Source organism: Rhinoderma darwinii, unplaced genomic scaffold, assembly GCF_050947455.1.
Source record: "Rhinoderma darwinii isolate aRhiDar2 unplaced genomic scaffold, aRhiDar2.hap1 Scaffold_4144, whole genome shotgun sequence".
In the NCBI taxonomy this organism is placed as follows: Eukaryota; Metazoa; Chordata; class Amphibia; order Anura; family Rhinodermatidae; genus Rhinoderma; species Rhinoderma darwinii.
The window spans coordinates 1-71,122 of NW_027463710.1; the positions used below are offsets into that span (position 1 = coordinate 1).

General features: G+C 43.0%; 3 protein-coding genes across 3 annotated transcripts; 2 read left to right on the plus strand and 1 right to left on the minus strand.

Annotated features, from left to right (window-relative positions):
- The first annotated feature begins 8,760 nt into the window (after positions 1-8,760).
- LOC142709519 (histone H1-like) lies at positions 8,761-9,455 on the plus strand. The gene has a single exon (XM_075848490.1). It carries the CDS (start codon positions 8,761-8,763, stop codon positions 9,433-9,435), a length of 675 nt encoding a protein of 224 aa, XP_075704605.1. The 3' UTR covers positions 9,436-9,455.
- Positions 9,456-10,323: 868 nt separating this feature from the next.
- Positions 10,324-10,749, plus strand: LOC142709517 (histone H3). The gene has a single exon (XM_075848488.1). The coding sequence runs from the start codon at positions 10,339-10,341 to the stop codon at positions 10,747-10,749; it is 411 nt and encodes a 136-aa protein (XP_075704603.1). The 5' UTR covers positions 10,324-10,338.
- A 2,819-nt stretch (positions 10,750-13,568) lies between these two features.
- On the minus strand, positions 13,569-17,179 carry LOC142709518 (histone H2A type 1-like). Its single transcript, XM_075848489.1, has 3 exons — positions 17,162-17,179; positions 15,165-15,247; positions 13,569-13,866 (listed from the first exon to the last, which is right to left on the minus strand). The coding sequence occupies exons 1-3, from the start codon at positions 17,177-17,179 to the stop codon at positions 13,569-13,571; spliced, it is 399 nt and encodes a 132-aa protein (XP_075704604.1).
- Positions 17,180-71,122: the final 53,943 nt, after the last annotated feature.

Genomic DNA, 71,122 nt, shown 5'->3' on the forward strand with positions numbered 1-71,122 from the left:
CCCTGTTCCTTCATATTACAGGCATTATGTCCCTGTTCCATCATATTACCGGCATTATGTCCCTGTTCCTTCATATTACAGGCATTATGTCCCTGTTCCTTCATATTACCGGCATTATGTCCCTGTTCCTTCATATTACAGGCATTATGTCCCTGTTCCTTCATATTACCGGCATTATGTCGCTGTTCCTTCATATTACAGGCATTTTGTCCCTGTTCCTTCATATTAAAGACATGATGTCCCTGTTCCTACATATTACAGACATTATTTCCCTGTTCCATCATATTACCGGCATTATGGTGCTGTTCCTTCATATTACAGGCATTTTGTCCCTGTTCCTTCATATTACAGACATGATGTCCCTGTTCCATCATATTACCGGCATTATGTCCCTGTTCCTTCATATTACCGGCATAAAGCGCCTGTTCCTTCATATTACAGGCATTATGTCCCTGATCCTTCATATTACCGGCATTATGTCCCTGTTCCTTCATATTACCGGCAATACGTCCCTGTTCCTTCATATTACCGGCAATACGTCCCTGTTCCTTCATATTACCGGCATTACGACCCTGTTTCTTAATATTACCGGCATTACGTCCCGGCTCCTTCATATTATCGGCATTACGTCCCTGTTCCATCATCTTACCGACATTTATGTCCTTGTACTTTCATATTACCAGCATTATGTCCTTGTTCCTTCATATTACCGGCATTATGTCCCTGTTCCTTCATATTGCAGGCCTTATGTCCCTGTTCCTTCATATTACCGGCATTATGTCCCTGTTTCTTCATATTACAGGCATTATTTCCCTGTTCTTTCACATTACCGGCATTATGTCCTTGTTCCTCCATATTACAGGCATTATGTCCCCAGTGGCGGATTAAGTAGACCATGGGCCCTGGGCTGTTACCCAAACTTGGGCCCCCCTTCCTCACCGTAACTATTTTTAACACTACCTTTTTGGGCAAGCATTAACAGTGTTACGATTCCCCTTGTCACAGGGCTGTGTCCCTACATACTGACAGTATCACACTGTGCAGGGACACAACCTCCTGACAAGGGGAATTGTCTAGCAGTCCTGGACTGCAGAAAGACTTTTTGTGAAATACAAGGATTTCCTATAATAAACATGTCAGGAGAGGTGACAGATTCTCTATAAATCTAGTGACTCACAGGTGACGACGTCTCAGATTCTAGTAGTTTTTTTCCTCTTTTCTTCTCCATCCGGTCCAGCGCTCACGACTTCTCCCGGCCATGACTCATTTCTGCAGAATTTGCCACTTAGACGTCTCCTCACTTTTCCAACATTTCCACACCTATAAACAAAAATAAAGTTATCATGGTGCCACATAGTGTACCCCTAAATATAATAGCACCAAACACTGCGCGCCTGAATATAATACCACACACTGTAAAACACCATACACACAGCCCCCTGTACATAGTGCCACACACAGCCCCTGTAGATATTACACACCCCCATAGATATCGCCATACACAGCCCCCTCTATATATCACACATCCCCCTCGTAGAGAGCGTTACACACAGCCCCCTATAGATAGTGCCATACAGCCCCCCTGTAGAGAGCGCCACACAGCCCTCCCCCTCTTGTAAATAGCACCAAAAAGCCCCCCCTATAAAGAGCGGCACACACATACCACGGTGGATAGCACTACACAGCCCCCCCTTGCCTCACAGCGCTCCCCCTTGTATATAGTGCCTCACAGCGCTCCCCCTTGTATATAGTGCCTCACAGCGCCCCCCCTTGTATATAGTGCCTCACAGCGCTCCCCCTTGTATATAGTGCCTCACAGCGCTCCCCCTTGTATATAGTGCCTCACAGCGCTCCCCCTTGTATATAGTGCCTCACAGCGCTCCCCCTTGTATATAGTGCCTCACAGCGCTCCCCCTTGTATATAGTGCCTCACAGCGCTCCCCCTTGTATATAGTGCCTCACAGCGCTCCCCCTTGTATATAGTGTCACACAGCGCTCCCCCTTGTATATAGTGCCACACAGAGCTCCCCCTTGTATATAGTGCCACACAGCGCTCCCCCTTGTATATAGTGCCACAAGGTTATGTACACATTTAAAAACTTTATATTATAATTATATATATATATATATATAGTATGTCTGTGTATCAGTGTGATTGATTGATTTTATTAAAAAATATTTTTACTTTTTGAGATACAGCTGCTTTGTATCCTGTATCCGTCAGGTCAGCAGGACTGACAGGATCAGTGACACGCAGGATCCACCTCAAATCTATCACATCTAAGATTATAATTTAGCGCAGGGCCCGTTTCACTGATCCCGTCAGTCCTGCTGACCTGACGGATACAGGATACAAAGCAGCTGTATCTCAAAAAGTGAAAATATTTTTTAATAAAACGTAATTACAAAGTTGCACCAAACACACATTTTTATTAAAAAAAAATAAAACCGACGTTATTTTTGCGACATTTTTTCCGTAGACAATGCAGGTTTCGTTTTTTATCGTTTTTATGCACACATTTTTTGCCATTTTAGAATTTTTATTCATAAAGTTTGAAAATAATAGTAAAAAAAATAAGCTTTTTTACGTTTCAGCTATTTTTTTTTGGTAATAACATTGTTTTACCCTAAAATAGACCTTTTATCTGTGATCGTCATTGTCTACCGTAAATTTTAATATATTACATGTCTATATTAGGGTAATTGGGTCAGCGCTAGCATTACAACAATGATTGGCGGGGGGGGGGAAACGTTTTTTTTGGGGTGGGTATTTTATGTGTATTTATTATTATTTTTTTTTTTTGCACTTTACTATTTTTTTATTACTATGTTCTGATCCTCAAAGGTCAAAAAAGACCTTTGGGGAACTTTATATCTACTTTCTCTTTGTTTTACACCATGTTTTTCCACTGTAACTGGAGCTGCACAGCAGCCCCAGTTACAGGGGAAATCAGCCCTCTCACAGTGACGATTGTCACTAATAGGGCTGTGCTGGGTCTAGTAAGACCCAGCAACAGTCTGCCACTAACGGCACCCGGCGATCATGTGACCTGTCACATGATCACCGGGAGGAATAGAGACAGCGGAGAAGACAGAAGACATCGGAGTAAGAAGACATCGGAGAAGACAGAAGCAGCGAAAGCTGCTTCTGTCTTCTCCTCAGGGTCCCCGGCAGTCACTGACAGCCGGAGACCCGACATTCAGCTGCCCGATCGCGCGGGCAGCAAGTTAAAACCCGAGCCGTAGAAAGTCTATGGCTCGGGTTTTAAGCACCCGTCCCTGATCGCTGGCCGTAAAAATACAGCCAGCGGTCGGGAACCAGTTGGGCAGGAGGATAATCCTGTACTGACCTCAGCGCCGGTGACCGCCCGCCGGCTCTTCTCTTGCTGCTTTGGAGTAACAGAACAGCCGTCCGTCGCTGTTCTGTTACTCAATGGCGGCGGCCCGCACTGTCAGGGAGGCGTGTCCTACCCCTGGATCCCGGCGAATTCCCTGCTCCTCCCCATCTTCGGCCGTTAGCAGCGCTAGCGCGCTGAATAGATTTAGGGGATAATGTGCGTTTCGGGCTGCCATGGGCCCCCTGGGAGCCTCGGGCCCCGGGCGGCCGCCCGAAACGCCCATATGATAATCCGCCACTGTGTATGTGCTGGGACTTGGTTTCCTGTAATGCAGGTGGAGCAGATTCTAGCGTACTGTATGTGCTGGGACTTGGGTTCTTGTAACACAGGTGGAGCGTACACTAATGTCTTGTCTCTTACAGTACACTAGAATATGTTCCATCTGTATTACATCAATACGTATGTGCTGGGTTTTATGAATACAGGTGAAGTAGACTCTGGTGTCTATTCTGTGCGGGGTTATTGTATTACAGGTGAAGCAAACTTTAGTTGCTCGTCTGATCCGAGTTATTGTAGTACAGGTGGAGCAGACTATAGTTGCTAGTCTGTTTCCGGGTTATTGTATTACAGGTGGAGCAGACTATAGTTGCTAGACTGTTCCGGGTTATTGCAATACAGGTGGAGCAGACTATAGTTGCTTGTCTGTGCCGGGTTATTGTATTACAGGTGAAGCAGACTATAGTTGCTAGTCTGTTTCCGGGTTATTTTATGACAGGTGGAGCAGACTATAGTTGCTAGTCTGTTCTGGTTTATTGTAATACAGGTGGAGCAAACTTTGTTGTTTCTTTTTTTTGGTGCAAGGTTATTGTAGCCGCAAACTCTAGTGTGTTTAGTCGTTATTGTAATTGCCTGGTTATTGGAGGAGCAGTCTCTGGTTTCTTCTACACGCTGTAATAGAATAGGGACATAATGCGGTAATAGGAGGGAACAGGGACATAATGCCGGTAATAATAAGGAACCGGGACATAATGCCGGTAATATGAAGGAATAGGGACATAATGCCGGTAATATGAAGGAACAGGGAAATAATGCCTGTAATATGAAGGAACAGCGACATAATGCCGGTAATATGAAGGAATAGGGACATAATGCCGCTAATATGAAGGAACAGGGACATAATGCCGGTAAAAGGAAGGAACAGGGACATAATGCCGGTAAGGTGAGTGAATAGGGACAAAATGGCGGTAAGATGAGGGAACAAGGACATAATGCCGGTAATTAGAAGGAACAGGGACATAATGCCGGTAATATAAAGGAACAGGGACATAATGCCGGTAATTAGAAGGAACAGGGATATAATGCCGGTAAAATGAAGGAACAGGGGCAAAATGCCGGTAAGATGAGGGAACAAGGACATAATGCCGGTAATAAGAAGGAACAGGGACATAAAGCCTGTAATATGAAGGAATAGGGAAATAACACATGTAATATAAAGGAACAGGGATATAATGCCGGTAATATGAGGGAACAGGTCCATATTGCCAGTAATATGAAGGAACAGGGAAATAATGCCGGTAAAATGAGGGAACAGGGACATAATGCCTGTAATATGAAGAAACAGGGACGTAATGCCTGTCATATGAAGGAACAGGGACGTAATGCCGATAAAATGAAGGAGCCGGGACGTAATGCCAGTAATATGAAGAAACAGGGACGTAATGCCGGTTCAGATGAAGGAACAGGGACGTAATGCCGGTAATATGAAGGAACAGGGACATAATGCTGTTGATATGAAGGAACAGGGACGTAATGCCGGTAATATGAAGGAATAGGGATGTAATGCCGGTAAGATGAAGGAACAGGCACATAATGCCGGTTCAAATGAGGGAACAGGGACATACTGCCGGTAAGATGAGGGAACAGGGACATAATGCCAGTAAGATGAGGGAACAGGGACATCATGCCGGTAAGATGAGGGAACAGGGACGTAATGCCGGTAATATGAAGGAACAGGGACATAATTCCTGTAATATGAAAAAACAAGGACAGAATGCCGGTAATAGGAAGGAACAGGGACATAATGCTGGTAATATGAAGGAACAGGGACATAATGCCGATAATATGAAGGAATAGGGACACAATTCTGGTAATATGAAGGAACTGGGACGTAATGCTGGTAATATGAAGAAACAGGGACGTAATGCCGATAATTTGAAGGAGCAGGGACGTAATGCCGGTAATATGAGGGAACAGGGACATAATGTCTGTAATATGAGGGAACAGGGACATAAAGCCGGTAATATGAAGGAACAGGGACATAATGCCTGTAAGATGAGGGAACAGGGACATATTACCGGCATTATGTCCCTGTACCCTCCTACAGTGGACATAATGCCTGTAATATGAAGTAACAGGGAAATAATGCCTGTAATATGAAGGAACAGGGACATAATGCCGGTAATATGAAGGAACAGGGACATAATGCCGATAATATGAAGGAATAGGGACACAATTCTGGTAATATGAAGGAACTGGGACGTAATGCTGGTAATATGAAGAAACAGGGACGTAATGCCGATAATTTGAAGGAGCAGGGACGTAATGCCGGTAATATGAGGGAACAGGGACATAATGTCTGTAATATGAGGGAACAGGGACATAAAGCCGGTAATATGAAGGAACAGGGACATAATGCCTGTAAGATGAGGGAACAGGGACATATTACCGGCATTATGTCCCTGTACCCTCCTACAGTGGACATAATGCCTGTAATATGAAGTAACAGGGAAATAATGCCTGTAATATGAAGGAACAGGGACATAATGCCGGTAATATGAAGGAACAGGGACGTAATGCCGATAATATTAAGAAACAGGGACCTAATGCCGGTAATATGAAGGAACAGGGACGTAATGCCAGTAATATGAAGGAACAGGGACGTAATGCCGGTAATATGAAGGAATAGGGACGTAATTCCGGTAATATGGAGGAAAAGGGACGTAATGCTGGTAAGATGAAGGAACAGGGACATAATACCGGTAAGATGAGAGAGCAGGGACATAATGCCGTTAATATGAAGGAACAGGGACATAAAGCCGGTAATATGAAGGAACAGGGACATAATGCCTGTAAGATGAGGGAACAGGGACATATTACCGGCATTATGTCCCTGTACCCTCCTACAGTGGACATAATGCCTGTAATATGAAGTAACAGGGAAATAATGCCGGTAAGATGAGGGAACAGGGACAAGATGCCGGTAAGATGAGGGAACAGGGACCTAATGCCGGTAATATGAAGGAACAGGGACATAATGCGGATACTTTGAAGGAACAGGGACATAATGCCGGTAAGAGGAGGGAACAGGGACATAATGCCGGTAAGATGAGGGGAAAGGGACATAATGCTGTGTAATGTGAGGGAACAAGGACATAATACCGGTAATATGAAAGAACAGGGACATAATGCCGGTAATATGAAGGAACAGGGAAATAATGCCGGTAATACGAAGGAACAGGGACATAAATCCTGTAATATGAAGGAACAGGGACATAAAGCCTGTAATATGAAGGAACAGGGACATAATGCCGGTAATATGAAGGAACAGGCACATAATGCATGTAATATGAGGGAACAGGGACATAATGCCTGTAATATGAAGGAACAGGGACATAATGCCGGTAATATGAAGGAACAGGGACATAATGCCTCGAAGATGAGGGAACAGGGACATATTACCGGCATTGTGTCCCTGTACCCTCCTACAGGGGACATGATGGCAGTAATATGTGGGGACACGGACAATACTACGGCGTCTTGTCTTTTGCCGGCTTAATGTAGTACAAGAGGAACAAACAGTGTCTGTTCCCTCCTCTGTGCCAGGTTCTAGTTATACAGGTGGAGAAGCCTCTAGTGTCCTGTCTGTGTCCGGGTAATGTACTGCTGGAGGAGCAGGTTCTGGGGTCTGGCCTGTGTCAGGTTATAGTTATACAGGTGGAGAAGTCTCTAGTGTCCTGGCTGTGTCCGGGTAATGTACTGCTGGAGGAGCAGGTTCTGGGGTCTGGCCTGTGTCAGGTTATAGTTATACAGGTGGAGAAGTCTCTAGTGTCCTGTCTGTGTCCGGGTAATGTACTGCTGGAGGAGCAGGTTCTGGGGTCTGGCCTGTGTCAGGTTATAGTTATACAGGTGGAGTAGTCTCTAGTGTCCTGTCTGTGTCCGGGTAATGTACTGCTGGAGGAGCAGGTTCTGGGGTCTGGCCTGTGTCAGGTTATAGTTATACAGGTGGAGTAGTCTCTAGTGTCCTGTCTGTGTCCGGGTAATGTACTGCTGGAGGAGCAGGTTCTGGGGTCTGGCCTGTGTCAGGTTATAGTTATACAGGTGGAGTAGTCTCTAGTGTCCTGTCTGTGTCCGGGTAATGTACTGCTGGAGGAGCAGGTTCTGGGGTCTGGCCTGTGTCAGGTTATAGTTATACAGGTGGAGTAGTCTCTAGTGTCCTGTCTGTTTCCGGGTAATGTACTGCTGGAGGAGCAGGTTCTGGGGTCTGGCCTGTGTCAGGTTATAGTTATACAGGTGGAGAAGTCTCTAGTGTCCTGTCTGTGTCCGGGTAATGTACTGCTGGAGGAGCAGGTTCTGGGGTCTGACCTGTGTCAGGTTATTTTAGTAAAGGAGGAGCAGACTTGTGTCTTTTCTGTGCTGGGAAGTTGTAATACAGGTGGAGCAGACCCCGGTGTCCTGCCTGTGCCGAGTTATTGTAACATAAGTAGAGCAAACTCTGGTGTTTCCTCTGTGCTGGGTTATTGTAACACAGGTGGAGCAGTTTCTGGTGTCTCCTCTGTGCCAAGTTACAGTAAGACAGGCGGAAGACACTCCGACATCTCGTCTGTGCCGGGTTACCCTTCTGGGCTCTCTGCAGCTCCAGGTCGCCCCCGCATCGGACAATCAGCTTCCCGCACGTTAGACATTGTGGTAAAGAACCCTGTGATAGTGACAAGTGCCGGGAATACAGGGAACGAGCTCCCGCAAACACATTTATCTTGTCCGATCACAGCGATGTGCAGATCGGCAGAACTATGGCAGAGATCCCGGGGCCTCCTCCCGGCTCCTTCCCAGCATCTCTGCCAGTGAAGGCTAGAAATGAGTAGGGGGAATGTCAGGGAGGGGGAAGTCACGTAGAGTGCCCGCTCGCCCGGCCGCTTCTAGTCGGTAAAGGGCTCTTATCCCGGGCAGGGAAGCACAAGGGGAGAGCGGAGCTTCACTCCTGTCAGATGAGGAAAGGGAGGACATGTGATCAGTGTCAGCCAATAGACGCTCAGGACAATCGCAGCCAATCACCGAGCAGCCGCTGTACATATAAGAGGCCCCAGCTCCCTCCTCAGTGTTTCCCTCGCAGGATTATTGTTTTAGTGTATTCTCGTGTTATACGATGGCAGAGACCGCACCAGCCGCCGCTGTCCCTCCCGCCGAGCCGGCCGCCAAATCCAAGAAGCAGCCGAAAATACCTGCAGCAGGGGGCGCCAAGAAAAACAAAAAACCCTCCGGTCCCAGCGTGTCAGAGCTCATCGTGAAAGCCGTGTCCGCCTCCAAAGAGCGCAGTGGGGTGTCTCTGGCCGCCCTGAAGAAGGCTCTGGCTGCTGGAGGATACGATGTAGACAAGAACAACAGCCGCCTGAAGATGGCGCTCAAGACTCTGGTGACCAAGGAAACCCTGCTCCAGGTGAAAGGCAGCGGCGCCTCCGGCTCCTTCAAGCTGAACAAGAAGCAGCAGGAGACTAAGGACAAGGCGGCCAAGAAGAAGCCGGCGGCTGCTGCCAAATCCCCGAAGAAGACTCCGGCCAAGAGCCTGACAAAGGCCAAGAGGCCTGCCGCTGCCAAGAAGGTGGCGAAGAGCCCCAAGAAGCCAAAACCTGCCCCCAAGAAAATAACAAAGAGCCCAGCAAAGAAGGCGGCCAAGCCCAAAGCTGCCAAGAGTCCGGCTAAGAAAGCTGCCAAGAGTCCAGCTAAGAAAGCTGCCAAGAGTCCGGCAAAGAAAGCGCCCAAAGCTGCCAAGAGTCCGGCTAAGAAAGCGTCTAAATCCAGGAAGACCGTGGCGAAGAAATAACCGAGAGCCGCCCGTTTCTTGTCCCACAAAGGCTCTTTTCAGAGCCACCACCTTCTCCCCGTCAGAGCTGTATGATCACTTGCCGCTATTTCCTCCGGTACAGACAGCAGCGCGATCCTGAGATAAAGGAGGCGCTATCATCGCGTGTGCACGGAGGAGCTTCATGTCCCTGTTACTCTATGACACGGGTCATTTCTGGTCATCGCGCTGGACGCCATAGCTGCTGTATCCGGACCTCCACAGTGTCCGTCCCGTCACTATGGTGTAACATCCAGGCAGAGTTTATCAGGTCACAGTCCACCAGGTGTAATGTGTGAATAAGGACCGGGGCAGCAATAGACTTGTAGCTTACAGCACAGGATCCACGTGAAGGAGGCCGATGGTTTACACTCTCTCCGGTGTAAATAGAGCACAATGTCCCCTCCTCCTCATTACACGTGGTGGATGGTGACCCTTATATGCTGCCTCTGGATGCGGGGCACAGTGTCCTGTGTAAGGATGGGGTGGGGGATTGTCCCTTTGTGTGATCTATAAAACTCTGCAGCGGCGGATGATGGGGAAGTAGTCTCTTATATAACGCTGTGTACGTGATCTGCGGACATGGAAATACAGTGAGCTGTTACTGATGACAACTATTTCGCAGAGCTGGAGAAATGATCTCATTAACGCCCCCTGTTGTACAAGCTGCGTCTGGACATCATGTAAACCGGTGTCCGCCTCTTCGGAGCGGTGATTGGTCGCGAATATCACATTTGCTTTGTCGGGCGCATATTTTTATGAAGAAGCCAATAGAATGTAGGGGTGTGCCTTTCATGGACCAATGAGGACACGCTCAAGTGTATAAATACTCTGCTCTGTCCTCTCCTCGTATCAGTCTACAAGTGTGCACGTTGTTATAGAGCTATGGCCAGAACAAAGCAGACCGCGCGTAAATCCACCGGCGGGAAAGCGCCCCGCAAGCAGCTGGCTACTAAAGCTGCACGGAAGAGCGCTCCCGCTACCGGCGGAGTGAAGAAGCCTCATCGTTACCGCCCGGGCACAGTCGCTCTCCGTGAAATCCGCCGCTACCAGAAGTCCACGGAGCTTCTTATCCGTAAGCTGCCCTTCCAGCGCCTGGTGCGAGAGATCGCTCAGGACTTCAAGACCGATCTGCGCTTCCAGAGCTCAGCAGTCATGGCTCTGCAGGAGGCCAGCGAGGCTTATCTGGTCGGACTGTTTGAGGATACCAACCTGTGCGCCATCCACGCCAAGAGGGTCACTATCATGCCCAAAGACATTCAACTGGCCCGCAGGATCCGTGGTGAGAGGGCTTAGGTCTGAACCCGGCACCGACTACAACACAAAGGCTCTTTTCAGAGCCACCAAATCCTCCCTCAAACGAGCTTAATCCTTTTCCTCCGTTATTCTACCGCGACTCCCGCTGGCTTCTCGGTGCTCTGCTATTAATATGTGGAGATGCTATGTTAACCCTTTCAGTGCTTGGCGCCATTTACACTATAACCAGTCCCCGTCTCTAGCGCTCACGTTATCCGGCCCTTTCATCAGTCCTGTCATGTGTTATGCCGGGTGTCTGCGCTGTATTCATCACCTCCCTCTCCGGCTGTATCGTAGCGATAACCCGCCCCACTCCTCACTGATGACCGTACATCGCTCTTCCTATAATAACCTCCGCTGCTGCTGCTAGGAATGACGCCGTTATGTGCAGCTAATGATCCACCGCTGACCAGTGTGTGCGGAGTCCTTGTTCCCTACTCCTTGTAAAGGCAAACCAGGCGCAGCGTGTAGGGTGGGGAGCAGGTATCCTCCGCCCGGTGTGAACACAAGCGCAGTGGAATTATACTCTTATTCTGTGAGGTCATGATCATCGGGTGTAGTCCTGGTCACCGTTGTAAATCAGAGATCTAAACTCATTAACACTGCCCGAGTCCTCTCCTCCCTATTCATTCTATAAAACCGTTGTGGTGCTGGTGGCCTAAGGGGTGATCTGCGTGCACACAAATCCTGAACCTGACGGCAGATGACGAGCAGCCGCCATACTAATCCAAGACGTCACGCTTGTTCCTTGTTTTCTTAACATTACTCTTTAGATTTGGGGCAGATAGAGATTACACAGCAGTCGCGCTATAAGCGGGAAAAGAGCGGCCGGTATTGTAAAATGAGAGTGAAATTCAAAATCTGAGTTAAGCCAATCAACGGGAGGGGGAGGGATTGGTAATGTGAATTTACTGAGAGAAACGCCCCGGAAGTGACATGTATTACAGTTCTCTCTCTGGTCCACCCAAGGTCTATATAAAGACGCACCCCGCGGTTGTCGGTACAATAGTTCTCTTTAGCTCCAGCTTACAGGATGTCTGGTCGTGGTAAAGGAGGAAAAGGACTCGGAAAGGGCGGTGCCAAGCGGCACAGGAAGGTGCTCCGTGATAACATCCAGGGCATCACCAAGCCTGCAATCCGCCGTCTAGCTCGCAGGGGAGGCGTCAAACGCATCTCCGGTCTCATCTATGAAGAGACTCGCGGCGTCCTGAAGGTTTTCCTGGAGAACGTCATCCGTGACGCCGTCACCTACACCGAGCACGCCAAGAGGAAGACCGTCACCGCTATGGACGTGGTGTACGCGCTCAAACGCCAGGGCCGCACTCTCTACGGCTTCGGAGGTTAATTCCCCTCCTGCTCAGCTCCATCTTACACAACACAAAGGCTCTTCTCAGAGCCGCCACATCCTCTATAGATCAGCTATGATGTCTGCTGGTGACCGCTCGTGTATCATCTGAGCAGTGACCTTCTACTTCTATATACACGGGGGTAGGGGCTTCAGTATCACGTCGGTCTTCCAGTGAGGAGCCGGATATGTGGACTGCACTATGTCCCCTAATAACGTCCTAGAAGCAGCTGCCTGAATTGGGTCTTAGACCAGGGAATGTTAATCTGAAGGGAAAGAGTGCCTTAGTGCTATACTTGCTGCCGAGTGATCCTCCGGCAGGAAAACACCTCCTCGTAGCGGCGCTGCCGGGCGCCGTTTGTGCCGATGCCTGTACGTACACGAGTGGCAGAAACTCACCGCTGAATATCCGCTCAGTTGCTCATAGCGCTGTATAAGCGCACGAGCAGTGGATCAAACAGCGGACTTGCGGTGTTGCTTCTTCGGCGTCCAGCTTGCTGCTGGGCAACGTGCTTTCCGCAATCCTTGGAGAGAGGGCCAGTGTTTTCTTAGCTGCTGTCACTGCTACTAATGTTACCAGATTCTTACAACAAACAATAAATCTGTTACTGGGACCAACTTTGACACAAGTATCGGCTCGTATTGCTTCGTATCTCATTCTGCCGGACGGCTGGGATTAATAAGGCTGCTGGCAATAAATCTAGTAACCTCTAGTACTAATAATGAATCTGTCTGCTGTCCCTATATAGGACTCACTTTATTACAGTAACGCGTGCAGTTTCTTGCAGAGCAACATTTAGTGAGACGCATTCAATGAATGAAAAAGGAGAAACTGATGCAGCTGATACGGCATTTTACAAGAGCAAAACCCAATGTTGGAGGGGCCGTGTTTTCCAAGCTGCTCTCATTGCTACAAATGTTACAAGATTTTCAAAACAAACTAGCAATTTGTAGCACCAAGTTCCACATAAGTATGGACTTGCATTGTCTTGTATGTCACTTTGCCAGACTGCTGGTATAATCGCGCTGCTGGCAATACAATGACAGGAAACAGAATGCACCTATTTCTACTTCGTACTAACACTGTGCGTTGTCTATACTTAGGACTCCCCTCATCCCACTAACGCATGAAGTTGCTGCAGAGTAACATTTACTGAGACGCATTCGAAGAATCCAGTGAGACTGGAAGATATAATTTAAGACACTATGTAGTCGGGGGCGAGTTGTAGATCATGAACATGAATCACTGGAGTAGTTGTACTATTAATGTGTTCTGTACAGTATAGTTAGTGCATCAATGAGGACAGCGCCACCATCCGCACGAGGCAGTAGTGAATGTATAGGTCATAAGTAATGCAGCAGTTGTATACCCCGACCCTTACTCATCAGAGATCAGCGGTGACAGCTCTGTTCTAAGGACCATGTGGGCGGCTCTTAAAAGAGCCTTTGTGGTTAAATGTGGGATAAGCGGCGCTCACTTGCTCTTGGCGCTTTTGCTGCTTTCGGTCTTCTTGGGCAGCAGAACGGCCTGGATGTTGGGCAGGACGCCTCCCTGAGCGATGGTCACACCACCCAGCAGTTTGTTGAGCTCCTCCTCGTCATTGAGCACGGCCAGCTGCAGTTGACGGGGGATGATTCGGGTCTTTTTGTTGTCCCGGGCGGCATTTCCGGCCAGTTCAAGGATCTCAGTGGTCAGATATTCCAACACAGCGGCCAGGTAGATCGGAGCGCCGTCGCCGACCCTCTCAGCGTATTTGCCCTTGCGGAGAAGTCTGTGCACACGACCGACAGGGAACTGAAGTCCTGCCCGGGATAAAAATAATATTACATCTTTGTAATTTAATGGTCTCATTTATTTTTCTACTTGATTTATATTGACTCCTGCACCCTATAACGAAGCAGTTAGGTGCTGAGTTCAGTAACACTACAGTGCCAGCCCATGCACCTGGGTTTGAAGCTTGCTGCGTGCCGCTGGTGTGGTAGATGGCATTCTCCTTACTTATGCAAGTTTCCTGGGGATAGAACCTGCATGTTCCTGACTCTTCTGCTGGCAGAGAACTTTACCAGTGCGCTACCTCTACTGTTGAGAGCCAGCTGCAAAATATTCCAAAGATGACATGTTCTTATTCCTGCTGGAAGTGATCTTTACATTTGGTCTTGTGGGGACAATAAGAAAGTCCAAATATCAGCCAGTGCTGGTGGCAGGGTGCATGATCAGTGTGTAGCCAGTGAGTGTCTTCTGTGTGGTCTCTGGTTCAAATCCTAATGTGTGGCCTTAACCAAAAGATACCTTGATGGGTGGTGTTTATAGTGGTGTGGATGCAGCACAATGAGATTGTCACTGCTTAAGAAAGTTACTTATGTGAAGAATGTTACATATACAGCTGTCACTTTTTTGAGAAAGCTGTACTTAGCTACTTTTTCTAACAGTATTCTCACTCTCACAGGTATCATAACCCAATACTCCTTAGGAAAGGGGGAAGTACCCCAAGGTCACCAGGAGGACAACATGGGGATTAGAACCCACATTGTACAGCAGTGACCCCTGCACTCAACTCAGATCACACAAGCTGTGAGCCAGCTGGACAGCAGATACACAATAACACATTTATCAACTCTTTAAAAATCAGGGGTAATCAGACTTTCAACAAGAGAAACGCTACATCTCATTAGCGCTTTTAAGACTGGAGACACAAGGTGGAGATCCTGGGGATAGAACCTGTATGTCCCTGACTCATCAGCTTCCTGCTAATTCACGAGCAGATAACTTTAACAGTGCGCTACCTCTGCTGTCGAGAGACAGTCACAAATTCTTCCAAAGGTGACGTTCTTATTCCTGCTGGAAGTGATATTACATTTGGTCTAATGGGAACAATAAGAAGCTCTAGCGAATAGCCTCAGCTGGTGGTGTGGTACTTAACCAGTGACTAAACAGTGAGAGTCTTCTGTGCAGATCCTGGTACAATTCCTGATGTGTAGCCTTGTCTGAAAGGATACCTTACTGTGTGCAGGCAGAATAATGAGGAGGTTGCTGCATGAGAAAGGTACTTATGCTGCTGAACCATCTTACTTTTCTACTACATTATTGCAGATTTCAGCAATATCCTCATCACTGAAACAAGTGTCACATTTCATCACGCCATAGATGGTGCTCTATGGGAAAGGGGGAAAGTTGAATTATGAGCACATAAGCTGTGAGCTCGCTGCTCAGTGGCTCCACCAGAACATATTATTCATCTCATAGAAAAGCGCAGTAACCTGACATTCAACAGAACTCACTTTAGACCGAATCAGGGAACAAGTGGGCTGCGGGCTGCGGACTGCGTGCTGGGGGGCTTAGGGTTTAAGTGCTTAGGCCAGGAACGCTGCAATGTTAGTGCATGTCCCTGTCTTAGATCAGCTAGAATCTCTAGTAGTATTCTGACATTTCACGTTCTTAAAATATAGTAGAGATAATTATTTATTTCAACCTTTATTTCTTTCATCGCATTCCCAGTGGCTCAGACGTTTAAATACACCAAGTTTTTTTGTTTTTTTTTTCAATTCTATTTTTATTAAAACGTTTTTTTTATTACAGATAAATAGACAAACAATGGAGCACAAAGTCATTTGCTGACCCCGCAGGGCGGCTTAAAAAACACATGATATCTCAAAAGCCTGTGTAGCTAAGAAATCTTATGTACCAATAACAATAGTTGAACAAAAGCAAAAGTAAAAATACAAAAAACACAATTGTATAGACATATATTTTATATAGTACGGAGTACAAAATGCGGTCGAGACCAGACCGCTTAATAAAACATAATGAAAAGAAATGGAAGCAAAATAAAAAGACGGAGGGCGACCTCCAATCAAGGTGTCGTCTGTTATGGAAGATTATTAGAAGTAGCAGGAAGGTAAATATGTAGCATCAATAACCATAGAATTAGAATACCCAAGGTTATAGGCCAAAGAGATATCATCATATGTCGCTATATGAGTAGGTGGGAAGGACAGCACACAGGTTATAAAACAATCAGTCTAGATAGTGAGAGAAGGAGTATGAGAAGCCCCATCCTGTACATTTTATACTTAATCTACCTGTCCCATGTGCGGAAGATCTTTAGTCTATTACCAGATTCCCCCCAAAAAAGTTCTTAGAACCTCCTTCGATCCAACATTGGCGGGAAAAGGTCCATTAGTTATACAGATGTCTCCACTCCTCCAGAGCCAACTTGATGGCCAGTAACTCCCGATCCCCAATAGAGTAATTGCGCTCTGCGGAGGAGAAAAGTCTCGAGTAATAGCCACATACTACTGCCTTTCCCTTGAGGCTTCTCTGGAACAGAAGTGCACCTGCACCAACAGAAGAAGCGTCCACCTCCAACGAGAACTGCCGAGTCACGTCAGGATGATGGAGGATCGAGGCTGAAATGAAGGCATTTTTGAGGCTATTGAATTCGGATTCTGCATCTGGAGTCCACACCTTGGCGTTTATACCTTTCTTGGTAAGGGTAGAGATGGGGGCCGTCAGTGAAGAGAAGTTTGGGATGTATTGCCAGTAGAAGTTTTGTACGGTGTATGGACCGCAGGCCCTGAGGACGTGGCCACCCCAGAATGGACTTTACTTTCTCAGGATACATCTTGAGACCCTGATCCGAGATGATGTAGCCCAAGAAGGGCAGAAAATTATTTTCAAAAGTGCATTACTCCAACTTGGCATACAGGCAATTCCCCCTTAAATCACAACAGGGCTTGACGGACATGCCTCCGATGTGTCATCTGATTTGGGGAGAAAATCAAAATGTCATCGAGATAGACCACAACAAAAACATAGAGGAGATCTCAGAAGATACAATTCACAAATTCTTGGAAGACCGCTGGAGCATTACACAGGCCGAAGGGCATCACCAGGTATTTATAGTGCCCGTCCCGGGTGTTAAATGCCATCTTCCACTCATCACCTTGATGGATTCGGATAAAGTTGTAGGCCCCGGGGGGCGTGGCTTAGGCATGGCAGTGTGAAGACGTGTGTCTCTGCAGCTCCGGACTCACCCAGCCGAAAATCGCCTGACAGGGCTCACTCACCAGTCCCCGACTCAGCATGACCAGGGGGAAATATCGCAGGAACCTTCCAGACACCTCGGGCACCTCGTCAATCGGCCGGTTCCTCCGGTCCACGCTGGACGGCGTTCCTCAGCGGTCCTCTTCTTCTCCTCCTGCAGGCCGCACCCAGACCCCGCCGCCTCGTGGGCACACTCCGCCTTCTTCCTCTGCTGATCAGATGCCAACCGGCAGCTGCTCCCGCGCCCCTGGAGGGGAGATGGCACCTGTGGAGAGAGGTCAGCGTGGGTCAGAATTTCGAGGGCCGTCCCCAGGGGAGGCTGTTCCCCTTCTCCAGCCCCAGAAAACACCCGGACACGGGGTGACGACCATGGCGCCACCAAGCAGGGTGCATGAGGCAACATTTTTACTGCCCGCCCAGCGGCAGGCGACAACGCAGGATAGCCAGCAGAGTCAGGGAATGCCAGACATTTTCAGGGGGACCCCCACCCTCACCCCACCGGTACACCTGGGGGAATATCACACCGGCCCGTCCCTGGCCTCCCACTCTCCATGGAACGGACCCTGGCGGAACTTTGGGAGATGGTCAAAGTACTCCCCACCAAAACCGACTTGGATCTCCGCCTCAACCGGTTGGAGGAGAAACATGACAGGGCCATTGGCGCGGTCACACAAGACGTGCGTGATCTGGCCACGAGGGTGGAAACCTTGGAGTGCCAGCATTCTATATCCTCCCTGGACATCTCGGTCCTCTCTCAATCTTTGGCTACTCAGGGTACGCAACTACGTGACCTCTCCCTGCATTTGAATGATGTCGAGAATAGGCGGAGGCGTAACAATTTGAAACTACGGGGTTTTCCGGAGTCTGTACCCCCAGATGGACTTTATGATGTTGTGACACACATTTTCAACAAACTCCTAGATCGCCCGCGGGATATGCCCATAGGAATGGACATAGTTCACAGGCTGGCGGGCCCCCGGAACAAAGAATGTAACCGACCCAGAGATGTTATCTGTAGAGTGCATTTCTACAAACAGAAAGAGGAGATTGCCCGGAGAGCTTGGGAAAAGGGGGCTGTTCCTTTCAACGGTACCGAGATAACAGTCCTGCCAGACATCTCAAGGCTGACACTCTCCATGCGCAGAACTATCCGCCCATTATTGGAAGCAACAAAGGCGGCAGGAGCAACCTACAGGTGGGGATACCCCTTCCACATCATCCTTCGCAGACAGGGAATGTCATTTGCGGTCCGTTCTAAAGATTACCTAGAGGAGGCCTTCCGGTTCCTGGAGATCCCACCAGTGCGGTTACCAGACTGGACTGAACCCCCAGCACCGTTTGCTCTGAGAGGAGGACCATACCCATACTCGGTGTCTCATCTTCCGTCTCGCCCAGGAGCTGAGCCGACTGAACCCCGATCTCCAGAACGTCGATCCCCGCACCGAGACCGTGAAAGCGGGCTCGTTGACCCTCGTCCTCCAGGACGGCGTTCTCCGCGGAGGGACTGACTGATCTTTGGCGTTCTTATGTGGACATTTATTTGTCACTCACTCCACCTTTTTCTTCCATAGGGCTCTTGGAGGGCAGTGAAGACAGAGTCGTTGTTGGTGTTGCTCTTAGGCCATTTGTATTGCTGTGGGCCTGTGGGGAGGGGTGGTCTTTTCCGGTTGGGGATGTTTTAATTGTTTCACCTGTTTCACCAAGGAGGGGATGGTGGGCTCCGGTAATAGTTGATTTGGTGAGTCCGGGGCTGGGATGCAATTTATTTGAGATATCTAGTTGACTACTGGTTTACTGAAACGCTGTCTTTGCATTGCTGTCTTTCCTCGTTCTCTGTTAGGGTTCCGTGTAGCTGTGTCGTACTCAGAGGTCTTCTGTGGGTGACATAGCACACGTTGAGTAGTGGAGAGATTTCGAACTCCGACTTTAGAGAACTTGTGTTTTCTGGCACCTTCTGTACTGCTGCTCATGTACAGGAGCTTTTCTTCTTCTTTTTCTTCTTCTTATTCTTTTTCTCTCTCCCCCTTCCCCTCTGTCCATTCCTAAGTCCGCTATCATGTCTGACATTACGGTTGTCTCCCTGAATACGCAGGGTCTGAATATTCCTGAAAAGAGGTCCTCCATTCTCCGACTTCTGTGGAAAAGAAAAGCACACGTGGCCTTTCTGCAGGAAACCCACTTTCGGGCGGACTGCATACCGAAGCTCACGGACTCCAACTATCCTGATGGGTATCATAGTGTATCCCCTGACTCCAAGTCCAAGGGGGTCTCCATCCTGATCTCGCGTTCTCCCCATTGGGAACATGTGGAGACTTGCACGGATGGAGTGGGCCGGTACCTTTTCGTGAAGGGTAAGTTGGATAACACATTGTACACACTGGCCTCATACTAACTCCCTAACACTGGTCAAGTGGCCTTCTTGGATAGAGTTTTAGGGGTACTGGAAGGCTTTCTGGAAGGCACCTTAATACTGGGGGGGGATTTAAATGTCACATTGGATCCCGTATTTGACACCTCGCGAGGGCACTCCTCTCTACCCAGGGCAGCTCACCGTCGTATATGACGATTGCTGCATGAGCACCAACTCGTAGACGCGTGGCGGGTCCTGCATCCCTCAACCAAACACTACATGTTTTATTGAATTATTTGAATTTATTAAATGATAGTTTTCCTAAATAAAAAACACTGCTGTAATCTACATCGCAGCGCCGATCACATCATGTACAAGATAGGGCACTTATAATGTGGTGACAGCCTCTTTATTACTAGGACCACTGTTATCTACATTACAGCGCCAATCACATCATGTACAAGATAGGCCACTTATAATGTGGTGACAGACTCTTTATTACTAGGACCACTGTTATCTACATTACAGCGCCAATCACATCATGTACAAGATAGGCCACTTATAATGTGATGACAGCCTCTTTATTACTAGGACCACTGTTATCTACATTACAGCGCCGATCACATCATGTACAAGATAGGCCACTTATAATGTGGTGACAGACTCTTTATTACTAGGACCACTGTTCTCTAGATTACAGCGCCGATCACATCATGTACAAGATAGGCCACTTATAATGTGGTGACAGCCTCTTTATTACTAGGACCACTGTTCTCTAAATTACAGCGCCGATCACATCATGTACAAGATAGGCCACTTATAATGTGGTGACAGAGCCGCTTTATTACTAGAACCACTGTTATCTACATTACATCACCGATCACATCATATACAAGATAGGCCACTTATAATGTGGTGACAGCCTCTTTATTACTAGAACCACTGTTATCTACATTACATCACCGATCACATCATATACAAGATAGGCCACTTATAATGTGGTGACAGCCTCTTTATTACTAGGACCACTGTTATCTACATTACAGCGCCCATCACATCATGTACAAGATAGGCCACTTATAATGTGGTGACAGCCTCTTTATTACTAGGACCACTGTTATCTACATTACAGCGCCGATCACATCATGTACAAGATAGGCCACTTATAATGTGGTGACAGACTCTTTATTACTAGGACCACTGTTATCTACATTACAGCGCCCATCACATCATGTACAAGATAGGCCACTTATAATGTGGTGACAGCCTCTTTATTACTAGGACCACTGTTATCTACATTACAGCGCCAATCACATCATGTACAAGATAGGCCACTTATAATGTGGTGACAGACTCTTTATTACTAGGACCACTGTTATCTACATTACAGCGCCAATCACATCATGTACAAGATAGGCCACTTATAATGTGATGACAGCCTCTTTATTACTAGGACCACTGTTATCTACATTACAGCGCCGATCACATCATGTACAAGATAGGCCACTTATAATGTGGTGACAGACTCTTTATTACTAGGACCACTGTTCTCTAGATTACAGCGCCGATCACATCATGTACAAGATAGGCCACTTGTAATGTGGTGACAGCCTCTTTATTACTAGGACCACTGTTCTCTAAATTACAGCGCCGATCACATCATGTACAAGATAGGCCACTTATAATGTGGTGACAGAGCCGCTTTATTACTAGAACCACTGTTATCTACATTACATCACCGATCACATCATATACAAGATAGGCCACTTATAATGTGGTGACAGCCTCTTTATTACTAGAACCACTGTTATCTACATTACATCACCGATCACATCATATACAAGATAGGCCACTTATAATGTGGTGACAGCCTCTTTATTACTAGGACCACTGTTATCTACATTACAGCGCCCATCACATCATGTACAAGATAGGCCACTTATAATGTGGTGACAGCCTCTTTATTACTAGGACCACTGTTATCTACATTACAGCGCCGATCACATCATGTACAAGATAGGCCACTTATAATGTGGTGACAGACTCTTTATTACTAGGACCACTGTTATCTACATTACAGCGCCCATCACATCATGTACAAGATAGGCCACTTATAATGTGGTGACAGACTCTTTATTACTAGGACCACTGTTATCTACATTACAGCGCCGATCACATCATGTACAAGATAGGCCACTTATAATGTGGTGACAGACTCTTTATTACTAGGACCACTGTTATCTACATTACAGCGCCAATCACATTATGTACAAGATAGGCCACTTATAATGTGGTGACAGCCTCTTTATTACTAGGACCACTGTTATCTACATTACAGCGCCGATCACATCATGTACAAGATAGGCCACTTATAATGTGGTGACAGACTCTTTATTACTAGGACCACTGTTATCTACATTACAGCGCCCATCACATCATGTACAAGATAGGCCACTTATAATGTGGTGACAGACTCTTTATTACTAGGACCACTGTTATCTACATTACAGCGCCGATCACATCATGTACAAGATAGGGCACTTATAATGAGGTGACAGACTCTTTATTACTAGGACCACTGTTATCTACATTACAGCGCCAATCACATTATGTAGGAGACAGGGCACTTATAATGAGGTGACAGAGCCTCTTTAACCCCTTAAGGACGCAGACACTTTTAGACCATATGACACAGCCTCATTTTTTAAATCTGACATGTGTCGTCACTTCATGTCGTAATAACTCTGGAATGCTTTTACCTATCCAAGCGATTCTGAGATTGTTTTCTCGTGACATATTGTACTTTATGTTAGTGAAAAAATTTCGTCAATAAAGTCAATATTTTTTGTGAAAAATACCAAAAATTAGAGAAAATTTGCAAAAATTAGCATTTTTCTAAATTTAAATGTATCTGCTTGTAAGACAGATAGTAATACCACACAAAATAGTGACTAGTTAATATTTCCCTTATGTCTACTTTATGTCTTTTCCATTTTTTGAACATCTTTTTATTTTTCTAGGACGTTACAAGGCTTATAAGTTTAGCAACAATTTCTCATATTTTCAAGAAAATTTCAAAAGGCTATTTTTTTTAGGGAACAGTTCAGATCTGAAGTGGCTTTGAGGGCCTTATATATTAGGAACCCCACAAATCACCCCATTTTAAAAACTGCACCCCTTAAAGTATTCAAAACAGCATTTAGAAAGCTTCTTAACCCTTTATGCGTGTCACAAGAATTAAAGAACAGTGGAAGGGAAATTTGCAAATTTCATTTTTTTTTTTGCAGTAATTCCATTTGAATCAATTTTTCCTGTAATACTGAAGGTAAATACAAGAGAAACACAACTGAATATTTATTGCCCTGATTCTGCAGTTTTTAGAAATATCCCACATGTGGCCCTAATGTGCTACGGGCCTGAAACAAAGGCCCCAGTAGCAAAGGAGCACCTAGAGGATTTTTCGACCTTCCTTTTCTGAAATTATATTTCAGGCACCATGTCCGGTTAGAAGAGGTCTTGTGGTGCAAAAACAAAGGAAACCCCCCAAAAGCGACTCCATTTGGGAAACTACACCGCTTGAGGAATTCATCTAGGGGTGTAGTGAGCATTTTGACCACACAGGTATTTCATAGATTTCTTTAGAATTGGGCAGTGAAAATGAAAAATTACATTATTTTCCAATAGGATGTAGCTTTACCTCAAAATGTTGAATTTGTTTAACAAAAAAATAAGGAAAAGCACCCCAACATTTGTAAAGCAACTTCTCCCGAGTACGGAAATACGCCAACATGTGGTCATAAACTGCTGTTTGGGCAAGCAGCAGGACTCAGAAGGGAAGGAGCGCCATTTAGCTTTTGGAGTACAGATTTTGCTGGTTTGATTTCTCGGCACCATGTCGCATTTGTAAAGCTCCTAAGGTACCAGTACAGTGGAAACCCCCCAAAAGTGACTCTATTTGGGAAACTACACCCCTAGAGGAATTCATCTAGGGGTGTAGTGAGCATTTTGACCCCCCCCCCCCCAGGTGTTTCATAGATTTCATTAGAATTGGGCAGTAAACATAATACGTCCCTGTTCCTTCATATTACAGGCTTTATGTCCCTGTTCCTTCTTATCATCGGAATTAAGTCCCTGTTCCTTCATGTTACATGCATTATGTCCCTGTTCCTTCATGTTACAGCCATTTTGTCCCTGTTCCTTCATATTACAGGCATTATGTCCCTGTTCCCTCATCTGAACCGGCATTATGTGCTTGTTCCTTCATCTTACCGGCATTATGTCCCTGTTCCTTCATCTGTACCGGCATTATGTGCCTGTCCCTTCATCTTACCGGCATTATGTCCCTGTTCCTTCATACTATCGGCATTACATCCCTGTTCCTTCATATTACCGGCATTACGTCCCTGTTCCCTCATATTACAGGCATTATGTCCCTGATCCTTCATATTACAGGCTTCATGTCCCTGTTCCTTCATATTACCGGCATTATGTCCCTGTTCCCTCATCTTACTGGCATTATGTCCCTGTTCCTTCGTATTACCGGCATTATTTCCCTGTTCCTTCATATTACCAACATTATGTCCTTGTTCCTTCATATTACCGGCATTATGTCCCTGTTCCTTCATATTACAGGCATTATGTCCCTGTTCCTTCATATTACCGGCATTATGTTCCTGTTCCTTCATCTTACCGGCATTATGTCCCTGTTCCTTCATATTACCGGCATTACGTCCCTGTTCCTTCATATTACCGGCATTACGTCCCTGTTCCTTCATATTACCGACATTATGTCCGTTCCTTCAAATTACAGGCATTATGTCCCTGTTCCATCATATTACCGGCATTATGTCCCTGTTCCTACATATTACAGGCATTATGTCCCTGTTCCTTCATATTACAGGCATTATGTCCCTGTTCCTTCATATTACCGGCATAATGCGCCTGTTCCCTCATATTACAGGCATTATGTCCCTGATCCTTCATATTACAGGCTTCATGTCCCTGTTCCTTCATATTACAGGCATTATGTCCCTGTTCCCTCATCTTCGAGGCATTATGTCCCTGTTCCATCATATTACCGGCTTTATGTCCTTGTTCCCTCATATTACAGGCATTATGTCCCTGATCCTTCATATTACAGGCTTCATGTCCCTGTTCCTTCATATTACAGGCATTATGTCCCTGTTCCCTCATCTTCGAGGCATTATGTCCCTGTTCCATCATATTACCGGCTTTATGTCCTTGTTCCCTCATATTACAGGCATTATGTCCCTGATCCTTCATATTACAGGCTTCATGTCCCTGTTCCTTCATATTACAGGCATTATGTCCCTGTTCCCTCATCTTCGAGGCATTATGAACCTGTTCCTTCATATTACAGGCTTTATGTCCCTGTTCCTTCATATTACAGGCTTTATGTCCTTGTTCCCTCATATTACCGGCATTACGTCCCTGTTCCTTCATATTACAGGCATTATGTCCCTGTTTCTTCATATTACCGGCATTATGTCCCCGTTCCTTCTTATTACCGGCATTATGTCCTTGTTCCTTCATATTACCGCCATTATGTCCCCTTTCCTTCATATTACAGGCATTACGTCCCTGTTCCTTCATATTATCGGCATTACGTCCCTGTTTCTTCATATTACAGGCAATATGTCCCTTTTCCTTCATATTACCGGCATTATGTCCCTGTTCCTTCATACTATCGGCATTACGTCCCTGTTCCTTCATATTACCGGCATTACGTCCCTGTTCCCTCATATTACAGGCATTATGTCCCTGATCCTTCATATTACAGGCTTCATGTCCCTGTTCCTTCATATTACCGGCATTATGTCCCTGTTCCCTCATCTTACTGGCATTATGTCCCTGTTCCTTCGTATTACCGGCATTATTTCCCTGTTCCTTCATATTACCAACATTATGTCCTTGTTCCTTCATATTACCGGCATTATGTCCCTGTTCCTTCATATTACAGGCATTATGTCCCTGTTCCTTCATATTACCGGCATTATGTTCCTGTTCCTTCATCTTACCGGCATTATGTCCCTGTTCCTTCATATTACCGGCATTACGTCCCTGTTCCTTCATATTACCGGCATTACGTCCCTGTTCCTTCATATTACCGACATTATGTCCGTTCCTTCAAATTACAGGCATTATGTCCCTGTTCCATCATATTACCGGCATTATGTCCCTGTTCCTACATATTACAGGCATTATGTCCCTGTTCCTTCATATTACAGGCATTATGTCCCTGTTCCTTCATATTACCGGCATAATGCGCCTGTTCCCTCATATTACAGGCATTATGTCCCTGATCCTTCATATTACAGGCTTCATGTCCCTGTTCCTTCATATTACAGGCATTATGTCCCTGTTCCCTCATCTTCGAGGCATTATGTCCCTGTTCCATCATATTACCGGCTTTATGTCCTTGTTCCCTCATATTACAGGCATTATGTCCCTGATCCTTCATATTACAGGCTTCATGTCCCTGTTCCTTCATATTACAGGCATTATGTCCCTGTTCCCTCATCTTCGAGGCATTATGTCCCTGTTCCATCATATTACCGGCTTTATGTCCTTGTTCCCTCATATTACAGGCATTATGTCCCTGATCCTTCATATTACAGGCTTCATGTCCCTGTTCCTTCATATTACAGGCATTATGTCCCTGTTCCCTCATCTTCGAGGCATTATGAACCTGTTCCTTCATATTACAGGCTTTATGTCCCTGTTCCTTCATATTACAGGCTTTATGTCCTTGTTCCCTCATATTACCGGCATTACGTCCCTGTTCCTTCATATTACAGGCATTATGTCCCTGTTTCTTCATATTACCGGCATTATGTCCCCGTTCCTTCTTATTACCGGCATTATGTCCTTGTTCCTTCATATTACCGCCATTATGTCCCCTTTCCTTCATATTACAGGCATTACGTCCCTGTTCCTTCATATTATCGGCATTACGTCCCTGTTTCTTCATATTACAGGCAATATGTCCCTTTTCCTTCATATTACCGGCATTATGTCCCTTTTCCTTCATATTACCGGCATTATGTGCCTCTTCCTTCATATTACAGGCAATATGTCCCTTTTCCTTCATATTACCGGCATTATGTCCCTGTTCCTTCATATTACAGGAATTATGTCCCTGTTCCTTCATATTACCAGCATTATGTCCCTGTTCCTTCATATTACAGGAATTATGTCCCTGTTCCTTCATATTACCGGCATTATGTCCCTGTTCCTTCATATTACCGGCATTATGTCCCTGTTCCTTCATATTACAGGCATTATATCCCTGTTCCTTCATATTACCGGCATTATTTCCCTGTTCCTTCATATTACTGCCATTATGTCCCTGTTCCTTCATATTACAGGCACTGTATTCCAGTTCCTTCATATTACCGGCATTATGTCCCTGTTCCTTCATATTACCGGTATTATATCCCTGTTCCTTCATATTACCGGCATTATGTCCCTGTTCCTTCGTATTACAGGCATTATTTCCCTGTTCCTTCATATTACTGCCATTATGTCCCTGTTCCTTCATATTACAGGCACTATATTCCCGTTCCTTCATATTACCGGTTCCTTCATATTACCGGCATTATGTCCCTGTTCCTTCATATTACCGGCATTATGTCCCTGTTCCTTCATTTTACAGGCGTTATGTCCCTGTTCCTTCATATTACAGGCGTTATGTCCCTGTTCCTTCATATTACAGGCATTATGTCCCTGTTCCTTCATATTACCGGCATTATGTCCCTGTTCCGTCATATTACAGGCATTATGTCCCTGTTCCTTCATATTACAGGCATTATTTCCCTGTTCCTTCATTTTACCGGCATTATGTCCCTGTTCCTTCATATTACAGGCATTATGTCCCTGTTCCTCCATATTACAGGCATTATGTCCCTGTTCCATCATATTACCGGCATTATGTCCCTGTTCTTTCATATTACAGGCATTATGTCCCTGTTCCATCATATTACCGGCATTATGTCCCTGTTCCTTCATATTACCGGCATTATGTCCCTGTTCCTTCATATTACAGGCATTATGTCCCTGTTCCTTCATATTACAGACATGATGTCCCTGTTCCTACATATTACAGACATTATTTCCCTGTTCCTTCATATTACAGGCATTATGTCCCTGTTCCCTCATATTACCGGAATTATGTCCCTGTTCCTTCATATTACCGGCATAATGCGCCTGTTCCTTCATATTACAGGCATTATGTCCCTGATCCTTCATATTACCGGCATTATGTCCCTGTTCCTTCATCTTACCGGCATTATATCCCTGTTCCTTCATATTACCGGCATTATGTCCCTGTTCCATCATATTACCGGCATTATGTCCCTGTTCCTTCATATTACAGGCATTATGTCCCTGTTCCATCATATTACCAGCATTATGTCCCTGTTCCTTCATATTAAAGGCATTATTTCCCTTATCCTTCATATTACCGGCATTATGTCCCTGTTCCTTCATATTACCGGCATTATGTCCCTGTTCCTTCATATTACAGGCATTATATCCCTGTTCCTTCATATTACCGGCATTATTTCCCTGTTCCTTCATATTACTGGCATTATGTCCCTGTTCCTTCATATTACAGGCACTATATTCCCGTTCCTTCATATTACCGGCATTATGTCCCTGTTCCTTCATATTACCGGCATTATATCCCTGTTCCTTCATATTACCGGCATTATGTCCCTGTTCCTTCATATTACAGGCATTATTTCCCTGTTCCTTCATATTACTGCCATTATGTCCCTGTTCCTTCATATTACAGGCACTATATTCCCGTTCCTTCATATTACCGGCATTATGTCCCTGTTCCTTCATATTACCGGCATTATGTCCCTGTTCTTTCATATTACAGGCATTATGTCCCTGTTCCTTCATATTACCGGCATTATTTCCCTGTTCCTTCATATTATCGGCATTATGTCCCTGCTCCTTCATATTACCGGCATTATGTCCCTGCTCCTTCATATTACCGGCATTATGTCCCTGCTCCTTCATATTACCGGCATTATATCCCTGTTACTTCATATTGCAGGCCTTATGTCTCTTTTCCTTCATATTACCGGCACTATATCCCCGTTCCTTCATATTACCGGCATTATGTCCCTGTTCCTTCATATTACCAGCATTATGTACCTGTTCCTTCATATTACAGGAATGATGTCCCTGTTCCTTCATATTACAGGCATTATGTCCCTGTTCCTTCATATTATCGGCATTATGTCCCTGTTCCTTCATATTACAGGCATTATGTCCCTGTTCCTTCATATTACAGGCATTATGTCCCTTTTCCTTCATATTACCAGCATTATGTCCCTGTTCCTTCATATTACCTGCATTATGTCCCTGTTCCGTCATATTACCGGCATTATGTCCCTGTTCCTTCATATTACAGGCATTATGTCCCTGTTCCTTCATATTACTGGTATTATGTCCCTGTTCCATCATATTACCGGCATTATGTCCCTGTTCCTTCATATTACAGGCATTATGTCCCTGTTCCATCATATTACCGGCATTATGTCCCTGTTCCTTCATATTACAGGCATTATGTCCCTGTTCCTTCATATTACCGGCATTATGTCGCTGTTCCTTCATATTACAGGCATTATGTCCATGTTCCTTCATATTACAGACATGATGTCCCTGTTCCTACATATTACAGACACTATTTCCCTGTTCCATCATATTACCGGCATTATGTCCCTGTTCCTTCATATTACCGGCATAAAGCGCCTGTTCCATCATATTACCGGCATTATGTCCCTGTTCCTTCATATTACCTGCATTATGTCCCTGTTCCGTCATATTACAGGCATTATGTCCCTGTTCCTTCATATTACAGGCATTATTTCCCTGTTCCTTCATATTACAGGCATTATGTCCCTTTTCCTTCATATTACCGGCATTATGTCCCTGTTCCTTCATATTACCTGCATTATGTCCCTGTTCCGTCATATTACCGGCATTATGTCCCTGTTCCTTCATATTACAGGCATTATGTCCCTGTTCCTTCATATTACTGGTATTATGTCCCTGTTCCATCATATTACCGGCATTATGTCCCTGTTCCTTCATATTACAGGCATTATGTCCCTGTTCCATCATATTACCGGCATTATGTCCCTGTTCCTTCATATTACAGGCATTATGTCCCTGTTCCTTCATATTACCGGCATTATGTCGCTGTTCCTTCATATTACAGGCATTATGTCCATGTTCCTTCATATTACAGACATGATGTCCCTGTTCCTACATATTACAGACACTATTTCCCTGTTCCATCATATTACCGGCATTATGTCCCTGTTCCTTCATATTACCGGCATAAAGCGCCTGTTCCATCATATTACCGGCATTATGTCCCTGTTCCCTCATCTTCGAGGCATTATGAACCTGTTCCTTTATATTACCGGCATTATGTCCCTGTTCCTTCATATTACAGGCTTCATGTCCCTGTTCCTTCATATTACAGGCATTATGTCCCTGTTCCCTCATCTTCGAGGCATTATGAACCTGTTCCTTTATATTACCGGCTTTATGTCCTTGTTTCCTCATATTACAGGCTTTATGTCCCTGTTCCTTCATATTACAGGCTTTATGTCCTTGTTCCCTCATATTACCGGCATTACGTCCCTGTTCCTTCATATTACCGGCATTATGTCCCTGTTCCTTCGTATTACAGGCATTATGTCCCTGTCCCTTCATATTACAGGCATTATGTCCTTGCTCCTTCATATTACATGCATTATGTCCCTGTTTCTTCATATTACCGGCATTATGTCCCCGTTCCTTCTTATTACCGGCATTATGTCCTTGTTCCTTCATATTACCGCCATTATGTCCCCTTTCCTTCATATTACAGGCATTACGTCCCTGTTCCTTCATATTATCGGCATTACGTCCCTGTTTCTTCATATTACAGGCAATATGTCCATTTTCCTTCATATTACCGGCATTATGTCCCTTTTCCTTCATATTACCGGCATTATGTGCCTCTTCCTTCATATTACAGGCAATATGTCCCTTTTCCTTCATATTACCGGCATTATGTCCCTGTTCCTTCATATTACAGGAATTATGTCCCTGTTCCTTCATATTACCAGCATTATGTCCCTGTTCCTTCATATTACCTGGAATTATGTCCCTGTTCCTTCATATTACCGGCATTATGTCCCTGTTCCTTCATATTACCGGCATTATGTCCCTGTTCCTTCATATTACAGGCATTATATCCCTGTTCCTTCATATTACCGGCATTATTTCCCTGTTCCTTCATATTACTGCCATTATGTCCCTGTTCCTTCATATTACAGGCATTATGTCCCTGTTCCTTCGTATTACAGGCATTATTTCCCTGTTCCTTCATATTACTGCCATTATGTCCCTGTTCCTTCATATTACAGGCACTATATTCCCGTTCCTTCATATTACCGGTTCCTTCATATTACCGGCATTATGTCCCTGTTCCTTCATATTACCGGCATTATGTCCCTGTTCCTTCATTTTACAGGCGTTATGTCCCTGTTCCTTCATATTACAGGCGTTATGTCCCTGTTCCTTCATATTACAGGCATTATGTCCCTGTTCCATCATATTACCGGCATTATGTCCCTGTTCCTTCATATTACAGGCCTTATGTCCCTTTTCCTTCATATTACATGCACTATATTCTCGTTCCTTCATATTACCGGCATTATGTCCCTGTTCCTTCATATTACCGGCATTATGTCCCTGTTCCGTCATATTACAGGCATTATGTCCCTGTTCCTTCATATTACAGGCATTATTTCCCTGTTCCTTCATTTTACCGGCATTATGTCCCTGTTCCTTCATATTACAGGCATTATGTCCCTGTTCCTCCATATTACAGGCATTATGTCCCTGTTCCATCATATTACCGGCATTATGTCCCTGTTCTTTCATATTACAGGCATTATGTCCCTGTTCCATCATATTACCGGCATTATGTCCCTGTTCCTTCATATTACCGGCATTATGTCCCTGTTCCTTCATATTACAGGCATTATGTCCCTGTTCCTTCATATTACAGACATGATGTCCCTGTTCCTACATATTACAGACATTATTTCCCTGTTCCTTCATATTACAGGCATTATGTCCCTGTTCCCTCATATTACCGGAATTATGTCCCTGTTCCTTCATATTACCGGCATAATGCGCCTGTTCCTTCATATTACAGGCATTATGTCCCTGATCCTTCATATTACCGGCATTATGTCCCTGTTCCTTCATCTTACCGGCATTATATCCCTGTTCCTTCATATTACCGGCATTATGTCCCTGTTCCATCATATTACCGGCATTATGTCCCTGTTCCTTCATATTACAGGCATTATGTCCCTGTTCCATCATATTACCAGCATTATGTCCCTGTTCCTTCATATTAAAGGCATTATTTCCCTTATCCTTCATATTACCGGCATTATGTCCCTGTTCCTTCATATTACCGGCATTAAGTCCCTGTTCCTTCATATTACAGGCATTATATCCCTGTTCCTTCATATTACCGGCATTATTTCCCTGTTCCTTCATATTACTGGCATTATGTCCCTGTTCCTTCATATTACAGGCACTATATTCCCGTTCCTTCATATTACCGGCATTATGTCCCTGTTCCTTCATATTACCGGCATTATATCCCTGTTCCTTCATATTACCGGCATTATGTCCCTGTTCCTTCATATTACAGGCATTATTTCCCTGTTCCTTCATATTACTGCCATTATGTCCCTGTTCCTTCATATTACAGGCACTATATTCCCGTTCCTTCATATTACCGGCATTATGTCCCTGTTCCTTCATATTACCGGCATTATGTCCCTGTTCTTTCATATTACAGGCATTATGTCCCTGTTCCTTCATATTACCGGCATTATGTCCCTGCTCCTTCATATTACCGGCATTATGTCCCTGCTCCTTCATATTACCGGCATTATATCCCTGTTACTTCATATTGCAGGCCTTATGTCTCTTTTCCTTCATATTACCGGCACTATATCCCCGTTCCTTCATATTACCGGCATTATGTCCCTGTTCCTTCATATTACCAGCATTATGTACCTGTTCCTTCATATTACAGGAATGATGTCCCTGTTCCTTCATATTACAGGCATTATGTCCCTGTTCCTTCATATTATCGGCATTATGTCCCTGTTCCTTCATATTACAGGCATTATGTCCCTGTTCCTTCATATTACAGGCATTATGTCCCTTTTCCTTCATATTACCGGCATTATGTCCCTGTTCCTTCATATTACAGGCCTTATGTCCCTTTTCCTTCATATTACCGGCATTATGTCCCTGTTCCTTCATATTACCTGCATTATGTCCCTGTTCCGTCATATTACAGGCATTATGTCCCTGTTCCTTCATATTACAGGCATTATTTCCCTGTTCCTTCATATTACCGGCATTATGTCCCTGTTCCTTCATATTACAGGCATTATGTGCCTGTTCCTTCATATTACTGGTATTATGTCCCTGTTCCATCATATTACCGGCATTATGTCCCTGTTCCTTCATATTACAGGCATTATGTCCCTGTTCCATCATATTACCGGCATTATGTCCCTGTTCCTTCATATTACAGGCATTATGTCCCTGTTCCTTCATATTACCGGCATTATGTCGCTGTTCCTTCATATTACAGGCATTATGTCCCTGTTCCTTCATATTACAGACATGATGTCCCTGTTCCTACATATTACAGACACTATTTCCCTGTTCCATCATATTACCGGCATTATGTCCCTGTTCCTTCATATTACCGGCATAAAGCGCCTGTTCCTTCATATTACAGGCATTATGTCCCTGTTCCATCATATTACCGGCATTATGTCCCTGTTCCTTCATATTACCTGCATTATGTCCCTGTTCCGTCATATTACAGGCATTATGTCCCTGTTCCTTCATATTACAGGCATTATTTCCCTGTTCCTTCATATTACCGGCATTATGTCCCTGTTCCTTCATATTACAGGCATTATGTCCCTGTTCCTTCATATTACAGGCATTATGTCCCTGTTCCTTCACATTACTGGCATTATGTCCCTGTTCCGTCATATTACAGGCATTATGTCCCTGTTCCTTCATATTACCGGCATTATGTCCCTGTTCCTTCATATTACCGGCATTATGTCCCTGTTCCTTCATATTACTGCCATTATGTCCCTGTTCCTTCATATTACAGGCACTATATTCCCGTTCCTTCATATTACCGGCATTATTTCCCTGTTCCTTCATATTACCGGCATTATGTCCCTGCTCCTTCATATTACCGGCATTATGTCCCTGCTCCTTCATATTACCGGCATTATATCCCTGTTACTTCATATTGCAGGCCTTATGTCCCTTTTCCTTCATATTACAGGCACTATATCCCCTTTCCTTCATATTACCGGCATTATGTCCCTGTTCCTTCATATTACCGGCATTATTTCCCTGTTCATTCATATTACCGCATTATGTCCCTGTTCCTTCATATTACCGGCATTATGTCCCTGTTCCTTCATATTACCGGTATTATTTCCCTGTTCATTCATATTACCGCATTATGTCCCTGTTCCTTCATATTACAGGAATTATGTCTCTGTTCCTTTATATTACCAGCATTATGTCCCTGTTCCTTCATATTACAGGCATTATGTCCCTGTTCCTTCATATTACCGGCATTATGTCCCAGTTCCTTCATATTACAGGCATTATGTCCATTTTCCTTCATATTACCGGCATTATGTCCCTGTTCCTTCATATTACCTGCATTATGTCCCTGTTCCGTCATATTACAGGCATTATGTCCCTGTTCCTTCATATTACAGGCATTATTTCCCTGTTCCTTCATATTACCGGCATTATGTCCCTGTTCCTTCATATTACAGGCATTATGTCCCTGTTCCGTCATATTACAGGCATTATGTCCCTGTTCCTTCATATTACAGACATGATGTCCCTGTTCCTACATATTACAGACACTATTTCCCTGTTCCATCATATTACCGGCATTATGTCCCTGTTCCTTCATATTACCGGCATTATGTCCCTGTTCCTTCATATTACCGGCATTATGTCCTTGTTCCTTCATATTACAGGCATTATGTCCCTGATCCTTCATATTACCGGCATTATGTCCCTGTTCCTTCATATAAAAGGCATTATGTCCCTGTTCCATCATATTACCGGCATTATGTCCCTGTTCCTTCATATTACCTGCATTATGTCCCTGTTCCGTCATATTACAGGCATTATGTCCCTGTTCCTTCATATTACAGGCATTATGTCCCTGTTCCTTCATATTACAGGCATTATGTCCCTGTTCCTTCATATTACAGGCATTATTTCCCTGTTCCTTCATATTACCGGCATTATGTCCCTGTTCCTTCATATTACAGGCATTATGTCCCTGTTCCTTCATATTACCGGCATTATGTCCCTGTTCCTTCATATTACCTGCATTATGTCCCTGTTCCGTCATATTACAGGCATTATGTCCCTGTTCCTTCATATTATAGGCATTATTTCCCTGTTCCTTCATATTACCGGCATTATGTCCCTGTTCCTTCATATTACAGGCATTATGTCCCTGTTCCTTCACATTACTGGCATTATGTCCCTGTTCCTTCATATTACAGGCATTATGTCCCTTTTCCTTCATATTACCGGCATTATGTCCCTGTTCCTTCATATTACCTGCATTATGTCCCTGTTCCGTCATATTACAGGCATTATGTCCCTGTTCCTTCATATTACAGGCATTATTTCCCTGTTCCTTCATATTACCGGCATTATGTCCCTGTTCCTTCATATTACAGGCATTATGTCCCTGTTCCTTCATATTACTGGCATTATGTCCCTGTTCCATCATATTACCGGCATTATGTCCCTGTTCCTTCATATTACCGGCATAAAGCGCCTGTTCCTTCATATTACAGGCATTATGTCCCTGATCCTTCATATTACCGGCATAAAGCGCCTGTTCCTTCATATTACAGGCATTATGTCCCTGTTCCTTCATATTACCGGCATTATGTCCCTGTTCCTTCATATTACCGGCATTATATCCCTGTTCCTTCATATTACCGGCATTATGTCCCTGTTCCTTCATATTACTGCCATTATGTCCCTGTTCCTTCATATTACAGGCACTATATTCCCGTTCCTTCATATTACCGGCATTATTTCCCTTTTCCTTCATATTACCGGCATTATGTCCCTGCTCCTTCATATTACCGGCATTATGTCCCTGCTCCTTCATATTACCGGCATTATATCCCTGTTACTTCATATTGCAGGCCTTATGTCCCTTTTCCTTCATATTACAGGCACTATATCCCCGTTCCTTCATATTACCGACATTATGTCCCTGTTCCTTCATATTACAGGCATTATTTCCCTGTTCATTCATATTACCGCATTATGTCCCTGTTCCTTCATATTACCGGCATTATGTCCCTGTTCCTTCATATTACCGGCATTATTTCCCTGTTCATTCATATTACCGCATTATGTCCCTGTTCCTTCATATTACAGGAATTATGTCTCTGTTCCTTCATATTACCAGCATTATGTCCCTGTTCCTTCATATTACAGGCATTATGTCCCTGTTCCTTCATATTACCGGCATTATGTCCCTGTTCCTTCATATTACAGCCATTATGTCCATTTTCCTTCATATTACCGGCATTATGTCCCTGTTCCTTCATATTACCTGCATTATGTCCCTGTTCCGTCATATTACAGGCATTATGTCCCTGCTCCTTCATATTACCGGCATTATGTCCCTGTTCCTTCATATTACAGGCATTATGTCCCTGTTCCTTCATATTACTGGTATTATGTCCCTGTTCCATCATATTACTGCCATTATGTCCCTGTTCCTTCATATTACAGGCATTATGTCCCTGTTCCATCATATTACCGGCATTATGTCCCTGTTCCTTCATATTACAGGCATTATGTCCCTGTTCCTTCATATTACCGGCATTATGTCGCTGTTCCTTCATATTACAGGCATTATGTCCCTGTTCCTTCATATTACAGACATGATGTCCCTGTTCCTACATATTACAGACACTATTTCCCTGTTCCATCATATTACCGGCATTATGTCCCTGTTCCTTCATATTACCGGCATAAAGCGCCTGTTCCTTCATATTACAGGCATTATGTCCCTGATCCTTCACATTACCGGCATTATGTCCCTGTTCCTTCATATTAAAGGCATTATGTCCCTGTTCCATCATATTACCGGCATTATGTCCCTGTTCCCTCATATTACCGGCATTATGTCCCTGTTCCTTCATATTACAGGCATTATATCCCTGTTCCTTCATATTACCGGCATTATTTCCCTGTTCCTTCATATCACTGGCATTATGTCCCTGTTCCTTCATATTACCGCCATTATGTCCCTGTTCCTTCATATTACTTGCATTATGTCCCTGTTCCGTCATATTACAGGTATTATGTCCCTGTTCCTTCATATTACCGGCATTATTTCCCTGTTCCATCATATTACCGTCATTATGTCCCTGTTCCTTCATATTACCGGCATTATATCCCTGTTACTTCATATTGCAGGCCTTATGTCCCTTTTCCTTCATATTACAGGCACTATATCCCCGTTCCTTCATATTACCGGCATTATGTCCTTGTTCCTTCATATTACCGGCATTATGTCCCTGTTCCTTCATATTACCTGCATTATGTCCCTGTTCCGTCATATTACAGGCATTATGTCCCTGTTCCTTCATATTACCGGCATTATGTCCCTGTTCCTTCATATTACCTGCATTATGTCCCTGTTCCGTCATATTACAGGCATTATGTCCCTGTTCCTTCATATTACAGGCATTATTTCCCTGTTCCTTCATATTACCAGCATTATGTCCCTGTTCCTTCATATTACCGGCATTATGTCCCTGTTCCTTCATATTACAGGCATTATATCCCTGTTCCTTCATATTACCGGCATTATTTCCCTGTTCCTTCATATCACTGGCATTATGTCCCTGTTCCTACATATTACCGGCATTATGTCCCTGTTCCTTCATATTACCTGCATTATGTCCCTGTTCCGTCATATTACAGGCATTATGTCCCTGTTCCTTCATATTACCTGCATTATGTCCCTGTTCCGTCATATTACAGGCATTATGTCCCTGTTCCTTCATATTACCGGCATTATATCCCTGTTACTTCATATTGCAGGCCTTATGTCCCTTTTCCTTCATATTACAGGCACTATATCCCCGTTCCTTCATATTACCGGCATTATGTCCCTGTTCCTTCATATTACCGGCATTATGTCCCTGTTCCTTCATATTACCTGCATTATGTCCCTGTTCCGTCATATTACAGGCATTATGTCCCTGTTCCTTCATATTACCGGGATTATGTCCCTGTTCCTTCATATTACCTGCATTATGTCCCTGTTCCGTCATATTACAGGCATTATATCCCTGTTCCTTCATATTACAGGCATTATTTCCCTGTTCCTTCATATTACCGGCATTATGTCCCTGTTCCTTCATATTACAGGCATTATGTCCCTGTTCCTTCACATTACTGGCATTATGTCCCTGTTCCTTCATATTACAGGCATTATGTCCCTTTTCCTTCATATTACCGGCATTATGTCCCTGTTCCTTCATATTACCTGCATTATGTCCCTGTTCCGTCATATTACAGGCATTATGTCCCTGTTCCTTCATATTACCGGCATTATGTCCCTGTTCCTTCATATTACAGGCATTATTTCCCTGTTCCTTCATATTACCGGCATTATGTCCCTGTTCCTTCATATTACAGGCATTATGTCCCTGTTCCTTCATATTACTGGCATTATGTCCCTGTTCCATCATATTAACGGCATTATGTCCCTGTTCCTTCATATTACTGGCATTATGTCCCTGTTCCATCATATTACCGGCATTATGTCCCTGTTCCTTCATATTACAGGCATTATGTCCCTGTTCCATCATATTACCGGCATTATGTCGCTGTTTCTGCATATTACCGGCATTATGTCCCTGTTCCTTCATATTACCGGCAAAAAGCGCCTGTTCCTTCATATTACAGGCATTATGTCCCTGATCCTTCATATTACCGGCATTATGTCCCTGTTCCTTCATATTAAATGCATTATTTCCCTTTTCCTTCATATTACCGGCATTATGTCCCTGTTCCTTCATATTACCGGCATTATGTCCCTGTTCCTTCATATTACAGGCATTATATCCCTGTTCCGTCATATTACAGGCATTATGTCCCTGTTCCTTCATATTACCGGCATTATGTCCCTGTTCCTTCATATTACCGGCATTATGTCCCTGATCCTTCACATTACCGGCATTATGTCCCTGTTCCTTCATATTAAAGGCATTATGTCCCTGTTCCATCATATTACCGGCATTATGTCCCTGTTCCCTCATATTACCGGCATTATGTCCCTGTTCCTTCATATTACAGGCATTATATCCCTGTTCCTTCATATTACCGGCATTATTTCCCTGTTCCTTCATATCACTGGCATTATGTCCCTGTTCCTTCATATTACCGCCATTATGTCCCTGTTCCTTCATATTACTTGCATTATGTCCCTGTTCCGTCATATTACAGGTATTATGTCCCTGTTCCTTCATATTACCGGCATTATTTCCCTGTTCCATCATATTACCGTCATTATGTCCCTGTTCCTTCATATTACCGGCATTATATCCCTGTTACTTCATATTGCAGGCCTTATGTCCCTTTTCCTTCATATTACAGGCACTATATCCCCGTTCCTTCATATTACCGGCATTATGTCCTTGTTCCTTCATATTACCGGCATTATGTCCCTGTTCCTTCATATTACCTGCATTATGTCCCTGTTCCGTCATATTACAGGCATTATGTCCCTGTTCCTTCATATTACCGGCATTATGTCCCTGTTCCTTCATATTACCTGCATTATGTCCCTGTTCCGTCATATTACAGGCATTATGTCCCTGTTCCTTCATATTACAGGCATTATTTCCCTGTTCCTTCATATTACCGGCATTATGTCCCTGTTCCTTCATATTACCGGCATTATGTCCCTGTTCCTTCATATTACAGGCATTATATCCCTGTTCCTTCATATTACCGGCATTATTTCCCTGTTCCTTCATATCACTGGCATTATGTCCCTGTTCCTACATATTACCGGCATTATGTCCCTGTTCCTTCATATTACCTGCATTATGTCCCTGTTCCGTCATATTACCTGCATTATGTCCCTGTTCCTTCATATTACCGGCATTATGTCCCTGTTCCTTCATATTACCGGCATTATATCCCTGTTACTTCATATTGCAGGCCTTATGTCCCTTTTCCTTCATATTACAGGCACTATATCCCCGTTCCTTCATATTACCGGCATTATGTCCCTGTTCCTTCATATTACCGGCATTATGTCCCTGTTCCTTCATATTACCTGCATTATGTCCCTGTTCCGTCATATTACAGGCATTATGTCCCTGTTCCTTCATATTACCGGGATTATGTCCCTGTTCCTTCATATTACCTGCATTATGTCCCTGTTCCGTCATATTACAGGCATTATATCCCTGTTCCTTCATATTACAGGCATTATTTCCCTGTTCCTTCATATTACCGGCATTATGTCCCTGTTCCTTCATATTACAGGCATTATGTCCCTGTTCCTTCACATTACTGGCATTATGTCCCTGTTCCTTCATATTACAGGCATTATGTCCCTTTTCCTTCATATTACCGGCATTATGTCCCTGTTCCTTCATATTACCTGCATTATGTCCCTGTTCCGTCATATTACAGGCATTATGTCCCTGTTCCTTCATATTACCGGCATTATGTCCCTGTTCCTTCATATTACAGGCATTATTTCCCTGTTCCTTCATATTACCGGCATTATGTCCCTGTTCCTTCATATTACAGGCATTATGTCCCTGTTCCTTCATATTACTGGCATTATGTCCCTGTTCCATCATATTAACGGCATTATGTCCCTGTTCCTTCATATTACTGGCATTATGTCCCTGTTCCATCATATTACCGGCATTATGTCCCTGTTCCTTCATATTACAGGCATTATGTCCCTGTTCCATCATATTACCGGCATTATGTCGCTGTTTCTGCATATTACAGACACTATTTCCCTGTTCCATCATATTACCGGCATTATGTCCCTGTTCCTTCATATTACCGGCATAAAGCGCCTGTTCCTTCATATTACAGGCATTATGTCCCTGATCCTTCACATTACCGGCATTATGTCCCTGTTCCTTCATATTACTGGCATTATGTCCCTGTTCCATCATATTACCGGCATTATGTCCCTGTTCCTTCATATTACAGGCATTATGTCCCTGTTCCATCATATTACCGGCATTATGTCCCTGTTCCTTCATATTACAGACACTATTTCCCTGTTCCATCATATTACCGGCATTATGTCCCTGTTCCTTCATATTACCGCCATTATGTCCCTGTTCCTTCATATTACCTGCATTATGTCCCTGTTCCGTCATATTACAGGTATTATGTCCCTGTTCCTTCATATTACCGTCATTATGTCCCTGTTCCTTCATATTACCGGCATTATGTCCCTGTTCCTTCATATTACAGACATGATGTCCCTGTTCCTTCATATTACCGGCATTATATCCCTGTTACTTCATATTGCAGGCCTTATGTCCCTTTTCCTTCATATTACAGGCACTATATCCCCGTTCCTTCATATTACCGGCATTATGTCCCTGTTCCTTCATATTACTGGCATTATGTCCCTGTTCCATCATATTACCGGCATTATGTCCCTGTTCCTTCATATTACAGACACTATTTCCCTGTTCCATCATATTACCGTCATTATGTCCCTGTTCCTTCATATTACCGGCATTATATCCCTGTTACTTCATATTGCAGGCCTTATGTCCCTTTTCCTTCATATTACAGGCACTATATCCCCGTTGCTTCATATTACCGGCATTATGTCCTTGTTCCTTCATATTACCGGCATTATGTCCCTGTTCCTTCATATTACCTGCATTATGTCCCTGTTCCGTCATATTACCGGCATTATGTCCCTGTTCCTTCATATTACCTGCATTATGTCCCTGTTCCGTCATATTACAGGCATTATGTCCCTGTTCCTTCATATTACAGGCATTATTTCCCTGTTCCTTCATATTACCGGCATTATGTCCCTGTTCCTTCATATTACCGGCATTATGTCCCTGTTCCTTCATATTACAGGCATTATATCCCTGTTCCTTCATATTACCGGCATTATTTCCCTGTTCCTTCATATCACTGGCATTATGTCCCTGTTCCTACATATTACCGGCATTATGTCCCTGTTCCTTCATATTACCTGCATTATGTCCCTGTTCCGTCATATTACAGGCATTATGTCCCTGTTCCTTCATATTACCGGCATTATGTCCCTGTTCCTTCATATTACCGGCATTATATCCCTGTTACTTCATATTGCAGGCCTTATGTCCCTTTTCCTTCATATTACAGGCACTATATCCCCGTTCCTTCATATTACCGGCATTATGTCCCTGTTCCTTCATATTACCGGCATTATGTCCCTGTTCCTTCATATTACCTGCATTATGTCCCTGTTCCTTCATATTACCGGCATTATTTCCCTGTTCCATCATATTACCGTCATTATGTCCCTGTTCCTTCATATTACCGGCATTATATCCCTGTTACTTCATATTGCAGGCCTTATGTCCCTTTTCCTTCATATTACAGGCACTATATCCCCGTTCCTTCATATTACCGGCATTATGTCCTTGTTCCTTCATATTACCGGCATTATGTCCCTGTTCCTTCATATTACCTGCATTATGTCCCTGTTCCGTCATATTACAGGCATTATATCCCTGTTCCTTCATATTACCGGCATTATGTCCCTGTTCCTTCATATTACCTGCATTATGTCCCTGTTCCGTCATATTACAGGCATTATGTCCCTGTTCCTTCATATTACAGGCATTATTTCCCTGTTCCTTCATATTACCGGCATTATGTCCCTGTTCCTTCATATTACCGGCATTATGTCCCTGTTCCTTCATATTACAGGCATTATATCCCTGTTCCTTCATATTACCGGCATTATTTCCCTGTTCCTTCATATCACTGGCATTATGTCCCTGTTCCTACATATTACCGGCATTATGTCCCTGTTCCTTCATATTACCTGCATTATGTCCCTGTTCCGTCATATTACAGGCATTATGTCCCTGTTCCTTCATATTACCGGCATTATGTCCCTGTTCCTTCATATTACCGGCATTATATCCCTGTTACTTCATATTGCAGGCCTTATGTCCCTTTTCCTTCATATTACAGGCACTATATCCCCGTTCCTTCATATTACCGGCATTATGTCCCTGTTCCTTCATATTACCGGCATTATGTCCCTGTTCCTTCATATTACCTGCATTATGTCCCTGTTCCGTCATATTACAGGCATTATGTCCCTGTTCCTTCATATTACCGGGATTATGTCCCTGTTCCTTCATATTACCTGCATTATGTCCCTGTTCCGTCATATTACAGGCATTATATCCCTGTTCCTTCATATTACAGGCATTATTTCCCTGTTTCCTTCATATTACCGGCATTATGTCCCTGTTCCTTCATATTACAGGCATTATGTCCCTGTTCCTTCACATTACTGGCATTATGTCCCTGTTCCTTCATATTACAGGCATTATGTCCCTTTTCCTTCATATTACCGGCATTATGTCCCTGTTCCTTCATATTACCTGCATTATGTCCCTGTTCCGTCATATTACAGGCATTATGTCCCTGTTCCTTCATATTACAGGCATTATTTCCCTGTTCCTTCATATTACCGGCATTATGTCCCTGTTCCTTCATATTACAGGCATTATGTCCCTGTTCCTTCATATTACTGGCATTATGTCCCTGTTCCATCATATTAACGGCATTATGTCCCTGTTCCTTCATATTACTGGCATTATGTCCCTGTTCCATCATATTACCGGCATTATGTCCCTGTTCCTTCATATTACAGGCATTATGTCCCTGTTCCATCATATTACCGGCATTATGTCGCTGTTTCTGCATATTACCGGCATTATGTCCCTGTTCCTTCATATTACCGGCAAAAAGCGCCTGTTCCTTCATATTACAGGCATTATGTCCCTGATCCTTCATATTACCGGCATTATGTCCCTGTTCCTTCATATTAAATGCATTATTTCCCTTTTCCTTCATATTACCGGCATTATGTCCCTGTTCCTTCATATTACCGGCATTATGTCCCTGTTCCTTCATATTACAGGCATTATATCCCTGTTCCGTCATATTACAGGCATTATGTCCCTGTTCCTTCATATTACCGGCATTATGTCCCTGTTCCTTCATATTACCGGCATTATGTCCCTGATCCTTCACATTACCGGCATTATGTCCCTGTTCCTTCATATTAAAGGCATTATGTCCCTGTTCCATCATATTACCGGCATTATGTCCCTGTTCCCTCATATTACCGGCATTATGTCCCTGTTCCTTCATATTACAGGCATTATATCCCTGTTCCTTCATATTACCGGCATTATTTCCCTGTTCCTTCATATCACTGGCATTATGTCCCTGTTCCTTCATATTACCGCCATTATGTCCCTGTTCCTTCATATTACTTGCATTATGTCCCTGTTCCGTCATATTACAGGTATTATGTCCCTGTTCCTTCATATTACCGGCATTATTTCCCTGTTCCATCATATTACCGTCATTATGTCCCTGTTCCTTCATATTACCGGCATTATATCCCTGTTACTTCATATTGCAGGCCTTATGTCCCTTTTCCTTCATATTACAGGCACTATATCCCCGTTCCTTCATATTACCGGCATTATGTCCTTGTTCCTTCATATTACCGGCATTATGTCCCTGTTCCTTCATATTACCTGCATTATGTCCCTGTTCCGTCATATTACAGGCATTATGTCCCTGTTCCTTCATATTACCGGCATTATGTCCCTGTTCCTTCATATTACCTGCATTATGTCCCTGTTCCGTCATATTACAGGCATTATGTCCCTGTTCCTTCATATTACAGGCATTATTTCCCTGTTCCTTCATATTACCGGCATTATGTCCCTGTTCCTTCATATTACCGGCATTATGTCCCTGTTCCTTCATATTACAGGCATTATATCCCTGTTCCTTCATATTACCGGCATTATTTCCCTGTTCCTTCATATCACTGGCATTATGTCCCCTGTTCCTACATATTACCGGCATTATGTCCCTGTTCCTTCATATTACCTGCATTATGTCCCTGTTCCGTCATATTACCTGCATTATGTCCCTGTTCCTTCATATTACCGGCATTATGTCCCTGTTCCTTCATATTACCGGCATTATATCCCTGTTACTTCATATTGCAGGCCTTATGTCCCTTTTCCTTCATATTACAGGCACTATATCCCCGTTCCTTCATATTACCGGCATTATGTCCCTGTTCCTTCATATTACCGGCATTATGTCCCTGTTCCTTCATATTACCTGCATTATGTCCCTGTTCCGTCATATTACAGGCATTATGTCCCTGTTCCTTCATATTACCGGGATTATGTCCCTGTTCCTTCATATTACCTGCATTATGTCCCTGTTCCGTCATATTACAGGCATTATATCCCTGTTCCTTCATATTACAGGCATTATTTCCCTGTTCCTTCATATTACCGGCATTATGTCCCTGTTCCTTCATATTACAGGCATTATGTCCCTGTTCCTTCACATTACTGGCATTATGTCCCTGTTCCTTCATATTACAGGCATTATGTCCCTTTTCCTTCATATTACCGGCATTATGTCCCTGTTCCTTCATATTACCTGCATTATGTCCCTGTTCCGTCATATTACAGGCATTATGTCCCTGTTCCTTCATATTACCGGCATTATGTCCCTGTTCCTTCATATTACAGGCATTATTTCCCTGTTCCTTCATATTACCGGCATTATGTCCCTGTTCCTTCATATTACAGGCATTATGTCCCTGTTCCTTCATATTACTGGCATTATGTCCCTGTTCCATCATATTAACGGCATTATGTCCCTGTTCCTTCATATTACTGGCATTATGTCCCTGTTCAATCATATTACCGGCATTATGTCCCTGTTCCTTCATATTACAGGCATTATGTCCCTGTTCCATCATATTACCGGCATTATGTCGCTGTTTCTGCATATTACAGACACTATTTCCCTGTTCCATCATATTACCGGCATTATGTCCCTGTTCCTTCATATTACCGGCATAAAGCGCCTGTTCCTTCATATTACAGGCATTATGTCCCTGATCCTTCACATTACCGGCATTATGTCCCTGTTCCTTCATATTACTGGCATTATGTCCCTGTTCCATCATATTACCGGCATTATGTCCCTGTTCCTTCATATTACAGGCATTATGTCCCTGTTCCATCATATTACCGGCATTATGTCCCTGTTCCTTCATATTACAGACACTATTTCCCTGTTCCATCATATTACCGGCATTATGTCCCTGTTCCTTCATATTACCGCCATTATGTCCCTGTTCCTTCATATTACCTGCATTATGTCCCTGTTCCGTCATATTACAGGTATTATGTCCCTGTTCCTTCATATTACCGTCATTATGTCCCTGTTCCTTCATATTACCGGCATTATGTCCCTGTTCCTTCATATTACAGACATGATGTCCCTGTTCCTTCATATTACCGGCATTATATCCCTGTTACTTCATATTGCAGGCCTTATGTCCCTTTTCCTTCATATTACAGGCACTATATCCCCGTTCCTTCATATTACCGGCATTATGTCCCTGTTCCTTCATATTACTGGCATTATGTCCCTGTTCCATCATATTACCGGCATTATGTCCCTGTTCCTTCATATTACAGACACTATTTCCCTGTTCCATCATATTACCGTCATTATGTCCCTGTTCCTTCATATTACCGGCATTATATCCCTGTTACTTCATATTGCAGGCCTTATGTCCCTTTTCCTTCATATTACAGGCACTATATCCCCGTTGCTTCATATTACCGGCATTATGTCCTTGTTCCTTCATATTACCGGCATTATGTCCCTGTTCCTTCATATTACCTGCATTATGTCCCTGTTCCGTCATATTACCGGCATTATGTCCCTGTTCCTTCATATTACCTGCATTATGTCCCTGTTCCGTCATATTACAGGCATTATGTCCCTGTTCCTTCATATTACAGGCATTATTTCCCTGTTCCTTCATATTACCGGCATTATGTCCCTGTTCCTTCATATTACCGGCATTATGTCCCTGTTCCTTCATATTACAGGCATTATATCCCTGTTCCTTCATATTACCGGCATTATTTCCCTGTTCCTTCATATCACTGGCATTATGTCCCTGTTCCTACATATTACCGGCATTATGTCCCTGTTCCTTCATATTACCTGCATTATGTCCCTGTTCCGTCATATTACAGGCATTATGTCCCTGTTCCTTCATATTACCGGCATTATGTCCCTGTTCCTTCATATTACCGGCATTATATCCCTGTTACTTCATATTGCAGGCCTTATGTCCCTTTTCCTTCATATTACAGGCACTATATCCCCGTTCCTTCATATTACCGGCATTATGTCCCTGTTCCTTCATATTACCGGCATTATGTCCCTGTTCCTTCATATTACCTGCATTATGTCCCTGTTCCGTCATATTACAGGCATTATGTCCCTGTTCCTTCATATTACCGGGATTATGTCCCTGTTCCTTCATATTACCTGCATTATGTCCCTGTTCCGTCATATTACAGGCATTATATCCCTGTTCCTTCATATTACAGGCATTATTTCCCTGTTCCTTCATATTACCGGCATTATGTCCCTGTTCCTTCATATTACAGGCATTATGTCCCTGTTCCTTCACATTACTGGCATTATGTCCCTGTTCCTTCATATTACAGGCATTATGTCCCTTTTCCTTCATATTACCGGCATTATGTCCCTGTTCCTTCATATTACCTGCATTATGTCCCTGTTCCGTCATATTACAGGCATTATGTCCCTGTTCCTTCATATTACCGGCATTATGTCCCTGTTCCTTCATATTACAGGCATTATTTCCCTGTTCCTTCATATTACCGGCATTATGTCCCTGTTCCTTCATATTACAGGCATTATGTCCCTGTTCCTTCATATTACTGGCATTATGTCCCTGTTCCATCATATTAACGGCATTATGTCCCTGTTCCTTCATATTACTGGCATTATGTCCCTGTTCCATCATATTACCGGCATTATGTCCCTGTTCCTTCATATTACAGGCATTATGTCCCTGTTCCATCATATTACCGGCATTATGTCGCTGTTTCTGCATATTACCGGCATTATGTCCCTGTTCCTTCATATTACCGGCATAAAGCGCCTGTTCCTTCATATTACAGGCATTATGTCCCTGATCCTTCATATTACCGGCATTATGTCCCTGTTCCTTCATATTAAAGGCATTATTTCCCTTTTCCTTCATATTACCGGCATTATGTCCCTGTTCCTTCATATTACCGGCATTATGTCCCTGTTCCTTCATATTACAGGCATTATATCCCTGTTCCGTCATATTACAGGCATTATGTCCCTGTTCCTTCATATTACCGGCATTATGTCCCTGTTCCTTCATATTACCGGCATTATTTCCCTGTTCCTTCATATTACTGGCATTATGTCCCTGTTCCTTTCATATTACAGGCACTATATTCCCGTTCCTTCATATTACCGGCATTATATCCCTGTTCCTTCATATTACCGGCATTATGTCCCTGTTCCTTCATATTACAGGCATTATTTCCCTGTTCCTTCATATTACTGCCATTATGTCCCTGTTCCTTCATATTACAGGCATTATATTCCCGTTCCTTCATATTACCGGCATTATGTCCCTGTTCCTTCCTATTACCGGCATTATGTCCCTGTTCTTTCATATTACAGGCATTATGTCCCTGTTCCTTCATATTACCGGCATTATGTCCCTGCTCCTTCATATTACCGGCATTATTTCCCTGTTCATTCATATTACCGCATTATGTCCCTGTTCCTTCATATTACCGGCATTATTTCCCTGTTCCTTCATATTACTGGCATTATGTCCCTGTTCCTTCATATTACAGGCACTATATTCCCGTTCCTTCATATTACCGGCATTATATCCCTGTTCCTTCATATTACCGGCATTATGTCCCTGTTCCTTCATATTACCGGCATTATGTCCCTGCTCCTTCATATTACCGGCATTATTTCCCTGTTCATTCATATTACCGCATTATGTCCCTGTTCCTTCATATTACCGGCATTATGTCCCTGCTCCTTCATATTACCGGCATTATGTCCCTGTTCCTTCATATTACCGGCATTATGTCCCTGCTCCTTCATATTACCGGCATTATGTCCCTGCTCCTTCATATTACCGGCATTATGTCCCTGTTCCTTCATATTACCGGCATTATTTCCCTGTTCATTCATATTACCGACATTATGTCCCTGTTCCTTCATATTACAGGCATTATGTCCCTGTTCCTTCATATTACCGCATTATGTCCCTGTTCCTTCATATTACAGGAATTATGTCTCTGTTCCTTCATATTACCAGCATTATGTCCCTGTTCCTTCATATTACAGGCATTATGTCTCTGTTCCTTCATATTACCAGCATTATGTCCCTGTTCCTTCATATTACAGGCATTATGTCCCTGTTCCTTCATATTACAGGCATTATGTCCCTGTTCCTTCATATTACAGGTATTATGTCCCTGTTCCTTCATATTACCGGCATTATGTCCCTGTTCCTTCATATTACAGGCATTATGTCCCTTTTCCTTCATATTATTGGCATTATGTCCCTGTTCCTTCATATTACCTGCATTATGTCCCTGTTCCGTCATATTACAGGCATTATGTCCCTGTTCCTTCATATTACAGGCATTATTTCCCTGTTCCTTCATATTACCGGCATTATGTCCCTGTTCCTTCATATTACAGGCATTATGTCCCTGTTCCTTCATATTACTGGTATTATGTCCCTGTTCCATCATATTACCGGCATTATGTCCCTGTTCCTTCATATTACAGGCATTATGTCCCTGTTCCATCATATTACCGGCATTATGTCCCTTTTCCTTCATATTACAGGCATTATGTCCCTGTTCCTTCATATTACCGGCATTATGTCGCTGTTCCTTCATATTACAGGCATTATGTCCCTGTTCCTTCATATTACAGACATGATGTCCCTGTTCCTACATATTACAGACACTATTTCCCTGTTACATCATATTACCGGCATTATGTCCCTGTTCCTTCATACTACCGGCATAAAGCGCCTGTTCCTTCATATTACAGGCATTATGTCCCTGATCCTTCATATTACCGGCATTATGTCCCTGTTCCTTCATATTAAAGGCATTATGTCCCTGTTCCATCATATTACCGGCATTATGTCCCTGTTCCCTCATATTACCGGCATTATGTCCCTGTTCCTTCATATTACAGGCATTATATCCCTGTTCCTTCATATTACCGGCATTATTTCCCTGTTCCTTCATATCACTGGCATTATGTCCCTGTTCCTTCATATTACCGGCAGTATGTTCCTGTTCCTTCATATTAAAGGCATTATGTCCCTGTTCCATCATATTACCGGCATTATGTCCCTGTTCCTTCATATTACCGGCATTATGTACCTGTTCCTTCATATTACCGGCATTATTTCCCTGTTCCTTCATATCACTGGCATTATGTCCCTGTTCCTTCATATTACCGGCATTATGTCCCTGTTCCTTCATATTACCTGCATTATGTCCCTGTTCCGTCATATTACAGGCATTATGTCCCTGTTCCTTCATATTACCGGCATTATGTCCCTGTTCCTTCATATTACCGGCATTATATCCCTGTTACTTCATATTGCAGGCCTTATGTCCCTTTTCCTTCATATTACAGGCACTATATCCCCGTTCCTTCATATTACCGGCATTATGTCCCTGTTCCTTCATATTACCGGCATTATGTCCCTGTTCCTTCATATTACCTGCATTATGTCCCTGTTCCGTCATATTACAGGCATTATGTCCCTGTTCCTTCATATTACCGGCATTATGTCCCTGTTCCTTCATATTACCTGCATTATGTCCCTGTTCCGTCATATTACAGCCATTATGTCCCTGTTCCTTCATATTACAGGCATTATTTCCCTGTTCCTTCATATTACCGGCATTATGTCCCTGTTCCTTCATATTACCGGCATTATGTCCCTATTCCTTCATATTACAGGCATTATATCCCTGTTCCTTCATATTACCGGCATTATTTCCCTGTTCCTTCATATCACTGGCATTATGTCCCTGTTCCTTCATATTACCGGCATTATGTCCCTGTTCCTTCATATTACCTGCATTATGTCCCTGTTCCGTCATATTACAGGCATTATGTCCCTGTTCCTTCATATTACCGGCATTATGTCCCTGTTCCTTCATATTACCGGCATTATATCCCTGTTACTTCATATTGCAGGCCTTATGTCCCTTTTCCTTCATATTACAGGCACTATATCCCCGTTCCTTCATATTACCGGCATTATGTCCCTGTTCCTTCATATTACCGGCATTATGTCCCTGTTCCTTCATATTACCTGCATTATGTCCCTGTTCCGTCATATTACAGGCATTATGTCCCTGTTCCTTCATATTACCGGCATTATGTCCCTGTTCCTTCATATTACCTGCATTATGTCCCTGTTCCGTCATATTACAGGCATTATGTCCCTGTTCCTTCATATTACAGGCATTATTTCCCTGTTCCTTCATATTATCAGCATTATGTCCCTGTTCCTTCATATTACAGGCATTATGTCCCTGTTCCTTCACATTACTGGCATTATGTCCCTGTTCCTTCATATTACAGGCATTATGTCCCTTTTCCTTCATATTACCGGCATTATGTCCCTGTTCCTTCATATTACCTGCATTATGTCCCTGTTCCGTCATATTACAGGCATTATGTCCCTGTTCCTTCATATTACCGGCATTATGTCCCTGTTCCTTCATATTACAGGCATTATTTCCCTGTTCCTTCATATTACCGGCATTATGTACCTGTTCCTTCATATTACAGGCATTATGTCCCTGTTCCTTCATATTACTGGCATTATGTCCCTGTTCAATCATATTACCGGCATTATGTCCCTGTTCCTTCATATTACTGGCATTATGTCCCTGTTCAATCATATTACCGGCATTATGTCCCTGTTCCTTCATATTACAGGCATTATGTCCCTGTTCCATCATATTACCGGCATTATGTCGCTGTTTCTGCATATTACAGGCATTATGTCCCTGTTCCTTCATATTACAGACATGATGTCCCTGTTCCTACATATTACAGACATTATTTCCCTGTTCCATCATATTACCGGCATTATGTCCCTGTTCCTTCATATTACCGGCATAAAGCGCCTGATCCTTCATATTACCGGCATTATGTCCCTGTTCCTTCATATTAAAGGCATTATTTCCCTTTTCCTTCATATTACCGGCATTATGTCCCTGTTCCTTCATATTACCGGCATTATGTCCCTGTTCCTTCATATTACAGGCATTATATCCCTGTTCCTTCATATTACCGGCATTATTTCCCTGTTCCTTCATATTACTGGCATTATGTCCCTGTTCCTTCATATTACAGGCACTATATTCCCGTTCCTTCATATTACCGGCATTATATCCCTGTTCCTTCATATTACCGGCATTATGTCCCTGTTCCTTCATATTACAGGCATTATTTCCCTGTTCCTTCATATTACTGCCATTATGTCCCTGTTCCTTCATATTACAGGCATTATATCCCTGTTACTTCATATTGCAGGCCTTATGTCCCTTTTCCTTCATATTACAGGCACTATATCCCCGTTCCTTCATATTACCGGCATTATGTCCCTGTTCCTTCATATTACCGGCATTATTTCCCTGTTCATTCATATTACCGCATTATGTCCCTGTTCCTTCATATTACCGGCATTATGTCCCTGTTCCTTCATATTACCGGCATTATTTCCCTGTTCATTCATATTACTGCATTATGTCCCTGTTACTTCATATTACAGGAATTATGTCTCTGTTCCTTCATATTACCAGCATTATGTCCCTGTTCCTTCATATTACAGGCATTATGTCCCTGTTCCTTCATATTACCGGCATTATGTCCCTGTTCCTTCATATTACAGGCATTATGTCCCTTTTCCTTCATATTACCGGCATTATGTCCCTGTTCCTTCATATTACCTGCATTATGTCCCTGTTCCGTCATATTACAGGCATTATGTCCCTGTTCCTTCATATTACAGGCATTATTTCCCTGTTCCTTCACATTACCGGCATTATGTCCCTGTTCCTTCATATTACAGGCATTATGTCCCTGTTCCTTCATATTACTGGTATTATGTCCCTGTTGCATCATATTACCGGCATTATGTCCCTGTTCCTTCATATTACAGGCATTATGTCCCTGTTCCTTCATATTACCGGCATTATGTCCCTGTTCCTTCATATTACCTGCATTATGTCCCTGTTCCGTCATATTACAGGCATTATGTCCCTGTTCCTTCATATTACCGGCATTATGTCCCTGTTCCTTCATATTACAGGCATTATTTCCCTGTTCCTTCATATTACCGGCATTATTTCCCTGTTCCTTCATATTACAGGCATTATGTCCCTGTTCCTTCATATTACAGGCATTATGTCCCTGTTCCTTCATATTAAAGGCATTATTTCCCTTTTCCTTCATATTACCGGCATTATGTCCCTGTTCCTTCATATTACCGGCATTATGTCCCTGTTCCTTCATATTACAGGCATTATATCCCTGTTCCTTCATATTACCGGCATTATTTCCCTGTTCCTTCATATTACTGGCATTATGTCCCTGTTCCTTCATATTACAGGCACTATATTCCCGTTCCTTCAAATTACCGGCATTATATCCCTGTTCCTTCATATTACCGGCATTATGTCCCTGTTCCTTCATATTACAGGCATTATTTCCCTGTTCCTTCATATTACTGCCATTATGTCCCTGTTCCTTCATATTACAGGCATTATATTCCCGTTCCTTCATATTACCGGCATTATGTCCCTGTTCCTTCCTATTACCGGCATTATGTCCCTGTTCTTTCATATTACAGGCATTATGTCCCTGTTCCTTCATATTACCGGCATTATGTCCCTGCTCCTTCATATTACCGGCATTATATCCCTGTTACTTCATATTGCAGGCCTTATGTCCCTTTTCCTTCATATTACAGGCACTATATCCCCGTTCCTTCATATTACCGGCATTATGTCCCTGTTCCTTCATATTACCGGCATTATTTCCCTGTTCATTCATATTACCGCATTATGTCCCTGTTCCTTCATATTACCGGCATTATGTCCCTGTTCCTTCATATTACCGGCATTATTTCCCTGTTCATTCATATTACCGGCATTATGTCCCTGTTCCTTCATATTACCGGCATTATGTCCCTGTTCCTTCATATTACAGGCATTATGTCCCTTTTCCTTCATATTACCGGCATTATGTCCCTGTTCCTTCATATTACCTGCATTATGTCCCTGTTCCGTCATATTACAGGCATTATGTCCCTGTTCCTTCATATTACAGGCATTATTTCCCTGTTCCTTCACATTACCGGCATTATGTCCCTGTTCCTTCATATTACAGGCATTATGTCCCTGTTCCTTCATATTACTGGTATTATGTCCCTGTTGCATCATATTACCGGCATTATGTCCCTGTTCCTTCATATTACAGGCATTATGTCCCTGTTCCTTCATATTACCGGCATTATGTCGCTGTTCCTTCATATTACAGGCATTATGTCCCTGTTCCTTCATATTACAGACATGATGTCCCTGTTCCTACATATTACAGACACTATTTCCCTGTTCCATCATATTACCGGCATTATGTCCCTGTTCCTTCATATTACCGGCATAAAGCGCCTGTTCCTTCATATTACAGGCATTATGTCCCTGATCCTTCATATTACCGGCATTATGTCCCTGTTCCTTCATATTAAAGGCATTATGTCCCTGTTCCTTCATATTACCGGCATTATGTCCCTGTTCCTTCATATTACCGGCATTATGTCCCTGTTCCATCATAATACCGGCATTATGTCCCTGTTCCATCATATTACCGGCATTATGTCCCTGTTCCTTCATATTACCGGCATAAAGCGCCTGTTCCTTCATATTACAGGCATTATGTCCCTGATTCTTCATATTACCGGCATTATGTCCCTGTTCCTTCATATTAAAGGCATTATGTCCCTGTTCCTTCATATTACCGGCATTATGTCCCTGTTCCTTCATATTACCGGCATTATGTCCCTGTTCCATCATAATACCGGCATTATGTCCCTGTTCCTTCATATTACCGGCATTATGTCCCTGTTCCTTCATATTACAGGCATTATATCCCTGTTCCTTCATATTACCAGCATTATGTCCCTGTTCCTTCATATTACAGGCATTATGTCCCTGTTCCTTCATATTACCGGCATTATGTCCCTGTTCCTTCATATTACAGGCATTATGTCCCTTTTCCTTCATATTACCTGCATTATGTCCCTGTTCCTTCATATTACAGGCATTATGTCCCTGTTCCTTCATATTACTGGTATTATGTCCCTGTTGCATCATATTACCGGCATTATGTCCCTGTTCCTTCATATTACAGGCATTATGTCCCTGTTCCTTCATATTACCGGCATTATGTCGCTGTTCCTTCATATTACAGGCATTATGTCCCTGTTCCTTCATATTACAGACATGATGTCCCTGTTCCTACATATTACAGACACTATTTCCCTGTTCCATCATATTACCGGCATTATGTCCCTGTTCCTTCATATTACCGGCATAAAGCGCCTGTTCCTTCATATTACAGGCATTATGTCCCTGATCCTTCATATTACCGGCATTATGTCCCTGTTCCTTCATATTAAAGGCATTATGTCCCTGTTCCTTCATATTACCGGCATTATGTCCCTGTTCCTTCATATTACCGGCATTATGTCCCTGTTCCATCATAATACCGGCATTATGTCCCTGTTCCTTCATATTACCGGCATTATGTCCCTGTTCCTTCATATTACAGGCATTATATCCCTGTTCCTTCATATTACCAGCATTATGTCCCTGTTCCTTCATATTACAGGCATTATGTCCCTGTTCCTTCATATTACCGGCATTATGTCCCTGTTCCTTCATATTACAGGCATTATGTCCCTTTTCCTTCATATTACCGGCATTATGTCCCTGTTCCTTCATATTACCTGCATTATGTCCCTGTTCCGTCATATTACAGGCATTATGTCCCTGTTCCTTCATATTACAGGCATTATTTCCCTGTTCCTTCACATTACCGGCATTATGTCCCTGTTCCTTCATATTACAGGCATTATGTCCCTGTTCCTTCATATTACTGGTATTATGTCCCTGTTGCATCATATTACCGGCATTATGTCCCTGTTCCTTCATATTACAGGCATTATGTCCCTGTTCCTTCATATTACCGGCATTATGTCGCTGTTCCTTCATATTACAGGCATTATGTCCCTGTTCCTTCATATTACAGACATGATGTCCCTGTTCCTACATATTACAGACACTATTTCCCTGTTCCATCATATTACCGGCATTATGTCCCTGTTCCTTCATATTACCGGCATAAAGCGCCGGTTCCTTCATATTACAGGCATTATGTCCCTGATCCTTCATATTACCGGCATTATGTCCCTGTTCCTTCATATTAAAGGCATTATGTCCCTGTTCCTTCATATTACCGGCATTATGTCCCTGTTCCTTCATATTACCGGCATTATGTCCCTGTTCCATCATAATACCGGCATTATGTCCCTGTTCCTTCATATTACCGGCATTATGTCCCTGTTCCTTCATATTACAGGCATTATATCCCTGTTCCTTCATATTACCGGCATTATATCCCTGTTCCTTCATATCACAGGCATTATGTCCCTGTTCCTTCATATTACCGGCATTATGTCCCTGTTCCTTCATATTACATGCATTATGTCCCTGTTCCGTCATATTACAGGCATTATGTCCCTGTTCCTTCATATTACCGGCATTATGTCCCTGTTCCTTCATATTACCGGCATTATATCCCTGTTACTTCATATTGCAGGCCTTATGTCCCTTTTCCTTCATATTACAGGCACTATATCCCCGTTCCTTCATATTACCGGCATTATGTCCCTGTTCCTTCATATTACCGGCATTACGTACCTGTTCCTTCATATTACCTGCATTATGTCCCTGTTCCGTCATATTACAGGCATTATGTCCCTGTTCCTTCATATTACCGGCATTATGTCCCTGTTCCTTCATATTACCTGCATTATGTCCCTGTTCCGTCATATTACAGGCATTATGTCCCTGTTCCTTCATATTACAGGCATTATTTCCCTGTTCCTTCATATTACCGGCATTATGTCCCTGTTCCTTCATATTACCGGCATTATGTCCCTGTTCCTTCATATTACAGGCATTATATCCCTGTTCCTTCATATTACCGGCATTATTTCCCTGTTCCTTCATATCACTGGCATTATATCCCTGTTCCTTCATATTACCGGCATTATGTCCCTGTTCCTTCATATTACAGGCATTATATCCCTGTTCCTTCATATTACCGGCATTATTTCCCTGTTCCTTCATATCACTGGCATTATATCCCTGTTCCTTCATATTACCGGCATTATGTCCCTGTTCCGTCATATTACAGGCATTATATCCCTGTTCCTTCATATTACCGGCATTATTTCCCTGTTCCTTCATATTACCGGCATTATGTCCCTGTTCCTTCATATTACCGGCATTATGTCCCTGTTCCTTCATATTACAGGCATTATATCCCTGTTCCTTCATATTACCGGCATTATGTCCCTGTTCCTTCATATTACCGGCATTATATCCCTGTTACTTCATATTGCAGGCCTTATGTCCCTTTTCCTTCATATTACAGGCACTATATCCCCGTTCCTTCATATTACCGGCATTATGTCCCTGTTCCTTCATATTACCGGCATTATGTCCCTGTTCCTTCATATTACCTGCATTATGTCCCTGTTCCGTCATATTACAGGCATTATGTCCCTGTTCCTTCATATTACCGGCATTATGTCCCTGTTCCTTCATATTACCTGCATTATGTCCCAGTTCCGTCATATTACAGGAATTATGTCCCTGTTCCTTCATATTACAGCCATTATGTCCCTGTTCCTTCACATTACTGGCATTATGTCCCTGTTCCTTCATATTACAGGCATTATGTCCCTTTTCCTTCATATTACCGGCATTATGTCCCTGTTCCTTCATATTACCTGCATTATGTCCCTGTTCCGTCATATTACAGGCATTATGTCCCTGTTCCTTCATATTACAGGCATTATTTCCCTGTTCCTTCATATTACCGGCATTATGTCCCTGTTCCTTCATATTACAGGCATTATGTCCCTGTTCCTTCATATTACTGGCATTATGTCCCTGTTCCATCATATTACCGGCATTATGTCCCTGTTCCTTCATATTACTGGCATTATGTCCCTGTTCCATCATATTACCGGCATTATGTCCCTGTTCCATCATATTACCGGCATTATGTCGCTGTTTCTGCATATTACCGGCATTATGTCCCTGTTCCATCATATTATCGGCATTATGTCCCTGTTCCTTCATATTACAGACATGATGTCCCTGTTCCTACATATTACCGGCATTATGTCCCTGTTCCTTCATATTACCGGCATAAAGCGCCTGTTGCTTCATATTACAGGCATTATGTCCCTGATCCTTCATATTACCGGCATTATGTCCCTGTTCCTTCATATTAAAGGCATTATTTCCCTTTTCCTTCATATTACCGGCATTATGTCCCTGTTCCTTCATATTACCGGCATTATGTCCCTGTTCCTTCATATTACAGGCATTATGTCGCTGTTCCTTCATATTACCGGCATTATGTCCCTGTTCCTTCATATTACAGACATTATTTCCCTGTTCCATCATATTACCGGCATTATGTCCCTGTTCCTTCATATTACCGGCATAAAGCGCCTGTTGCTTCATATTACAGGCATTATGTCCCTGATCCTTCATATTACCGGCATTATGTCCCTGTTCCTTCATATTAAAGGCATTATTTCCCTTTTCCTTCATATTACCGGCATTATGTCCCTGTTCCTTCATATTACCGGCATTATGTCCCTGTTCCTTCATATTACAGGCATTATGTCGCTGTTCCTTCATATTACCGGCATTATGTCCCTGTTCCTTCATATTACAGACATGATGTCCCTGTTCCTACATATTACAGACATTATTTCCCTGTTCCTTCTTATTACCGGCATTATGTCCCTGTTCCTTCATATTACCGGCATAAAGCGCCTGTTCCTTCATATTACAGGCATTATGTCCCTGATCCTTCATATTACCGGCATTATGTCCCTGTTCCTTCATATTACAGGAATTATGTCCCTGTTCCTTCATCTTACCGGCATTATGTCCCTGTTCCTTCATCTTACCGACATTATGTCCTTGTACTTTCATATTACCGGCATTATATCCCTGTTCCTTCATATTACCGGCATTATGTCCCTGTTCCGTCATATTACAGGCTTTATGTCGCTGTTTCTTCTTATTACCGGCATTATGTCCCTGTTTCTTTTTATTACCGGCATTATTTCCCTGTTCCTTCATATTACCGGCATTATGTCCCTGTTCCATCATATTACTGGCATTATGTCCCTGTTCCTTCATATTACCGGCATTATGTCCCTGTTCCATCATATTACCGTCATTATGTCCCTGTTCCTTCATATTACCGGCATTATGTCCCTGTTCCTTCTTCTTACTGGCATTATGTCCCTGTTCCATCATATTACCGCCATTATGTCCCTGTCCCTTCATATTACAGGCCTTATGTCCCTTTTCCTTCATATTACAGGCACTATATTCGCGTTCCTTCATATTACCGGCATTATGTCCCTGTTCCTTCATATTACCGGCATTATGTCCCTGTTCCGTCATATTACAGGCATTATGTCCCTGTTCCTTCATATTACAGGCATTATTTCCCTGTTCCTTTATATTACCGGCATTATGTCCCTGTTCCTTCATATTACCGGCATTATGTCCCTGTTCCTTCATATTACAGGCATTATGTCGCTGTTCCTTCATATTACCGGCATTATGTCCCTGTTCCTTCATATTACAGACATGATGTCCCTGTTCCTACATATTACAGACATTATTTCCCTGTTCCTTCTTATTACCGGCATTATGTCCCTGTTCCTTCATATTACCGGCATAAAGCGCCTGTTCCTTCATATTACAGGCATTATGTCCCTGATCCTTCATATTACCGGCATTATGTCCCTGTTCCTTCATATTACAGGAATTATGTCCCTGTTCCCTCATCTTACCGGCATTATGTCCCTGTTCCTTCATCTTACCGACATTATGTCCTTGTACTTTCATATTACCGGCATTATGTCCCTGTTCCTTCATATTACCGGCATTATGTCCCTGTTCCGTCATATTACAGGCATTATGTCGCTGTTTCTTCTTATTACCGGCATTATGTCCCTGTTCCTTCATATTACAGACATGATGTCCCTGTTCCTACATATTACCGGCATTATGTCCCTGTTCCTTCATATTACCGGCATAAAGCGCCTGTTGCTTCATATTACAGGCATTATGTCCCTGATCCTTCATATTACCGGCATTATGTCCCTGTTCCTTCATATTAAAGGCATTATTTCCCTTTTCCTTCATATTACCGGCATTATGTCCCTGTTCCTTCATATTACCGGCATTATGTCCCTGTTCCTTCATATTACAGGCATTATGTCGCTGTTCCTTCATATTACCGGCATTATGTCCCTGGTCCTTCATATTACAGACATTATTTCCCTGTTCCATCATATTACCGGCATTATGTCCCTGTTCCTTCATATTACCGGCATAAAGCGCCTGTTGCTTCATATTACAGGCATTATGTCCCTGATCCTTCATATTACCGGCATTATGTCCCTGTTCCTTCATATTAAAGGCATTATTTCCCTTTTCCTTCATATTACCGGCATTATGTCCCTGTTCCTTCATATTACCGGCATTATGTCCCTGTTCCTTCATATTACAGGCATTATGTCGCTGTTCCTTCATATTACCGGCATTATGTCCCTGTTCCTTCATATTACAGACATGATGTCCCTGTTCCTACATATTACAGACATTATTTCCCTGTTCCTTCTTATTACCGGCATTATGTCCCTGTTCCTTCATATTACCGGCATAAAGCGCCTGTTCCTTCATATTACAGGCATTATGTCCCTGATCCTTCATATTACCGGCATTATGTCCCTGTTCCTTCATATTACAGGAATTATGTCCCTGTTCCCTCATCTTACCGGCATTATGTCCCTGTTCCTTCATCTTACCGACATTATGTCCTTGTACTTTCATATTACCGGCATTATATCCCTGTTCCTTCATATTACCGGCATTATGTCCCTGTTCCGTCATATTACAGGCTTTATGTCGCTGTTTCTTCTTATTACCGGCATTATGTCCCTGTTTCTTTTTATTACCGGCATTATTTCCCTGTTCCTTCATATTACCGGCATTATGTCCCTGTTCCATCATATTACTGGCATTATGTCCCTGTTCCTTCATATTACCGGCATTATGTCCCTGTTCCATCATATTACCGTCATTATGTCCCTGTTCCTTCATATTACCGGCATTATGTCCCTGTTCCTTCTTCTTACTGGCATTATGTCCCTGTTCCATCATATTACCGGCATTATGTCCCTGTCCCTTCATATTACAGGCCTTATGTCCCTTTTCCTTCATATTACAGGCACTATATTCGCGTTCCTTCATATTACCGGCATTATGTCCCTGTTCCTTCATATTACCGGCATTATGTCCCTGTTCCGTCATATTACAGGCATTATGTCCCTGTTCCTTCATATTACAGGCATTATTTCCCTGTTCCTTTATATTACCGGCATTATGTCCCTGTTCCTTCATATTACCGGCATTATGTCCCTGTTCCTTCATATTACAGGCATTATGTCGCTGTTCCTTCATATTACCGGCATTATGTCCCTGTTCCTTCATATTACAGACATGATGTCCCTGTTCCTACATATTACAGACATTATTTCCCTGTTCCTTCTTATTACCGGCATTATGTCCCTGTTCCTTCATATTACCGGCATAAAGCGCCTGTTCCTTCATATTACAGGCATTATGTCCCTGATCCTTCATATTACCGGCATTATGTCCCTGTTCCTTCATATTACAGGAATTATGTCCCTGTTCCCTCATCTTACCGGCATTATGTCCCTGTTCCTTCATCTTACCGACATTATGTCCTTGTACTTTCATATTACCGGCATTATGTCCCTGTTCCTTCATATTACCGGCATTATGTCCCTGTTCCGTCATATTACAGGCATTATGTCGCTGTTTCTTCTTATTACCGGCATTATGTCCCTGTTTCTTTTTATTACCGGCATTATTTCCCTGTTCCTTCATATTACCGGCATTATTTCCCTGTACCTTCATATTACCGGCATTATGTCCCTGTTCCTTCATATTACCGGCATTATTTCCCTGTACCTTCATATTACCGGCATTATGTCCCTGTTCCTTCATATTACCGGCATTATGTCCTTGTTCCTTCATATTACAGGCATTATGTCCCTGTTCCTTCATATTACCGGCATTATCTCCTATTCCTTCATATTACAGGCATTATGTCCCTGTTCCTTCATATTACAGGCATTTTGTCCCTGTTCCTTCATATTACCGGCATTATGTCCTTGTTCCTTCATATTACAGGCATTATGTCCCTGTTCCTTCATATTACCGGCATTATGTCCCTGTTCCTTCATATTACCGGCTTTATGTCCCTGTTCCTTCATATTACAGGCTTTATGTCCCTGTTCCTTCATATTACAGGCTTTATGTCTTTGTTCCCTCATGTTACCGGCATTACGTCCATGTTCCTTCATATTACCGACATTATGTCCGTTCCTTCAAATTACAGGCATTACGTCCCTGTTCCTTCATATTACCGGCATTATGTCCCTGTTCCTTCATATTACCGGCATTATGTCCTATTCCTTCATATTACAGGCATTATGTCCCTGTTCCTTCATATTACAGGCATTTTGTCCCTGTTCCTTCATATTACAGGCATTATGTCCCTGTTCTTTCATATTACAGGCATTTTGTCCCTGTTCCCTCATCTTACCGGCATTATGTCCCTGTTCCTTCATCTTACCGACATTATGTCCTTGTACTTTCATATTACCGGCATTATGTCCCTGTTCCTTCATATTACCGGCATTATGTCCCTGTTCCGTCATATTACAGGCATTATGTCGCTGTTTCTTCTTATTACCGGCATTATGTCCCTGTTTCTTTTTATTACCGGCATTATTTCCCTGTTCCTTCATATTACCGGCATTATTTCCCTGTACCTTCATATTACCGGCATTATGTCCCTGTTCCTTCATATTACCGGCATTATTTCCCTGTACCTTCATATTACCGGCATTATGTCCCTGTTCCTTCATATTACCGGCATTATGTCCTTGTTCCTTCATATTACAGGCATTATGTCCCTGTTCCTTCATATTACCGGCATTATGTCCTTGTTCCTTCATATTACAGGCATTATGTCCCTGTTCATTCATATTACCGCATTATGTCCTATTCCTTCATATTACAGGCATTATGTCCCTGTTCCTTCATATTACAGGCATTTTGTCCCTGTTCCTTCATATTACCTGCATTATGTCCCTGTTCCGTCATATTACAGGCATTATGTCCCTGTTCCTTCATATTACAGGCATTATTTCCCTGTTCCTTCATATTACCGGCATTATGTCCCTGTTCCTTCATATTACCGGCATTATGTCCCTGTTCCTTCATATTACAGGCATTATATCCCTGTTCCTTCATATTACCGGCATTATTTCCCTGTTCCTTCATATCACTGGCATTATATCCCTGTTCCTTCATATTACCGGCATTATGTCCCTGTTCCTTCATATTACAGGCATTATATCCCTGTTCCTTCATATTACCGGCATTATTTCCCTGTTCCTTCATATCACTGGCATTATATCCCTGTTCCTTCATATTACCGGCATTATGTCCCTGTTCCGTCATATTACAGGCATTATATCCCTGTTCCTTCATATTACCGGCATTATTTCCCTGTTCCTTCATATTACCGGCATTATGTCCCTGTTCCTTCATATTACCGGCATTATGTCCCTGTTCCTTCATATTACAGGCATTATATCCCTGTTCCTTCATATTACCGGCATTATATCCCTGTTACTTCATATTGCAGGCCTTATGTCCCTTTTCCTTCATATTACAGGCACTATATCCCCGTTCCTTCATATTACCGGCATTATGTCCCTGTTCCTTCATATTACCGGCATTATGTCCCTGTTCCTTCATATTACCTGCATTATGTCCCTGTTCCGTCATATTACAGGCATTATGTCCCTGTTCCTTCATATTACCGGCATTATGTCCCTGTTCCTTCATATTACCTGCATTATGTCCCTGTTCCGTCATATTACAGGCATTATGTCCCTGTTCCTTCATATTACAGCCATTATGTCCCTGTTCCTTCACATTACTGGCATTATGTCCCTGTTCCTTCATATTACAGGCATTATGTCCCTTTTCCTTCATATTACCGGCATTATGTCCCTGTTCCTTCATATTACCTGCATTATGTCCCTGTTCCGTCATATTACAGGCATTATGTCCCTGTTCCTTCATATTACCGGCATTATGTCCCTGTTTCTTCATATTACAGGCATTATTTCCCTGTTCCTTCATATTACCGGCATTATGTCCCTGTTCCTTCATATTACAGGCATTATGTCCCTGTTCCTTCATATTACTGGCATTATGTCCCTGTTCCATCATATTACCGGCATTATGTCCCTGTTCCTTCATATTACTGGCATTATGTCCCTGTTCCATCATATTACCGGCATTATGTCCCTGTTCCATCATATTACCGGCATTATGTCGCTGTTTCTGCATATTACAAGGCATTATGTCCCTGTTCCTTCATATTACAGACATGATGTCCCTGTTCCTACATATTACCGGCATTATGTCCCTGTTCCTTCATATTACCGGCATAAAGCGCCTGTTGCTTCATATTACAGGCATTATGTCCCTGATCCTTCATATTACCGGCATTATGTCCCTGTTCCTTCATATTAAAGGCATTATTTCCCTTTTCCTTCATATTACCGGCATTATGTCCCTGTTCCTTCATATTACCGGCATTATGTCCCTGTTCCTTCATATTACAGGCATTATGTCGCTGTTCCTTCATATTACCGGCATTATGTCCCTGTTCCTTCATATTACAGACATTATTTCCCTGTTCCATCATATTACCGGCATTATGTCCCTGTTCCTTCATATTACCGGCATAAAGCGCCTGTTGCTTCATATTACAGGCATTATGTCCCTGATCCTTCATATTACCGGCATTATGTCCCTGTTCCTTCATATTAAAGGCATTATTTCCCTTTTCCTTCATATTACCGGCATTATGTCCCTGTTCCTTCATATTACCGGCATTATGTCCCTGTTCCTTCATATTACAGGCATTATGTCGCTGTTCCTTCATATTACCGGCATTATGTCCCTGTTCCTTCATATTACAGACATGATGTCCCTGTTCCTACATATTACAGACATTATTTCCCTGTTCCTTCTTATTACCGGCATTATGTCCCTGTTCCTTCATATTACCGGCATAAAGCGCCTGTTCCTTCATATTACAGGCATTATGTCCCTGATCCTTCATATTACCGGCATTATGTCCCTGTTCCTTCATATTACAGGAATTATGTCCCTGTTCCCTCATCTTACCGGCATTATGTCCCTGTTCCTTCATCTTACCGACATTATGTCCTTGTACTTTCATATTACCGGCATTATATCCCTGTTCCTTCATATTACCGGCATTATGTCCCTGTTCCGTCATATTACAGGCTTTATGTCGCTGTTTCTTCTTATTACCGGCATTATGTCCCTGTTTCTTTTTATTACCGGCATTATTTCCCTGTTCCTTCATATTACCGGCATTATGTCCCTGTTCCATCATATTACTGGCATTATGTCCCTGTTCCTTCATATTACCGTCATTATGTCCCTGTTCCATCATATTACCGTCATTATGTCCCTGTTCCTTCATATTACCGGCATTATGTCCCTGTTCCTTCTTCTTACTGGCATTATGTCCCTGTTCCATCATATTACCGGCATTATGTCCCTGTCCCTTCATATTACAGTCCTTATGTCCCTTTTCCTTCATATTACCGGCATTATGTCCCTGTTCCTTCATATTACAGGCACTATATTCGCGTTCCTTCATATTACCGGCATTATGTCCCTGTTCCTTCATATTACCGGCATTATGTCCCTGTTCCGTCATATTACAGGCATTATGTCCCTGTTCCTTCATATTACAGGCATTATTTCCCTGTTCCTTTATATTACCGGCATTATGTCCCTGTTCCTTCATATTACCGGCATTATGTCCCTGTTCCTTCATATTACAGGCATTATGTCGCTGTTCCTTCATATTACCGGCATTATGTCCCTGTTCCTTCATATTACAGACATGATGTCCCTGTTCCTACATATTACAGACATTATTTCCCTGTTCCTTCTTATTACCGGCATTATGTCCCTGTTCCTTCATATTACCGGCATAAAGCGCCTGTTCCTTCATATTACAGGCATTATGTCCCTGATCCTTCATATTACCGGCATTATGTCCCTGTTCCTTCATATTACAGGAATTATGTCCCTGTTCCCTCATCTTACCGGCATTATGTCCCTGTTCCTTCATCTTACCGACATTATGTCCTTGTACTTTCATATTACCGGCATTATGTCCCTGTTCCTTCATATTACCGGCATTATGTCCCTGTTCCGTCATATTACAGGCATTATGTCGCTGTTTCTTCTTATTACCGGCATTATGTCCCTGTTCCTTCATATTACAGACATGATGTCCCTGTTCCTACATATTACCGGCATTATGTCCCTGTTCCTTCATATTACCGGCATAAAGCGCCTGTTGCTTCATATTACAGGCATTATGTCCCTGATCCTTCATATTACCGGCATTATGTCCCTGTTCCTTCATATTAAAGGCATTATTTCCCTTTTCCTTCATATTACCGGCATTATGTCCCTGTTCCTTCATATTACCGGCATTATGTCCCTGTTCCTTCATATTACAGGCATTATGTCGCTGTTCCTTCATATTACCGGCATTATGTCCCTGTTCCTTCATATTACAGACATTATTTCCCTGTTCCATCATATTACCGGCATTATGTCCCTGTTCCTTCATATTACCGGCATAAAGCGCCTGTTGCTTCATATTACAGGCATTATGTCCCTGATCCTTCATATTACCGGCATTATGTCCCTGTTCCTTCATATTAAAGGCATTATTTCCCTTTTCCTTCATATTACCGGCATTATGTCCCTGTTCCTTCATATTACCGGCATTATGTCCCTGTTCCTTCATATTACAGGCATTATGTCGCTGTTCCTTCATATTACCGGCATTATGTCCCTGTTCCTTCATATTACAGACATGATGTCCCTGTTCCTACATATTACAGACATTATTTCCCTGTTCCTTCTTATTACCGGCATTATGTCCCTGTTCCTTCATATTACCGGCATAAAGCGCCTGTTCCTTCATATTACAGGCATTATGTCCCTGATCCTTCATATTACCGGCATTATGTCCCTGTTCCTTCATATTACAGGAATTATGTCCCTGTTCCCTCATCTTACCGGCATTATGTCCCTGTTCCTTCATCTTACCGACATTATGTCCTTGTACTTTCATATTACCGGCATTATATCCCTGTTCCTTCATATTACCGGCATTATGTCCCTGTTCCGTCATATTACAGGCTTTATGTCGCTGTTTCTTCTTATTACCGGCATTATGTCCCTGTTTCTTTTTATTACCGGCATTATTTCCCTGTTCCTTCATATTACCGGCATTATGTCCCTGTTCCATCATATTACTGGCATTATGTCCCTGTTCCTTCATATTACCGGCATTATGTCCCTGTTCCATCATATTACCGTCATTATGTCCCTGTTCCTTCATATTACCGGCATTATGTCCCTGTTCCTTCTTCTTACTGGCATTATGTCCCTGTTCCATTATATTACCGGCATTATGTCCCTGTCCCTTCATATTACAGGCCTTATGTCCCTTTTCCTTCATATTACAGGCACTATATTCGCGTTCCTTCATATTACCGGCATTATGTCCCTGTTCCTTCATATTACCGGCATTATGTCCCTGTTCCGTCATATTACAGGCATTATGTCCCTGTTCCTTCATATTACAGGCATTATTTCCCTGTTCCTTTATATTACCGGCATTATGTCCCTGTTCCTTCATATTACCGGCATTATGTCCCTGTTCCTTCATATTACAGGCATTATGTCGCTGTTCCTTCATATTACCGGCATTATGTCCTTGTTCCTTCATATTACAGGCATTATGTCCCTGTTCCTTCATATTACCGGCATTATGTCCTATTCCTTCATATTACAGGCATTATGTCCCTGTTCCTTCATATTACAGGCATTTTGTCCCTGTTCCTTCATATTACCGGCATTATGTCCTTGTTCCTTCATATTACAGGCATTATGTCCCTGTTCCTTCATATTACCGGCATTATGTCCCTGTTCCTTCATATTACAGGTATTATGTCCCTGTTCCCTCATATTACAGGCATTATTTCCCTGTCCCTTCATATTACAGGCTTCATGTCCCTGTTTCCTCATCTTCGAGGCATTATGTCCCTGTTCCTTCATATTACCGGCTTTATGTCCCTGTTCCTTCATATTACAGGCTTTATGTCCCTGTTCCTTCATATTACAGGCTTTATGTCTTTGTTCCCTCATGTTACCGGCATTACGTCCCTGTTCCTTCATATTACCGACATTATGTCCGTTCCTTCAAATTACAGGCATTACGTCCCTGTTCCTTCATATTACCGGCATTATGTCCCTGTTCCTTCATATTACCGGCATTATGTCCTATTCCTTCATATTACAGGCATTATGTCCCTGTTCCTTCATATTACAGGCATTTTGTCCCTGTTCCTTCATATTACAGGCATTATGTCCCTGTTCTTTCATATTACAGGCATTTTGTCCCTGTTCCCTCATCTTACCGGCATTATGTCCCTGTTCCTTCATCTTACCGACATTATGTCCTTGTACTTTCATATTACCGGCATTATGTCCCTGTTCCTTCATATTACCGGCATTATGTCCCTGTTCCGTCATATTACAGGCATTATGTCGCTGTTTCTTCTTATTACCGGCATTATGTCCCTGTTTCTTTTTATTACCGGCATTATTTCCCTGTTCCTTCATATTACCGGCATTATTTCCCTGTACCTTCATATTACCGGCATTATGTCCCTGTTCCTTCATATTACCGGCATTATTTCCCTGTACCTTCATATTACCGGCATTATGTCCCTGTTCCTTCATATTACCGGCATTATGTCCTTGTTCCTTCATATTACAGGCATTATGTCCCTGTTCCTTCATATTACCGGCATTATGTCCTATTCCTTCATATTACAGGCATTATGTCCCTGTTCCTTCATATTACAGGCATTTTGTCCCTGTTCCTTCATATTACCGGCATTATGTCCTTGTTCCTTCATATTACAGGCATTATGTCCCTGTTCCTTCATATTACCGGCATTATGTCCCTGTTCCTTCATATTACAGGTATTATGTCCCTGTTCCTACATATTAAAGGCATAATGCGCCTGTTCCCTCATATTACAGGCATTATTTCCCTGTCCCTTCATATTACAGGCTTCATGTCCCTGTTTCCTCATCTTCGAGGCATTATGTCCCTGTTCCTTCATATTACCGGCTTTATGTCCCTGTTCCTTCATATTACAGGCTTTATGTCCCTGTTCCTTCATATTACAGGCTTTATGTCTTTGTTCCCTCATATTACCGGCATTACGTCCCTGTTCCTTCATATTACCGACATTATGTCCGTTCCTTCAAATTACAGGCATTACGTCCCTGTTCCTTCATATTACCGGCATTATGTCCCTGTTCCTTCATATTACCGGCATTATGTCCTATTCCTTCATATTACAGGCATTATGTCCCTGTTCCTTCATATTACAGGCATTTTGTCCCTGTTCCTTCATATTACAGGCATTATGTCCCTGTTCTTTCATATTACAGGCATTTTGTCCCTGTTCCCTCATCTTACCGGCATTATGTCCCTGTTCCTTCATCTTACCGACATTATGTCCTTGTACTTTCATATTACCGGCATTATGTCCCTGTTCCTTCATATTACCGGCATTATGTCCCTGTTCCGTCATATTACAGGCATTATGTCGCTGTTTCTTCTTATTACCGGCATTATGTCCCTGTTTCTTTTTATTACCGGCATTATTTCCCTGTTCCTTCATATTACCGGCATTATTTCCCTGTACCTTCATATTACCGGCATTATGTCCCTGTTCCTTCATATTACCGGCATTATTTCCCTGTACCTTCATATTACCGGCATTATGTCCCTGTTCCTTCATATTACCGGCATTATGTCCTTGTTCCTTCATATTACAGGCATTATGTCCCTGTTCCTTCATATTACCGGCATTATGTCCTATTCCTTCATATTACAGGCATTATGTCCCTGTTCCTTCATATTACAGGCATTTTGTCCCTGTTCCTTCATATTACCTGCATTATGTCCCTGTTCCGTCATATTACAGGCATTATGTCCCTGTTCCTTCATATTACAGGCATTATTTCCCTGTTCCTTCATATTACCGGCATTATGTCCCTGTTCCTTCATATTACCGGCATTATGTCCCTGTTCCTTCATATTACAGGCATTATATCCCTGTTCCTTCATATTACCGGCATTATTTCCCTGTTCCTTCATATCACTGGCATTATATCCCTGTTCCTTCATATTACCGGCATTATGTCCCTGTTCCTTCATATTACAGGCATTATATCCCTGTTCCTTCATATTACCGGCATTATTTCCCTGTTCCTTCATATTACAGGCATTATGTCCCTGTTCCTTCATATTACAGGCATTATATCCCTGTTCCTTCATATTACCGGCATTATTTCCCTGTTCCTTCATATTACCGACATTATGTCCGTTCCTTCAAATTACAGGCATTACGTCCCTGTTCCTTCATATTACCGGCATTATGTCCCTGTTCCTTCATATTACCGGCATTATGTCCTATTCCTTCATATTACAGGCATTATGTCCCTGT

Coding starts and splice junctions, on each gene's coding strand:
- LOC142709519 (XM_075848490.1), top strand. CDS start 8,761: ATGGCAGAGACCGCACCAGCCGCCGCTGTCCCTCCCGCCGAGCCGGCC.
- LOC142709517 (XM_075848488.1), top strand. CDS start 10,339: ATGGCCAGAACAAAGCAGACCGCGCGTAAATCCACCGGCGGGAAAGCG.
- LOC142709518 (XM_075848489.1), bottom strand. Junction 13,867..15,164: donor TGCAATAATGTAGTAGAAAA/GTAAGATGGTTC, acceptor TCGTGTGCACAG/ACTTCTCCGCAAGGGCAAAT.